This window comes from Benincasa hispida, chromosome 12 (genome assembly GCF_009727055.1).
Source record: "Benincasa hispida cultivar B227 chromosome 12, ASM972705v1, whole genome shotgun sequence".
Lineage (NCBI taxonomy): Eukaryota > Viridiplantae > Streptophyta > Magnoliopsida > Cucurbitales > Cucurbitaceae > Benincasa > Benincasa hispida.
This window is the reverse complement of record NC_052360.1, coordinates 4,179,172-4,244,846: the sequence shown is the minus strand read 5'-3', so window position 1 is coordinate 4,244,846 and position 65,675 is coordinate 4,179,172. Positions and strand designations below refer to the sequence as shown.

General features: G+C 33.2%; 2 protein-coding genes and 1 pseudogene across 2 annotated transcripts; 2 read left to right on the top strand and 1 right to left on the bottom strand.

The window, feature by feature from the left end:
• Positions 1-363: 363 nt before the first annotated feature.
• On the top strand, positions 364-2,276 carry LOC120092887 (trehalase-like). The gene has a single exon (XM_039051131.1). The coding sequence runs from the start codon at positions 531-533 to the stop codon at positions 1,077-1,079; it is 549 nt and encodes a 182-aa protein (XP_038907059.1). The 5' UTR covers positions 364-530; the 3' UTR covers positions 1,080-2,276.
• Positions 2,199-4,447, top strand: LOC120066993 (probable trehalase). Its single transcript, XM_039018336.1, has 11 exons — positions 2,199-2,203; positions 2,266-2,385; positions 2,475-2,590; positions 2,675-2,781; positions 2,870-2,979; positions 3,093-3,165; positions 3,249-3,413; positions 3,503-3,590; positions 3,701-3,800; positions 3,881-4,094; positions 4,352-4,447. Exons 1-11 carry the CDS (start codon positions 2,199-2,201, stop codon positions 4,445-4,447), a joined length of 1,194 nt encoding a protein of 397 aa, XP_038874264.1.
• Positions 4,448-44,324: 39,877 nt separating this feature from the next.
• Positions 44,325-45,649, bottom strand: LOC120066992 (annotated as a pseudogene).
• Positions 45,650-65,675: the final 20,026 nt, after the last annotated feature.

Below are 65,675 nucleotides of genomic sequence, written 5' to 3'. Positions count from 1 at the left end.
AAATAAAAAATTAGCGCAGTTATGAAATAAATCAGTTTCTTAGAAAATGAAAAATAGGAAAAGAAATCGACTTTAACATTATCAAAGATCGGAAGTTAAAACAGTAAACCTTTACTGCTCCAAGGTTTTTCTAAAACAGGGAGGAAAACAAACTTATTTTCATCCATTAACGAATGTTTTAAAATAAAATAAATAATTAAGATAAAAATAAAATAAAATAAAATGAATAAAAGTTTCCCAAAAAGGAAAGGAAAAATAAATAGACTTATTCACCACTAAAAACTAACCTTTTTAAATAAAGTAAATAATAAAAATAAAAATAAAACAAAATAAATCTTTGAAACTATCAACAGATAAAAAGAAATTCTCTCTCTCCTGCTCCTCACTCTGTGATCACCTCTTCCACCTCCCGCGTTTTCTTAGTCCATAAATATGGCTTTTTCTTTCAATTTCATCTTCCTCTCATTGCTTTTTCTTCATTAACCCGCTTCCATTTATTACTCATCATACCATTACTCCGTCCCGCCGCCATGCCATCGCCGGAAGTTTTCTCCCCACGGGTCGTCGATAGGGGTCCTGTGGTTCCGGTCACCAATCTCGTCAAGTTCCTTGAGTGTCTTCAGATTGTAGCCCTCAACTCGTTTGGGAAATTCGATTTCGATCTTAAATACTATGTCGATTTGTCTCTGAAATTCGATTTGAATTCTACCCAAACCTCTTTCGATGCCCTTGAGCGATCCTCTAATGGCTCTGTTCCCGTCGAGAATTTGAAAACCTTCATTAAAGATTATTTCCATAGTGCTGGAACCGACTTGGTTTACTCTGAGCCAGTTGATTTCGTCCCTCAGCCTGTTGGGTTTTTGCCCAAAGTTGAGAATGTGGAGGTTAGAGCTTGGGCTTTAGATATTCATAACTTTTGGAAGAATCTTAGCCGTAGAGTCTCCGATGATCTCATTCATCGGCCGGATAACCACACTCTGCTTCCGTTGCCGGAGCCTGTTGTCGTTCCGGGTTCCAGATTCCGGGAAATTTATTATTGGGATTGTTATTGGATAATCAGGTACGGCGGTGTAATTTAGGTCTCAAATTTTATTTATGAAATTTTTACTCTGCAAGAGTTACACTTGATGACTCGTTCTTCACAAAGTTCTTAACCCTTTTCTTGGCTCTTTTCACCCCTTCTGTCATTTGGTGAAGAAACAATGCTCAACTTAAAATTTTCATTAAGAAAAGGGGAATCTGAAAGTAGAACGAGCATCATACATGGTTAGATAATATAATATAATATTATATTTGTTTTTACCCATTAGTTTAAATTTTTAGGTCAATAGTTGATGTAAGATGATATTAATAGGGATATTCAAAAAACTTGATGACCCGAAAGACTAGATCAACTTAACTCAACCTGTACAGTTTGGATTAAACTTTATAGGTTGGCTTAATTTAATTTGAAATAATTTGAACCAACCCGAACGAACTCAAACTCATTATTAATATTGAAAAGTATCCAATACAATTATATATTCATATATTTATTTTAGTTTTACTTAATTTTATGGTTTTTTTAAGATTATTTATTATCTATCAATAATTTAAAATAGTTTTTTAACACTACCCAAATAAATTTTTCATAATATAATTAAAATTAATTTGCTAATCTTATTTCAATATGTGACGATAATTAACCAAATTCTTTTACATTTTAACATGCTACTTCTTTTTAAAACAAAATTTTAAATAATAACCCGAACGAATCCAACCCAAAATTTGTAGGATTGTAGGGTTGGATTGGGTTGGGTTCATTATTTAATAAAAGTTGTTTGGATTGAAGAAATTTACAACCCGAATGATTGGGTTGAGTCCAAAAAGTGCTTCAACCCAACCCAACTCAACTCAACTCAACCTAACCTAACCTAACCTACAAACACCCCTAGGTATTACAACAAAGACCCTATATTCAAATCCGGCAATGATATTTTCTCCATTTTCGGATCAATGAGTGATTTAAGATGGTATTAAAGTGGGAGGTCATGAGTTTTGTTCAAACTCCTAGAATTTTATTTTCTGCCTAATTAATATTGATTTCCATTCATTGTATCTACATATTTCATGTTCATCAGCGAGGGAAATGTTAGAATATATAAAATTAAATTTGATTTCACCACTCATATATATTATAATTTTCTTGAGTTATGACTATGGGGTTGTTCCCTAGTTTGTTTTTCTTGGCTCTATTCTGCCTTTTGTTTTTATATTTTTGTGCAGAGGTTTGTTAGCTAGTAAAATGTATGATACTGCAAAGGGAATTGTTATTAATCTCATTTCAATGATTGATGAGTTTGGCCATGTTTTGAATGGTGCCAGATCTTATTACACCAACAGAAGGTAAATAAATCATCTCTTGGACTGTTCTACAATAACTTCCTCATCAATACAGTTTGGACTCATTAACAAACTTTCAATTGCATTTGCAGTCAGCCTCCCCTTTTGAGTTCCATGGTTTATGATATATACCTTAGGACAGTAGATTTAGAGTTCGTGAGAAATGCACTCCCTGCTTTAATCAAAGAGCATAAGTTTTGGAATTCAGGTACGACAAGACACCCATGTTTCTTACTCGATCAAATATATGGCTTTATCAATTTGTAATGTAATCTTTTTCTTTTGGTTTTAGGATTCCATTCAATTACTATCCAGGATGCTCCTGGTGGAAATGGATATCACTCTTTATCTAGATACTATGCAATGTGGAACGAGCCGAGGCCGGAATCGTCACTGCTGGTGTGTTTTCTTCTTTAATCCCATTTGCCTGCATTTGAAACAATAATATGCAAATCTTTTATTTCACAGTAAGATTTACTATTGACAGGATGAGAAGCTTGCCTCAAAGTTTGTTAATAGCAATGAAAAACAACATCTATATCGGGAAATCGCATCAGCAGCCGAATCTGGTTGGGATTTCAGTTCAAGATGGATGAGGTACAACACATTGTGATCTAAGATCTTAAATATCTGCTGATCTGAGAGTTTGATTCATTTTTAAAGTATTACAACAATGAAGTTTTTAATGCTTTTGAGTTTGCTTCTTAAAGGGATTCGACAGACTTATCAACATTGGCTACAACTTCAGTCTTGCCGGTTGATCTCAATGTATTCATACTTAAGGTACAACTTGGATGAGTTCTTCGAAAATCTCGACGTTTCGTTTTATCGCCATTAGCACAACTGATGTGTTTGCTTTAATTCAGATGGAACTTGACATTTCCAATTTGGCAAGGGCTGCAGGAGATTACCGCACGGCACAACACTTTTTTGAGGCTTCTCTAGTCAGAAAGAAGACAGTCAACTCTATTTTCTGGAACCCAGAGAAGGGACAATGGCTTGATTATTGGCTTGATAATGACTCATACAAGGTAAATTCTATATACAATTCTGAAAATTTCTCAGCTTTTGAATGTTTTCTTTGAGTAGTTATGATGATTGAAATTTTTTGTGCTTTCAGGGTGCTCATACATGGGATTCTAGAAACCAGAACCATAACACATATGCTTCAAACTTCATTCCATTGTGGATTGAATCGTTCTACTCTGGTTTGTAGCTAATTCCCTCTTGATCATCAGCATTTTTTAGCCAAATTTCACTGGAATTTAAGATTAGAAATGCTAAGATTAATTTAAGTCGTTTGTTTTTCTATAAGCAGATAGTAAACAGATGAAGAAAGTCTTGAAAAGTATACGGAACTCAGGCTTGTTGTGCAATGCTGGAATTGCAACTTCAATGATTAATTCCGGAGAACAATGGTTAGTAATACCGAATGTTAGGAACTAGTCTTTTTTTTCTTTGTTTGATATTCTTACTGAAACCTTCCCTAAAACAATAGGGATTTCCCGAACGGTTGGGCACCAATCCAACACATGATTGTCGAGGGACTGGCGAGGTCTGGATTGAAAGAAGCAAGAGCATTGGCCGAGGACATTGTCGCGAGATGGCTCCAAACCAACTATGTAGCTTACAAGCACACAGGATATATGCATGAGAAATATGATGTCCAATCGTGTGGAGACTTTGGTGGAGGAGGTGAATATGTCCCTCAGGTATATGAATCAACTAGTTGTTCTTTTTCTGTCCCGTTTGGTAACAGTTTGGATTTTTAATTTTGGTTTTTTAGACTTAAGCTTATAAACACTATTTATATGAAAATCCTAATATAAAATCTAAGAGAAAACAAACCTAAACTTTAAAAACAGAAAACTAAAAACAAAATTGTTACCAAACAGTACCTAATTCAATTAATGCTTTTATTTTTATTGATTGCTTATATGTTTCTACTTGTGTTTGTGTTTTATTGTAGACTGGTTTTGGATGGTCGAATGGAGTTGTTTTGGCATTCCTTGAAGAGTTTGGATGGCCTGAAGATCAAAAGATAGATTGCTACTTAACTTCTTAAACACAGCAAAACTATTCTTCTCTTGGGATTAGAGGATAAGGTTGTTTAGGTTTCTTACTCTTATTACATCTTAAAAGGAATCGCTGTAAATTCTTCAAATCGTATTTCTATGTCTTCAAATTAGTTTTAAACGTCCTTATGGTTTGTACATATCATATCATTCTGTAAATTTTTGTCCATGGAATGTACACGAGGGTTATTTTACTTGTGTCGTGTATTGAATCCGTTAAAAGCCAACCGTCTTCATTAATAGATGATGCAAATCATAAGAGTATTTAAAGTTAATTTTCAAAGGCTATTGCTTTTATGATGCATAATTGTCGCTAGAAATTAGAGAGAAGAGTCCCTAATTGGAAGGAGTTACTTAATATTAGGTTTAGGAAGTAGAAAAATAATAGATCGGTAGAATCGGTATAACAATCCTAAAGAGGGTTAATAGGGTTTAATTAAACTAATGAAAACTTTTTATTAAGGTAAGCTCAATAAAGCAAATTAAAACACTTTTAGTTAATAGGTAATTTAAAGAAGAATTTCATACAAATATACACTACAAGAATTTTGGGCTTCAATGTCGGTTGAAAAAAGTGCTCTTGGATGTATAATGTCGGTTTAAAAAAATGGATCTTTAATGTCGATTTTAAACCGACATTGAAGATGGGCTACAATGTCGGTTTAAAACCAACATTATAGGCCTCTCATTTATTTATTTATTTATTGTTACTTTATTAAAAATCCATTTCAAATTAAATGATCTTCTCCCTCCTTTCACTTCTCTCTTACCAAACCCTCTCCTCTTTCAGCTAGGTCATGCACATCAGTTTGTGGGTTGTTGTCACCAGTGTTGGTTGGATCTCTGGTGGTAGGTCATCGTCGTGGGTGTTCTCTGGTTGATTTTCGGTTGGTTTTCGTCAGTGCGTGGGTGTTCTCAAGGTGTTCCCGTGGGTTATCGTCATTGGTTTTGCTTGGATCTCGTCGTCTTGGGCTTCTTTCGGTGGTGGGTCGTCGTCGTGGGTGTTCTCCGATTTTTTTTTTGGTTGGTTTTCGTCGGCGCGTGGGTGTTCTTGGGGTGTTCTTCGCCAGTGCGTGGGTTCTCCATTGTTCTTCGTGTGTTCCGATGGTTCTTCGTGTGTTCTTTCGGGGTTTCTTCGCCAGCGCGTCACCCTTAAGTGGCGTTGTTCTCGGGTTGGTTTTCTGGTGGTTGTTCGTTGTGGTTGTTCTTCTAGTGGGTCAACACACTATTCGTCCAACTGGTTCCGGTCGTACAGGTGGGTTGCCGGCGTCGTGGTCAGCTCGTTGTTTATCAAATCTATCGTCTCGACTCTGTTCGCAAAGGCCCGGTGCTCACCGGCGTTCCAATCTTCGAGCTCTGATTCAGATTTCTTCAAGAAACAAGTAAGTATCAAAATTCATTTGATAAGAAAACTATCAAGGAAAAGAAAAGTGGAGATAGCTCTTCAACTTATTAGAAGAAAAAATCTATTCCTTTTGAGTTAGAATACTAGAAGTATCTTGACGTGCGACACTGTTTAGACGTGATGCACATTAAAAAGAATGTATGTACAAATCTTATTGGCACATTGCTTGATATTTCTGGTAAAATAAAGGATGGAATAATAACTTAATTAGATTTGGTGAAACTGAACATTAGATCAGAATTAGCCTCTGGTTTTGGCAGTTTTTCCTTTTTTTTTATTTTTATTTTTTATTAATTAGATTAAGATAAATTAGTTATATTAGTTTAATTAATTTTTAGGGGTGCCAAAATTCGATCCAATTTGCTAATTTAATTTTTGCATTTGATGTTTGGTTAAATTAAATATATGTCATATTGTATGCCATATAGTATAAAATCCCACCTTACAATAAACATTATTCATACATCATATTTAATATACTTGTTATATTATAAAAGTTTCATGAATTAAGCATGCTCATTCATCATAATATATATTATTGCCTCCATAAATAACATTTCCATGTGTCTTATAATTGTTATAATGTATAGTTTAAATGAATGGATATATGTTATTTATTTTTCATTACTTTATTATATAAATGTTATGTATATAGTAAGAAATTTGGGTGCATGAAGCATGACACCACTTTAGTCAATTATAATTGTTATAATTTTAAAATATATCATTAGGTGCATGTATAGGTTTTAATTATTTCATTCAACTTTATAATAGTTATAAGTTAAATGAAATTAAAATTAAAATCTAATTCACATGCAAACATAGATTAAATTGATTTTAAAAGTTTAAAATTGATTACACCATTAGACTTATGTTCAAAATATTTCTAATATAATGAGAAATAGGCTTAATCTTTTGATTTCGTTTAATACGATTAAATTGGACTCTGATAAAAGAATAAGTTTATAACAAATTTATCTATATGGGACCTTTGTCTAAGGAAGGTTTTGTCTAGGCTAGGATTTTTAAGCTAACAAAAACGGAACATCCCTACATAGAAATCAACCTGGAAGGTGAATTAGATAAATTTGTTATAAGCATGCATCGAGTGATTAATGTTTATTAAAGTTTTTAATGAATATAAATCAACGTTGTTAAACTATCCAATGTAAATGTTATATTGGCTAAAGTTAACAAACACTTAGTAAAAATTATTAACCGAATTTTTCTAAGTTAATCAAACTTAGGTAGAACACTCAATGGGTGAAAAATGTTGAATATGATACTTCAGTTTCCTTTCACTTTTCTCCTATATAGTTCACACTGGACACCTTTGCTTATGTCCCCGTATGGGCGGTGTTGGCATAGATCAATAACATGGTGAATGGAGAGAGTGTTTATAGTAAGTGGGAAAGGTATGTGTGTCAACACATTCCAATGTCTCCTTCATTGGTCTGTAGTAAACTTTCATGTTCGACCTCGAGGCACCTTTACTTGTGTCTCTCTATGGATAGTGTTTGCATGATTTTTTACTCAAACATCAAAATTGGATAGGATTGCTTTAGTTTTTGCTTCAATTGGTTTTTTCTAAGGTTGGCTCATTGGGGCAGAATTCTAGAATATAAAATGATGGGTTACAATTAAAAAAAAAATGTGAAGTTAATAATTTATCTTATTCTAGTGTAATTATTAGTTGAAATTGTCTCAATTCAGTGAAGGAGTAACTATTCACCCTACGGTGACTTCTACTTTAACCCACTAAAGCATTATTGCAAAATAGATGTCACATAGGGTACATTAAAATTTTTGCTAAATTGTTGGTTGTTGAATTGGGTAATGCATGTATAAATAATATAAATAAACTGCATAGTTCCAACAATTTCATTATGACGAGCTCTACACCTTTTTTTTTTTTTTTTTTGCTGATAAACTTAATGGCGATAACTACGCAACCTAGAAAAATACTATTAATATTGTACTTATAATTGATGACTTGCAATTCGTCCTCGTTGAGGAATGTCCTTAAGTCCCAATTGCCAATACAGCTCGAAATGTTTGGGAGGCATATGAATGATGGGTCAAGGTGAAAACAAAAAGGCCCAAACATATATGTTGGCCAACTAATCTGAAGTTTTGGCAAATAAATATGATCCGATGATCACAACCCGTGAGATCATGGAGTCCCTGAGGGGAATGTTTGGACAACCGTCCACACAGTTTCACCATGATACTTTAAAATACATCTTCAATGTCCAGACGCAAAAAGTGGCATCTATTCATGAACATGTTCTAAACATGATGGTCCACTTTAAAGTGGTGGAGATGAACGGATCTGTCATCGACGAAGCCAATCAGGTTAGCTTCATTTTAAAAACTCTACCTGAGAATTTTCTTCCATTCTGTAGCGATGCTTTTATGAACAAAATGACTACAGCCTGAACACCCTACTCAATGAGCTGCAGACATAGCAATCTTTAATGAAAGTCAAAGAAATACTTTTATCATTTCTTCTTTCCTTATCATAAGTAACTAATTTCCACGAGATAAGGGAGAAGTTTAATACCATGAGTTAAGTTTAGTCTTTGAGGGTTAATCTTGTTTCCTTAGTGTATGATTAAGTAAATGCTTGCCTATGATCACTCTAGAGTCAAGTAGCTATAACCAACTACCCAAAAGGGTAAGTAGTTGTGGAACTCACTAAGAAAAATAAGACGTGTTTCTAAAGATAGAAATAACCTTATGTTCAACTTAACATCATTCATGTGTCATAGAGATATGATAAATGTGGCTTGTCGCCGAAAGGTGTACAATGAATGGATGTAACGAGCTTGGATTGCCTGTAATACTAAATTTAGGTACTTGGTAACGACTTTCCCTAACCATGCTTTCTCCATTCATTTTTACTCCAAGTTGAAATTGTTGTTCTCTCAAAATTTATTAGGACTAGTTTTAAATTATTCTTCGCTTGTCTAGTTAGTTTCATCGCATAGTGTATGATCGCATGCTTCTACATTATTCTTCTCCACTGTGATTCATTTAATTTTTGCCCCAAACACATTAACTTTACAAATATCTTAGTTACAAGTCCCTATGTTCGACCTTGGTTCTCACCGAGAAATCTATACCGTCTATAAAGTTGGACAAGATATAGGAAAACTTGTGATAATCGCATAACATACATATAGCTTGACGCATAGTTAGTCTCAGCACATAGTCATTCTAACACAAGTTCACGCACTAACATTATGATAAATCCACCATACAACAACATGTTTTTCTAAAAGGATAGAGAGGAAAGGGAAAGAATATACATATCCTTGAAAAACTCTTTCTTCATGATTTTCCTCTCCTGGTGAGATTATGAACTCACAACTTCTTCGATGAACATAGCAACAAATAACAACCTTTGGACACTACCACCAAATGTCTTCCTTTCTATTTTCTAGGTAAGAAATCAAGTAGAGATGTGGGCTTGCTTCCTTTAATTTTGGTGAAGGGAGAAAAGAAGTTCTTGAGAGAAACTTGTACAGAGAAAGAATATGCTACATAGAGTATCTTCCAACTTGAATTTCACGTAATGAAAAATCATTCACTTACTCCTCTATTAATGGCAATATGAGAGATGTAAGAGAGTTATAAAATAATTCCTTCACATCATGAAATAACTCCCAATGGAGTTATTTTCAAATATAACTTTAATTATATTAACTAAACTAATATAATTAAATTGAACTATATATTATATCTCACATAATATATAACATATAGTTTATATTAAATCACATATAATTAGTTATAGTTCAAATATAACCGAACCCCTCTTTGATCAGGAGAGGGTGAGACGTCTCATTATTCAAGCCCCGAAATCAGCCCTTCAAGAAGAAATTTCTCTACTAACCCTAACAATAAGAAATGAGTGAATTCCTTCTTGTGTAACTGTGTTCCCAACTCCTCAATCAGACGAATCCCCAAAATGGTAGGCACATTGAGTCGGCAAAATTGGCCACTCTCATCCATGCAAATCAAAGAACCACCTTTATAGACAGAAGTTCACAACTCAATCAGGATTCAGGTCAAGTCACCTATGTGAAGGAACTCTTATTCAAGAGTACCTATGAGCGGAAGCAGATCTTTCAAATTCATTGTGACAAAATTACCACATATATATTCAAAACATACTAATATTCATTCATGATGCTAAAGAGATCAAGAGATCATACCAGATGAAGATTTCTTCTTCACATAGAGTCTAAAACCTAACCATCTACTTCGAACAATCACTACTAAGAAAAAAGAAAACGGAGATGACACCACCACTCATAGCCCTTAGTATTCTTGGAGTGAAAATCCAAAGTGTGGGCTTTGTTCAGATTTGGTAGAAGGAAGGAGGAAGAGAGACCATACACAACGATCATGTAGAAAAAAGTGAGGCGTCTATCGCATAGACAATATGCTTGATCGTTTAAGAGAAATATACGATCATGTAGAAAAAAGTAAGCGATCGTCTAAACGATTGTGTAGAAAAGGATAAGTGATCATCTAAACGATCGTATAGGAAAAAGGTGAGCGATCATCTAAACAATCGTGTAGGAAAAACTAAGTGATCGTCTATACAATCGTTTAGTAAATATCGGGAGCTAAACGATCACTTAGGAAAAGGTAAATGATCGTTTAGTTAATAGCGTGCAAAGGTGTAATCGGTAAGCAATCGCTTAGCAATATCATATATGTAAGCGATCGTGCAGGCACTATCGTATAGGCACTGATTTTCTAAACGATGACACTCTCTTTAACACAATGTCCACGCCTCCATGCTCAACACACCGTCAGCTATTTATGCATCTCAAAGTGATCTTTCAATACACTCATCCGTTATTTAGAACAGAAGAGACACCATCCCATTTCTTTATTAACCGTCCAATGAATGTGATCTCATCATATTCATAACATATAAATTAATATCATATATTAATTATAATATTTTCCTCTACTAGATATAAATCATATTTATATCCAGTTCCTCCAAATTAATGTATCTCATACATAAAGTTAATTATATCATATTTAATTAACTCGTTTAATTATATCACATATAATCGAACTCCCTCTTGTCAATTTGAACATTTCAGACTGACCCAAAAATTAACTCTCAACTTGTATCCAAGCTATCAAAGGGACCTTATGAACCTATGGCTGAAGCTCCAACGATACGTGAATAGCTGACTAAACTTTTTAGTCACCATATCCACTATCCGTTAACTGTTAGGCATTCTACTAAAGATCGATAGTTGAACTCTTATTGCCATAGATATAATTCTATGTCTATTGGATATAACCAAATCATCAGTATGATGACCCTTCACAGATGCTCATAATTACAGTAGGTCAATTTACCGTTTTGCCCCTGTAATTACATCATCCTTCTTAAGTACCACTAATCCTTCTAATGAACAATACAACATAGTTTTACTATGTTGAACACCTTGCAAGCCATGAGAAGGTGTGTGGCGCCACATCGTTCAAGCCCCTGGATCAGCCCTTAAGAGAGCAATCTATCTACCCCTACTTTGGGGAATGAGTGAACTCCATCTTGTGAAGCTGAGTTCCCAGCTCCCAAAACAGACGAATCCCCAAAATGTAGGCTTGAGTCAACACTCTGGCCACCTCGCACTCATGCAAATCAAAGACCGCTCTCAATGGCATGAGTTCCCAACTCACTCAGGATTGAGATCATGTTACTATGGTCATCCTAGTGAAGTCAAGTCTCAGTCATGAACGGAGTATATGACAAAACATTAACACTTCGAGATCAGGTCTTTATAAAACTCTTTGTATAAGACGCCCCCGCTTGCATGTCCACTACCACAATGATCAGGATCAGACCATCTGTGACAAGTCACAACATTTATAACAATTCCACAAAGCGCAGCCGCATCGTAGTATTACCAGGATAAGGTTTCCCTCCTTTATCCATATACTACAGACTATTTTGGTTGTCACTTAAGACATGATCCACTTGTATGTCACTACATGCATGCTTAAGTTACATAAAGACAACCAGGGATATTAAGTTTATTGGTTTGTGGTAAAATAAAAAAACATCTAAATGTGGAAAGTCAAGTAGTGAAGTAAATTTCATATATATTATACATCACAAGTGTTCGTACAAAGTTGTTTACAAACTACAGAACACGAGACTTTAGGGCACAAACCCCAACAATCTCCCACTTACCCTAAAACGAAGTGGGGAGTACAAGTAAACAGGTACAAAAAAATAAACTAGGGCATAAAAACCCAATGCAACAAAATCTACCACTTGCCTTAGTCTAGCCGCTGGCGGTCCCGTAGACTCATGCTCTGAAGGTGACCCTCAAACCCTGTAGCTAAGAGAGTCTTCGTAAATGGATCAGCAACATTTTTCTTTGAGGAGATCTTCGTGACGATCACATCTCCTTAATACACTATCTCGCAGATTAGATGATACTTCCGCTCTATGTGTCTGTCGCGCCTATGACTCCTGGGCTCCTTGGAGTTTGCCACAGCACCAATATTGTCATAATAGACGGCGATGGGCCTAGAAATATCTGGAACAACTTCCAGCTCTATCAAGAACTTTCTGAGCCAAACGACCTCTTTAACAGCTTCACAAGCCACTACGTACTCGGCCTCCATCGTGGAGTCGGCGATGCATCACTGCTTAGTGCTCCGCCATACTATAGCTTCTTCATTAAGAGTAAATACTGACCCTGAAGTGGACTTTCGAGAGTGCTTATTAGTCTGAAAGTCAGAATCCGTTTATCCAGTAAGGATCAAATCTCGAGACCCATATACGAGCATGTAGTCTCTTGTTCTCTGAAGATACTTGAGGATGTTCTTAATTGCGGTCCAATGATCCTGGCCTGGGTTAGACTGATACCTACTGACTATTTCCACAGCATAGAAAATGTTAGACCTAGTGCAGAGCATCACATACATCAAACTACCAATGGCAGATGCATATGGGACCCGTCTCATGTCCTCAACCTCTTGAGGGGTCTTAGGACACATGTCCTTAGACAAAGTGACTCCATGACTAAATGGTAGTAGGCCTTTTTTGGAGTTCTGCATCGAGTACTTGAGCAAGATTTTGTTAATATACGATGTCTGAGATAGCGTTAGCACTTTGTTCTTACGATACCGAAAGATCTGTATACCCAGAACAAATTGAGCCTCTCCCAAATCTTTCCTTTGGAATTGGGTCGCTTGCCAGTTTTTAAATGCGGTCAGTAGACCTACATCATTCTCAAGGAGTAGTATATCGTCTACATAAAATACTAAGAAAGCTACTGAACTGTTGACTATTTCTTTGTAAATACAAGGTTCATCAACATTTTGGCCAAAGCTATACAATTTGATCGCAGCATCAAACCGAATATTCCAAGATCGAAACGTCTGCTTTAGCCCATAATGGACCGATTCGGTTTGCAAACTTTTTGCTCTTGACCTTAGGCAATGAATCCTTCGAGTTGGATTTCCATTCAGAAAAGCCGTCTTGACGTCCATTTTCCAAATCTCATAATTATAATAAGCTGCAATGGACAGGAGGATGCGGATTGACTTTAACATGGCAACAGGTGAGAAAGTCTCCTCATAGTCAACTCCCTCCACCTGGGTATAACCCTTTGCCACAAGTTGAGCCTTGAAGGTTTACACTTTCGCTTCAGCACCTCGTTTACACTTGTAGATCCATTTACAATCTATAGGTCTTACCCCATCAGGTTGATCTATAAGATCCCATACCGAGTTAAAGTACATCGACTCCATCTCGAGATTCATGGCTTTACCTTTTCATGGGACAACATATTCATCTGTCACCATAGCTAGGATTTCCATGAAACCCAGATAGCGATCAGGTGGGTTCGTATCCTCCCACTGCGTCGAGGTTCCCTCAACTCTTGGGTGGAACCGACATACCAGATGAACTATCCTCAACAATTCTGGTTGATGAAGCAAGTCCTTCAACAACTCTTGTTGAAGTTTCAGTAGTTTCTTTGGAAAGCTCACTTAACACGACTTTACAACGTGAACTGTGCTCCTTGACATGATCCTCCTCTAGGAAAGTAGCATTCGTGGAAACAAACACCTTGTTTTCGGATGGATCATAAAAGTAACCTTCTCGTGTACCTTTGGGGTAGCCTACAAAGAGGCACAACCTCGATCGTGATTCCAACTTCTTGAGATTTGTCTCAAGCACTTGTGCTGGGCAACCCATATGTGAAAGTGACATAAACTAGCTTTATGCCCATTCCACAACTCTAGAGGTGTTCTTACAACACTCTTAGAAGGAACACAGTTGAGAACGTATACTACAGTCTCCACTACGAAACCCCAAAACGGGTCCGATAAGGAAGTGTAACTCATCATCGAATGAACCATGTCCAACAAGGTTCTGTTTCTCCTCTTTGCTACACCATTTTGCTTAAGTGTACCTGGTGCCGAGAGTTGGGAAATGATTCCATGTTTTAATAAATAGTCCTGGAACTTAGAATCCAAAAACTCTCCACCTCGATCTAATCGAAGTGTTTTTATTCGTCTATCCAAAACATTCTTAACTTCGGCCTTAAATAATTTGAACTTTTCAACAGATTCAGAATTTCATTGCATCGGATAGACATAACCATATCTTGAGTAATCATCAGTAAAACTGATAAAGTACTCATAGCCTCCTCAAGCTCGCACATTCATAGGACCACAAAGGTCAGAATGTACTAATTCAATAGGCTCTTTGGATCAATAACCTTTTCCAAAAAAATGTCGTTTAGTCATCTTATCTTTAACGCAAGATTCACACACTAGTAAAGAATTTTCCTCTAACTCGCTTCGAAGGCCATTCTTCACCAATTTCTCAATCCTATTGAGATTGATGTGCCCGAATCAAAGGTGCCAAAGTCGGACATTTTCTTTTGGAGAAACTTATTGGCGTTTAGATTGAGTTACGGTAGATTTAAACATCTCTATGTTATGGAGGGAACTTAAGGCTAAAGGTCTTAGCACATACAAGTTATTTTCCAGTTTAGTTCTACAAATTTCAACGCCATCCTTACGAATAAACGCTTTATTCAATTTAAAAGAAATAGTGTAATTGTATTGTAACAGACACTTTACATAAATAAAGTTCCTTTTTAGTTTAGGAACTACAAAGATATCTGTTAATATAAAAAAACTATTCTGTAAAGTAAACTGGATGTCTCTCACTACCACAACTGAGATGACGTGCCCGGTGCCTACTCGCAACATCATCTCACCAACCTCCAACTTTCGTCAGTATCTAATCTCCTGAAAAAAAGAACATACATGATTAGTGGCGCCTAAATCTACTATCCAAGCAGAATCGTCATTCTCCACTAAACAAGTTTCTAATACAAGCTAATCATATTTACCTTTGTCTGCCTTGGCCTTAGCCTTGGCAGGCTTCTTTTTCTTCAGATAATGAGGACAATTCCTCTTCCAGTATTCTCCTGGTTAAAGAGACTAATCATCTCGTGGTCCAGTCTTATACAAATTCTTTGTATAGGACATCCTCGCTCACATGTCTCCACATGCATGGTCAGGATCAGACCATTTGTAGCACTTTACAACACTTGTAACATCTACAAAGCGAGTCATATCCATAGTGTCACCAGGATAAGGTATCCCTCATTTATCCATCTACTACAGACCATTTAGATTATTACTTAAGGCATGATCCACTTGTATGTCTCACATACATGCTTAAGTTACATGAAATAACCACGGATCTTAATTTATTGGATTTGAGTAAATGCATATAAAATAAAATTTATTTTATTAATAACAATGTGTACAAAATGTTTACAAACTACAAGACCACCGAGAGATTAGGACACCAATCCCAACAGCATTATCATTGCATTACTAGGAATCATAGGTGTTGTAAAGAAAAACATTTTATATCATTGCATACTGGGGCAAACGCAAACACAAAATGAGTAATTTGTTTTCTATGCATCAATGAATCATTTATTTTTACAGGTGTCATGCTCATAAGTAATCCTTAAATTTATCATCAATAAAGTTCAAAAATGAAAATTGTATGTTTAATCTTTGCATCAAGTCATAATGTACAATAGTACTGTTTCAAGCTTCTAAAAATAATTTCATCACTTTTCATGGAATTCTTGAATAATATGCTATTGTGTGCCTCTTGGAAAGAAAAGAATATTTTTTTATGGATCATTGAATCATATCATTTTCACAAATGTCATGTTCATGCTCATGAGAGATTAATCTTTTAATTGGCATAGATGTGAATTAAATTATAAATTCATATCGTCAAAAGAGAAGTTGCATTTTTATCATTGCATCAAGTCATAACTTTCATGTCTCTCATGCTTTTCGCACTCAAAATAATATTTTCCTAAGCTCTTCAAATATCATTTATGTTAGGGATGATGCCCTAAACTCTCGTTGGGTCCTGTAGTTTATAAACACGGTTTTTTAACAAACGCTTGTGATGTATAGTATATCATATTTCCTTCACTTCTGTCTATGGACATTGGATGTTTTATTGTCTTTACCACAAACCAATAAACTAAGATCCCTAGTTGTTGTTTGTAACTTAAGCATGTATATGGAGACATACAGGTGGATCATGTCTTAAGTGATAAACAAAATGGTCTGTAGTATATAGATATAGGAGGGAAACCTTATCCTGGTAACGCTACGGATGCAGCCTTCTTTGTATAATAGTTACAAGTGTTGTGACTTGCTTCAGATAGTTTAATCCTGATCATTCATATGGAGACATGCGAGCAGGGGCGTCCTATACAAAGGAGTTTGTATAAGACTGGACCACGAAGTATTATAGTCTCGTTATATAACATCGTTCAAGACAAAGACTTCACTTCACTAGGATGACCATAGGTAACATCACCTCAATCTTGAGTGAGTTGGGAACTTCTGCCTTTGAGGATGGTCCTTTGATTTGCATGGGTGCGAGCGGTTAGTTTGCCGACTAAAGCCTACCACTTCGGGGATTCGTCTGATTTGGGAGCTGGAAACTCAGCTACACAAGATGGAATTCACTCCTTCCCCGAAACAGAAGTAAGTAGATAGATTACTCCCCTAAGGGCTGATCCTGGGGCTTAAACGATGTGGCATTATACACCTTTTCATGGCCCGAGAGGTGTCCATAAATAGTAAGACTATGTTATATTGTTCATTAGAGGGATCAATGGTACTTAAGAAGTTAGATGTAACTACAGGGGCAAAATAGTAATTAGCCCAACTATACTTTCGAGCATCTGTGAAGGATTATCGTACTGTTGATTGGTGATGCGTTCGTTTTATGCGATGAAATAATGAAAGGATTGCATTAGTGGAAAAATGCATTGTGCAACAAGTTTTCTCAGCAGGACCCAAGTATAAATCCTACTGAGTTTCCTGGTAAGTCCAAGGTCGAACTCAGGGACTAAGAAAAACAATATGCGGTGATAATTTTAAGATTGCTTTGCGGTAACACTTTGTAGTGACCAATAAATCAAAGAGATGTTGGGTTGTTGTTTGTAGTATAAAATGTATGTGGTGGAGTTAAGAAAAGAGTTAATAGTACGGAAGATGCGATGAGTATGCAAGGGAACGGGTTGAGAAGGGGTTCAGCTAACACTTCCTAGGATTGTGTTCATGTTATGCGATCATGCTATATACATACAATAGCAAATCATCTCTCAATACATATGCTACGGCTTCTAGTTCTAGAATGCATGCGATATATGCGATAAAGTCTATAGGACCTACACATAAGCCTCTATTCTTGTTTATGCAATAACGAATGACATTCACACATACAAGGCGACCGTATAATACCATAACCTATCTCTAGGGTGCATACGATGCAAGTTGGCAAACAGAGCTTATTTCTAAGTCTCTATCTCTTGCTTATGCAGATCTAATCTTTCTCTCTCGAGTCTAGATTCTAACCTTGCTCTCTCAAGTCTTAGGTTCTTTCTTTAGACTCTCTCACGAGTAGCTCTAAAGGTGTGATGAGCGCAACATAAGACAAGATGATCGTATGCGAGGAACATCCTAGGTCATGTTAGCTAAGTTCTTCTCAACCTATTCGATAGATTTACCTACTCATGCGTGCTTTTAAGAGAGTGAACAGATGTAGATAAGCAAGTTCCATTTTATAGATATAGAATTGAAATACAGAATAACAATGTGAAACAAGAATAAAGAGCCTGGTAGCAATCTCTTGCTTCTCAAGACTTTTACATTGTTCTTCTCTACTCTGCTTAAAAGATAATCTCCCTCTCGCGAGAGTCTACCTTCTCTCTGTTTTTCCACGCCTCCTGGGTTCTCTCTCGAGCTGACCAGGGCAATCTTCCGACATCTCTTCCTTTCTCTCGCTCCGCCTTCTAAGTATAAGAAACTATGAACAAGGTTACTTCTATCTAAGGGAAAATTATCTCACTGAACGACTAACTAATTTTTCGAACTCTTTTTCTGATGGTGGTCTTCGGTATTTATAGAGCTTCGGGGTGAAAGGCTTCTTCTCTCTTATGATTGCACTGATGGGATGGCATTAATTCTCTGTCTGATGAGCCGAATATTTGTCACCGAAAAGTTGAGTGTACTTCCTACAGTAGTTCGTTAACGGCTTGTCAACTTAATTCGGATTCGACCATCATCAGCTTTCTGTCACCCAGATGCGCCCACCATGATGCGTCGGCTCTATGCGACAACCTTCTTGAGCAGATAATTACGAGCTCAAATGATCGCATAGCCTTGCGTTAATGCAATCTCTTAATGCGCTCGGCCGTTGATTTCTTATGATCGCATTTTCCACCCTGCGTCAATGCATATTCTGCACAAAAACACTTAAGTTAACTGTTTTCATGCGATGGACGCATGCGACCTCAATATTGTGAACTTAATACTTTTGGACACAATAATGTATATTTATATCATCATAACCCTGCATTGTTTTATAACTTAGCACTATAATAATGTGCATTTCTACCTATTATCAATTAGTTACATCCGATGGACACAGAAATATATCTGTGGTGAGAAGAGTGTAGTTGTCGGTCTTTAGTGGAATGTCTGACAGTTAACGGAGGTAGATCTCGTGGCTAAAGAGTTTAGTCAAATATTCACATACCGTTGGAGCTTCGAACCATATGTCTATAAGGTCCCCTTGGTAGCTCAATGGATTCAAGTTGAGAATCAGTTTTTGGGTCAGTGTGAAGTGTTCAAATTGACAAGAGGAGTTCGATTATATATGATATGATTGAACTGGTTAATTATATATGATATGATTAACATGATGTATGAGATACATTAATTGGAGGAAAATGATATAATTATGATTTATATTTAGTGGAGGGGAAAAGACTATGGTTCATACGTTGCATTTGATGTGATATTAAACCATATGTTAATAAATATAATATGATTATACTTATTATTTAATTTTGACAATTATAGGATAATTGTTGTGCTGATTTTTTCTCCATAATCGTATGATAGTGGGAGGTTGCATTTAGTTTTCGTAACTGAAGGATAAAATGAAAATCGTTTTCATTTTGCTAAAGATTAGACATTCGCTCACGTTTAGTGTATACTACCTATCGCATAGCAAATCAAGAGACTACACGATAGATCAACATTTCTCAACGATCGTATACACGTGCGTCGATCGCATAGGATTTGCTAAACAATCGTCTAATTTTTTCCTCAACGATCATGTGGCCGAGCGTTTACTAAATGATCATATATACAATCGCGGCCCTTTTACTAAACGATCGTATACCTCTTCCTAAATGATCAAGCATCGTCTATAAGATAGACACCCAACTTCTCCACTTGCTTGGTCGTGGTATACGATCTTTTCTCCCTTCTTCCCTCTACCAAATCCAACAGAGCCCACACCTCTTGGATTCTCACACCGAGAACACCGAGGTTCTAAGTGGTAGTGTCTGCCTTGCTGTCGTGTTCATGTAGAGGTCGTTTGTGGGTAGACGATTTAGGGGACGATTTGCTTGGACTTTCCAAACGGATAGTAAGAGAAGCAGTCCGTTGGACGGAGTGAGATTTTGACGAAGAAAGGTTCTTCAACTGGTATGTATCTTCTCTCTATGTTGTTTAAGTTTCCATGCATGCCTGTAATTTGTTGTTAAATGCATATCTTTTCTATTTGATTGTGCATGCGTTAATTCTGTCATAATGAGTTTGGTGCGTACACCTTTTATTAAACGATGAAGCATGCTAACTACACGATCGTTTAGTGCGCGCACCTTTTATTAAACGATGAGCATCAAATGCTCTATACGATCTGTCTCTTATACACATCTAGATGTGTATAAGAGACAGCGATGAAGCATGCTAACTACACGATCGTTTAGTGCGCGCACCTTTTATTAAACGATGAGCATCAAATGCTCTATACGATCATCTACCTCCAGCGTCAACGCGATCGAGCAACCAATGCTACGCAATAGAGTGAGCACTTAGCTAAACGATCATTTAGTAACTACTACACGATCGCAAAGACATTTCTACATAATTGATTAGCAAAATCTCAATGATTGTTTACCTTAGGCTACACAATTCGACCAACCTTTGGTCTTCTTCCTTGCTGAGAACCACATTTTCATGCTTCAAAACTTCATGACGAATGACTCAACAAACTCAAACACTTTAAATTACCGACTCAATTTCTTGTTAATTATGCCCTAAAACGCAGGGGCCCACACAAATTAACACTTTGCAAATTCAAAGAAAACTTTTAACAAAGGCAATTAACCCGTAAACATTCATCAACATCCATCCACAAATGCATTTAACACTTAAACGCAATGCATAAAACCCACCACGACTGTAAAAAAAAGTTCAAAACATAAGTGAAATTTGGAATATTAGAACAACCTGTCTCTGATACCAATTGAAGGTAATTAGACATGAGGATTTCCATGAGCAACGGAAGGATCGTTTTAAACTCCATTCGAAATTGAACATAAACAATTACAGTACAAAAAACGGAAACTAACTGGTCATGCACAACTAGAAATTACAGCATGCTTTAAGAAAGTGTCAAGGGATAGAATATGCATACCTTTGAAGAAACATTCTTCACGACTCCCTCAATCAATCTCCAAACGTCCAAGATAGCAATACACAACCCTCGAACAACACGACCGATGCACAACACGAACACAACGATCATGAACCCAATGAACGACCTCCAGAACCTTGAAATCAATCGAGTTGAATGAGGACACCACCACAATGGTTACCTTGGTATTCTCGGTGTGAGAATCCAGGAGTTGTGGGCTCTGTATAATCTTGGTTAGAGGAAGAGACTGAAGGACAACAATCGTGTAGACGATTGAGCAAGTGGGAGATTAGAGTTGCATATCGTATAGATGATGTGCTCAATCGTGTAGAAGATGGCAGCCTATCGTATAGACAATGCCACGCAGTCGTTTAGCTACGATCAGCTAAGTGAACTATCGTATAGTTAAACTTCACAATCGTTTAGTCTCTCTACTAGTTATCGCTTAGTGAAACACTTTCACTTGATAGCTTTTACCGTGAGTTTCTTTCCGAATCAAGTAACTCTCATAAATTAGGAAAACATTTTTCCTTTTATCTCACTGTTACTATAAAACTACCAATAACCTCCCACTCAATTGGTTATTAGAGAAAAAGAGATAATTATCAAATAATTAATATTATTATAAATAAATATGATAACCAACTTACCATATTATATCTATAACCTATAGTTTTAATATTTCATCTCATGAAACATACAAACCATAATTCTTTTTCTATTTTATGGTACTTAATGTAAATCATATTTACATTAATCCTCCACTTGATGTATCTCATACACCACACCGATTATATCATATATAATCGAATTTCCTCTTGTCAATTTGAACATTTTAAATCAACCCCAAAATCTGATTTTCAACTTGAATCCGTTGAGCTACCAAGGGAACCTTATGGACCTGTAGCTTGAAGCTCCAACGGTACGTGAATAATTGACTAAACTCTTTAGTCACGGGATCCATCATCCGTTAACTATCAGACACTCCACTAAAGACCGACAACTGCACTCTCCTTACTACAGATATACTTATATGTCCATATGAACTAATCAACGGTGCGATAACCCTTCACAAATCACTCGTAAGTATAGCTAGACCAATTTATCGTTTTGCCCCTATAGTTACATCTAACTCCTTAAGTACCACTGGTTCCTCTAATGAACATAGTCATAGTCCTACTATGACTGTGTTCTCTCTTCCAAAGAGAGGTTGTGGCCACTATGTTCAAGACCCGGAATCAGCTTTTAAGGGAGCAATCTATCTACTTACCTCTACTTTGGGGAAGGAGTGAATTCCGTGTTGTGTAACTGAGTTCCCAGCTCCTAAATCAGACAAAACCCCAAAAAGGTAGGCTTGTTGAGTTGGCAATCTGGCCACTCTCACACATAATAATCAAAAGACCGCCCTCAAAGGCAGAAGTTCCCAAAACACTAAAGATTAAGGTCATATCACCTATGGTTGTTTAGGTGAGATGTAAGTCTCAAGTATCAACAGCTTTATATAAAGAGACTAGTCATCTCGTGGTCCAGTCTTATACAAACTCTTTGTATAGGACACCCCCTCGCATGTCTCCACATGAATGGTCAGAATCATCCATCTGTAGTAGTTCACAACACTTGTAAACCTCTACGAAGCGGGCTGTATCCATAGTATCACCAGGATAAGGTATCTCTCTTTTATCCTTATACACAGACCTTTTAGGTTATTACTCAAGGCATGATCCACTTGTATATCTCATATACATGCTTAAGTTTACATACAATAACCATAGATCTCTGTTTATTGGATATGAGTAAATGCAAATAAAATAACTCTTATTTTATTCATAACAATATGTACAATTTTTACAAACTACGAGATTCCGGGAGAATTAGGACACCAATCCCAAAACCTTTCATGTGGGAAGGGATACGACTATGAATCTTCTCGTCATTATTTTCTTCTTGAAATAGTTTTGCCTTCAAGGTTTTCAACTTTTTTTATGTTGATCGTTTTTCCTTTTTAGACAATTAAAAGTAGATATTGAAGGTCATTCTTTCTCTGATATGGAGATACTTAGCCTTTTAAAGGCTGAAGTACGAGTAGAGGCTACGTAGTTGCTAAATATTGATCTTCTACTTTTGTATTGGCCATACCCAATCTTTGAAAAATTGAAGATCAGTACACTAATCGAAAGAATTTTCTTTCAAGGTTCGAACAAACTGTTTGACTAGAAGGCCTCTTCTGGTTCCTGCATTTTCACAAGTTTCAATGAAGTGAACAACATGTTGTATTGGATTGCACTTTTCATCGAACTGCTAGAACTTTGAAGGTTGGTACCCAACTGGCATTCTCAGGTTACGATTCTCTTGGTGTACAGCTTAGAGTACATAAAAGAAGTTTGCGACGGTCCTCCATACTAAGTCCTTATGGAGTTTATAATCATATCATGTAGTTGCTAAACTGACAGGGAGGCAACAGAGGTGAATTGTTGCAGCTGATTTTCCTGCAAGGTAGTTTTTTCTTTGTCATTGGCTTTGGTAGCTACTCATTTTATTAGCTTCTTGAGTCTGCATTTATTTCTTAAGGCGACAGTTTCATGATCTCACTCCTTAACAGCTTTCATTAGGAGATCGATTTTCTTCTCCATCTCTGGCATGGCAAGTCATTACATTAACCATCATGACAGACACTATGTCAAGGTGTGATTCTTTCTTTGATTGGTCAAAAGCATAAGCATAGTTGTCAAATAAGGTATTTTCTCTTATGACGATCCCTTCTTTAGAAGATTCCATCACCTGTTCCCAGATTTTCTCTGCGGTGACATAACCTTGTTCTTGCTTCTGCATGATCTCCTTTGAATGATGATTGTGGGTGATAAGTCCTATGTAGGCATCACTTGCAACAGTTACTTTTGATGTAACTTTCTTTGGTGTCATTAGTTTGGTTGAATGTTGAGAGAGAGATAAGAGGTGGAGATGACTCACAAGGCATGCCAATTTCCTCGCACGAAGTTTTCAAAAAAACTTGTTTTGTGGCGTTGAACTTGTATTGATGTAGATTTGAATAGAATGTTGTTCGATCTCTAGTACTTGATCCCCTGATTCTCTCTCAGTTGAATGCGTACGCTTGACTTGATGTGAAGCGGAGCGTGTGATGTTCTTCGAGATGAAGTTTTAGAAGAATCTTTGTATCTTCAAGACTTAGCCTTCAAGGAGTGGTTCAATCTTCAAAAGTTAGGGAATCTTCTGATTGTAGAAAATTCTCTCTAGGCTCTTTAGAGTCTAGAATTTCTTACCCTTCAAATGAAAAAGAAATGTTTTATTTATAGAGTTCTCTTATGGGCTTTATAGACATGGGCTTGGTTGGTCCATGGATTTGACCCTTAGGCCCAACTAATTGGATTCGGGCCATAGTTGACATTTGGACCAGATTAAGCCTATTTTTGGACTCAATTGAACTTTAAACTAAATATAATATAAAATTAGATCAAATTAAGTTGATTTGATCCAATGGTCATGATGAAAGCATGTGGCATAATTGAGATTTGTCAATTGATGTCTTTAACTTCAATTTGGAACTCATGTCAACTTTTAATTAGTCTCAAAATCGATTATTTTTTATTTCATTATTATTTAGTAAATGACATGGCAGTTCGTGATTGGTCTAAAATTTTTTCTTAAACAGTCTTATTTCTGAAATGTGAGCTAGTAAGCATGAGACATTTAAAAATAAAACAAAATAACATTTTGTGGACCTTATTATTTTTTAATTAAATAATAAAATATGAAATTTGGTAACTGTTATACGAGTGTTGTAGGATGCTAAGACCTTCCCTACATATAAATAACTTACTAGACCAATACTATTTCGAACTCAAATTTGAATTTACTAGACCAATACTATTTTTAATTATGTGACCAATCATGCATTTGATATGATTGATGACGACTCCAAAACTCTTAATTTTAAGAGACTCTAAAAGAGGACGTTGACTGCGATCACATTGCGACGAGCCTTTATAATTTTTTTTATATTAAATTTAAAGGAATTTTTAATGATTGACCTTTCAAATCTATTCTTCAAAACTTAAGGACCAAAATGGCCAATTTGAAACTTTAGTTACTAAATACACCTATTACCCAAAATTCAGGGACCAAAAAAGTTTTTTTTTCCTTTATAATTTTAAATATTTAGGAATCAAATATACACAAATTTTCATGATTAAATTTGTAATTGATGTATGGCTTACTAATGAAATTATGAGGAGAGATTTTGATGAGAAAATTTCTCTCATTTATATAAGGTTACATATTCTCTGATATTCTATGTGATATTATTCATATAACAATCAGTGGACAATTTTACATCTTGTGGTTTTACTAATTAGCATGTGCAATTTTGTTTCTATTGAGTACACATATTCTGATTAATAATTTTATGGTTTGTTCAAATTTCGTGCATCATAAAATCTAAATTTTGGTTATTATACTTGTCTTTGTTAATTTTTCTGATTTTAATTGATGCATGAGTGAAGGTTTTGCAGCGTGCAATTTGTTCTTTGGTGATTTTTGTTTCTATTTGTGTTTTCATGATTTGTGAAAAATTTTCTGTTCCTGATATTTTATAAAATATTTAGTATAAAAGAAAAGTTTTATTCTGATCTGTTTTTATTTTTAGTTTTTGGGTTTTTTTTTTCTCTTGCTTTTTACATTGGATCAAGGGTGCAGTGTTATGAATTTTGTTTTACGTTGAGTTCACAACGATGATTTCATATATATATATATAGTTATGTATTATGTTTTAAAATTCATATTTACATATTATATTTTAAAATTCCATTAATATATGCAGATTTTATATCACCTTTTTTTATTCTGTTTTCTGCATACTGTTTCAATAGCAGGTTTTTTGTTTGTTCATATTTATATTATCTTGTACGTGATTAATGGTTCTATGATGTTGTTACCTTGTTGGCTAATAATAATAACAATCCACCGATTTTCTAGTATTTTATTTGGATTTTTTTCCCCCATCGTAAATAAATGAATTTTGGTGGAATAAAAGTAAAACTTCGTTCATCAAAATTGTTAATATTCTCGTTTTATTAAATTTCTGGCTTTCAAGTGATATTTGCATGAAGTGTTTTCATGTGCTTCTGATTTTTAATGGGTTTTTGTTATGTATTTTACTTTGTCCATAAAAATGTTGGGAGATTGACATCTTGGAATTTTGGCAAGATTTTTTTTAATACTATTTTTTTGGCATTTATATAATTTTGGCATGAGTTCATCATTTGCCATACATTGATGTGTATGAGAATGATTATCAAAGCCATGAGTATTGCACTATTTCTATTATTATTGACTTATTTTCGTATATTATACATGATGGGTATCAAGCATAATGTTCTCATGTTATTTTATGTTTCAAGTATAATGAATAATATCTCTTCTTCTTTTTTTTTTTTTTTTTGTTGCTTTATTTGATTATATTTTGTGAGAATTTGTTTGGTAAAATTGATTATTTTGTTTCACAAATATTTAGGTGATTGATCTCAAGTAAATGTCATCAACGATACGAATTTGTTGTACGAATTTGTTGTACCACAATCTGAGGGAAATCGTGGAGGAAAATTGTGAGAAATTTAACTGTAATGATTTCAAATGATGACAAGAGAAATTTCATTCTCCTTAACAACTTGAAATATCGCAAGCTTTTCTTCAAAAAAATATATATCATTTTAATGTTGAAGGAGAAGCCAACAAAACAAAGTTACTTGCATTTGAGGCATAGAAACTTGCACAATATTTATGCAAGAAGTATATTTTGAATGGACTAGATAACACACTATATAATGACTATAGTGGTGGATTTAGCAAAAGCTTATGAGAATTATTAGAGAAAAATAATATATATAAGACAGAAGATGTCATAACAATAAAGTTTATGCTAGAAATGATTGATTCCAAAATCGTGATAAACATTCTGTGAGTATGTCTCACTGTTTAAAGGTTAATTATACATTTATACGACATTTTATATATAAAACATAGAAAACTCCTTGTAAGTAATGGAAAGGTTGAAGCCTTCTTAAAAAATTATGTTATTGTAGGGTATTTGAGAAAAATGACTATTCCCAATTGATAATCCAAGTTTGAGATTATTAGATAACAATTTAAAAAGAGGTTGGAATATGTTTGAGTTGGCTACAAAATTTTTGTATGGTGTTCTTAAAGTGTGAATACAACTTATACCTATTCAGTGAATAATAATAAGTCTCAACATATATGATGAAGACTTAATATAATCAGATAACTACTTTCTAATGGAATTATCACAATTGGCTTTGTAAGATCAAAAGATAATATTACGGAATATTGCGGATCCACTTGCAAGAAGGGCTATCTAGAGAGTTGGTTGAAAGTCCATCAAAGAAAATGAGAGTATAGCCTATAATTTTAAAAAGTTAACCAGAGAGACAACCTAATCTAGTTGGCTGGAGATCCCAAGATCTAGGTTCAATGGACAAACTGACCTCAGATAACTTCATGATCACTGTATTGAAATTTCGATCTCTTTCCCCCATTTTTAGGATGATGAGACAATGTAAGCGTAGTTTTAGGATAAGTATTATACTTTTAAAGATTTCTATAAGTGGTTGAATAATTATTTATGAAAGAGCATATCGATATTCTTTATAGGAATCATCTATGTGAGTGTGAAGGGGTCGTTTCTATGAGCATTTTAAGGCCAATTCTCTAAAACACTCATGAGGCCAAGCGGTGTTCAAGGTTAAAATGGACACAATTATGATAACAAACTTTGTTATAATGACAAAATATATGACATCAATTGTCTTAGTTTTACTCTAGAGTGATTGACGGTTCAAGGCATCAAGTCCACTGATTAACCAAGTAAACTCGATTGATGTTCACTGTGAAAAGTTCAAAATTTTACCACTTATCTTGATGCAGATTCTTCATTAGGAAATACTGAACGTTTTGATTTTTCTTTGATCTTAAATTATCAACTTACCATTTATATGGGGATTGTTGCAATAAATGGTAAATGGCCATCATATAGAGTTGCATTGTTAAATGAATGAATTTGTCTTTCCAAAAATAACCAATTTAAAGAAGGGACACGATTATTTGCATGGCCACAAATATTCTATAAATATGCATCTTCTTCAAATTGCATTTGAGAACCAAATTTTTATAAGCATTTTTCTTTCATTGGATCTTGTAGACGAGGTGCTACTTCCATAAGAAATGAATCTATTCTATCGTGGGAGACAATTACTCAAGAAACTTAAGCACTAAAGTGAGTAAAATTGTCTTAAAGATATGACGTGAAGTCGTTGGGTTCAAATTCTCTCATGTATACAAGGTTATATATTTTTCGATATTTTACGTGATATTATTCATATAACATCAAAAGGGGTTGAAATAGCATCTATTGGGTAATTTTTTATTTCTTTGCTCTTTAATGGTTATCAAATAGGGTTTAAGCCATCCACAATTAGGTAGTCAAATTTACTTTCCCTCATATTTAAGTTATAATTTTATTAAAGAAAAAAATTTGTATGTGCTGATCCCATCCGACTTGATCCGTGGCTTAATGTAAGGCTATTAATTAAATTACATATTCAACTTTTAAAGAATAAAATAACTAAAAATTTATTTATATAAATCACTTAATTAAAAGTTTGAGTTTGTATTAAATATCACCTCTACAAACTCGGCTGTCTAAATACTATTTGAAATTAGAAGTTTGACATATTGGATCCTCGACAAAAATATATATAAAAGAAATATTCAATTATTTCTTTTTTTTTTTTAATTGGATTAGAAATATTCATTATTTATTAATTTATACCATTAAATCTCACAGAAGTGAAAAAAAAATAATAGTATAAATGAAAGGCAACCTCTATAATGATATGAGTTATTTTGAATAAAACTAAACAGAAAAACTACGTGATTTCATATTTAAGATGACAATTTGCTTTGATAAGAAAAAGGGCCAAACAAATACATTTAGAGATCGTTTGGTTTAAAATTTTATAGATGTCTAAAAATTAAATATGCCAAAAAATTATAAGCCTGTGAATAAGATTGTTGGGAATCAATGATGGTTTCATTATAAACTTGTGAATAAGATTGCTAGAAATTAAGGATGACTATATTTGATTGGACATGGAAATGTTATCTAATTTTGTGGAAATAAATTATTTTTATTTTTGTATTTAATTTATAAAATTAATTGTCAACAGTATAAAATTTTCTAGATTAATTGATAAACAATAAATTTAATTCAAATTTTTTTAAAAAAATTATTATTTAACAATCAAAAAATTAATATTAATTATAATTATTTGTAAAATGAGTAATTTATTATTAAAATTACTAGAATAATGAGTAATGAGATAGTAATAAATTAAACCAAATTTACTTTTTAATAATTAATTTACACCCGAATAATTTTAAACATAATAATTTAATTTAATCTTAAGGGAAAAGTAGGAGAATAAATAAAAATAATAAATAATAATAATAATAATAAAATAGAAAAGATGAATAATAGATAGAATGAAAAAGGAAAAAAATAGAGAAAAAAATATATTAAAAAAATAGAAAGGAAAAATATCACACAAAGCAAAAAAAAAATTAAAAAAGAGTTGAAATAATAAATATAAAAAGAAGGGAAAAAATAATGAAGAAAAAAAGAGAAAAAAATGGAGGAAGGAAAACGGAGGGAAAAAAAGAAACAAAAGTGAGTGGTTTATTAAAAACCCACCAATTACAGTGGGAATAAAAAAACATGCAAAGATAGGCATCCTCGATGTGTGAGAAAAATATTTTTCCAAGTAAATACCTCCTCCAATCAAACAAGAATTTTATATATCCATATACATTTCCTTCCTTTAAAAATTCCAACCAAACTGGCTATTAGAGACAGTCTAATCTATTCTTAAAGTTTAAGGTATAAACTTCTACACATATTTTTTAGTTGTATAATTAATCAAATAAAATTCTATCAAATTTTAGATTTATAGTTTTTTTTTTTTTTAAGTCAAACCACATATAACTCTACTGACATATGGGCATTTTAGTGAACAAAAGGTTTGTAATTCGAATTTTCACCTCTATAATAAAAGAAAGAAAAGAAAGGACCTATTCAATAAATAAATTGATCTAAAGGTCAAACCCAGAAGTCTCCGTTTATAAGTTGGGCTTACTCTTAGGCTCAAACAATACTACAAGGTCTTAGATTCTCTACCAAACGACTCTTTTATCGGTTAAATAACCAAACTATATATTTAAAAATTAATTAAGATTTATTAAAGGACTAAAATGCCATTTTACAAAATTAGCCTAAATCCTAAAATTATTAACTAAAAAGACAAAAAAATTGTTTTCAAATAAAGAAAAGTAAGCTAACTTATTTATAAATTTAGCAAAATGTAATTGTCTATTAAACTTCTATCACAGTCGGTTTATCATGGTCATTATTAGATAGTGACATTTTATTATACTTGAAAGTATTTTCAACAAAATTATTATTTAAAATAGTTACAAAAAAGATTCAAACTTATTTTTTTAAAAAAAAAAAAAACCTAAGTCACTTAAATAAGCGATAGTTTGATAACAATAAAATAATAAGAAGAAGAATCAGAGAATAAGTAAAATTCTATCTAATTGATTAGTGAAAATGATTGCGAATGATTATTAGATCAATCTATTTTGAAATTGATAAAAACAGATTAAAAATAAGTTTTAAACGTTGTGTTATGTTTATATTGGTAAAAGAAATATTTAAGTTAGTAAGACAGATATTAAAGTAAACGACAACTTAAAAAAAAATGTAGAAAACAAGTTGCATTATTGTATTATATATATGTCTTATTATAAACAATTAGATCTGTTTGCCATCAAAATTCTATTTTATGTTTTTAAATTTTTTGAATTTAATGAATATGTGTTTGGCAGATAATCTAAATTTTGTATCTAAAAATTGTTCTTAGATTTTATGATTCAAACAGTGTAAATTTTGAAAACAAAAATTTTATATTTTTATTGTATCCAAAATTTGAATTTAAAATTTAAAATACATAATTATATTAAATAAAATTTAAAACATTTAAAAATATAGTATATGTCATGTTATAAACTCAATTCAACTTGTACAAAATTATATTTATTATGTAATATATTATAAATTAGGTTAGATTCCAAATTGGATCACTATGGTTTGGATAAAGTTGAAAATTAATCAATATGGTTTTAAAATTGAGACTTTAGTTCACATGGTTTGATGTAACTTCATACACAGTCTCTATGGTTTGTAAATCCTCTTAAATAATCTTGGGATTATTTATGAAGCTTTTATCAACCCATTGGCAGAAAATTCTAATTAACTATAAGACCTAAGTTCTTCCAAACTATAGGGACAAAATTTTCAATTTATCCTATAAATTATATATTATTACAAAATAATAATTTATACTTTTTTAAAAATAAAACATGTTCATAATTAAATTAATAATAGTTTATTAGTTGTAATTATAATTAGTTTGCAATTGTTTAAATTAAAATCTAATTTTCTAAATTTTGTTACCAAATAAATGTCTGCGACATGAAATACAACTATATTTTTATTTAATCTCTTCTTATTTTCAAATTGTATTAGAGGTTAATGGACCCCATCTAATTTTCAATGAAGCCAAATGAAGTCCAACCATTGAAATTGGAAGATTCCAAGCACATAACATTATTTATTCATGTAATGATTCTTTTTTTATTATTATTATTATTGTTAAATATTCATATAATAATTTTATTCAGGGGTTTTCATATTGAAAATTGATCTCAATTTAAGAGTGTTGTTGAAATTGTTAATATCGTTTTTATCATATTTATGATTGTTTTGAAACATATCTATAATCGTTAAAAATTAATTTTATATTTTTAAATATAATCTCGTATCAACAAAATTAATTTTAAAGAATTAAAAACATGTTTTAAAATATTATGTAAATAAAAAAAATGATTTTAACTATTTTATAATCACATCCTTCAAAATTTATACTTATATTTCTCTGAGTTATAGGTTTCAGTCTCCTCTCTATTTGTAATGTAATATTTGTAACTTCTAATATATATATTAAAAAAATGATTATCATGATTTTAGGAACAATTTTGACAGTAGACATCAATAATTTCCATTTTATCCCTTGTTTTATTTTTTTTCAAATTAGTAATATTTTAAAAACTCCTAATTAACTTTTTAGTTTCCATAAAAAATTATTAATTTAATATAAAGCTAACTATCTTATTAAACTGTTCTTTTATTAATACATTTAGATATTAAAGAGATGTAATCACTTAGAAGAAAATGATATTCAGGTGACACATGTATATATGTTCAAATATGTTAATAAAATAATAATATGACATAATTTTTTAAAAACAAATTTTAACAATCCTTTTTTAAATGACTTAATTTCAAATTTATGATTTGTTGTTTTATGAAATAACGGTATGTTAACCATCTTATATTTATTTTTTAAAAAAAAAAAATTGAGTATATTTCATCTATATTTCTTTTAGTAATTTACATCGTTATTAAATAGAATAGTTGAATTTTTAGTCAAACTCTACAAAAACAAAAACAACTTTTTTAAAGTTACTTAAAATTACTTTTTTTAGTTCTCAAAATGTGGCTTATTTTTCTAAACCATTGGTGAAAAGTAAATAACAAAAGAAAAATTTTGGAAGTAGAAATAGTGTCTATAGGTTTAATTTATAAAAACAAAAATTAAAAATAAAATGATTAGCAAACGAGACCTTAATTAATTGAGTTGTATATTTAGTTGGTGAAATCAATTCTCTAACACCTCGTTTCCGATTAATTTTCTCATTCATTTTAGTTAGTTCTAGTTTAATCTTTCATCTTGCGTTCATCTAATCTAAATAAAGTTATTTGATTGTATCCCGATAATTAAATAAACTAGAGAAAATCGTTTTCAAAAAACAACAATCTCACACTCATTCATTATATTAAAACTTCAGTGAACAATTTAATAATATGCCAACCATATCCTTGTGGAATAACAAAAATTATATGCATGTGGTTTACAAAACTTATACATAGAATACCCTATTAATAGAAAGGGTATGGCTTGCAAATCAAGATTTAAGAACAATATGGAGGAGTTTAAAACTATATTTATTCAAGTCACATTGGTCTTTTATGACTAATTAACCCTTTTTTTTTTTATTAATTTCAAAGTTTTCACAAAAAACCTATCAATTTTAACTAAATAGTAATGTTTGTCTTTCACAATATGATGTGTAATATATTTTCAGAGCAATTGTTTATTCTATAAAGACATGGTTTTTAAAGTTTATAATAAAAATTATATGGTTTTTGTCTATCACAATATCATGTCTAGTATATTGTCAAAGCAATTTGTCATTGCTACATTAATTATATATAGAGATATTGCTATCTCTCCACACACATGCACAATTACATCAAAAAAGATATACGTCCATATATGATGAACTTCATTTATATTGTATGAAAGGAATGGTTTAACACACTCTTCTATATCAAATAGATACTTTATTGTATTTTTCATAAATGGATTATTTCCATTATTTTCAATTTGGATTGGCATAGAAAGCTAGAAGTTTTTCAAGTATAATTCCTAATATAAAGAGATAAATATTTTATTAAAAAAAAAAAAAGTTGAAATCACACTCCAACAATAAATAAGGGAAGAAAATTTAAATTTAGAATTAGTTGTTGTAGAAGAATGAGATGAAAGAATATTTGAAATAAAAAATGGTAGAATAATCAAATTTATGATATAGGTGTTTATTAAATTCACTTTGTAGAATTAGAATTTTAAAAAAAAAAATCGAGATGTATAATTGCATTAGATAACAATTTCGTTTTTTATTTTATTTTTTGAAAAGAGAATTCTAAACTCTACTTTCACCGATAAATTTCTATGTTATATTATCTCACTTCTTATCAATATTTTCATAAGCCAACCAATTGCTGAAAAGTGAAAATAATAATAATTATTATTATTTTTGTTTTAAGAATTTGACTAAAAATTCAAATATGTCTTTGAAAAAAGTGAAAACCATATAAGAAAATTGCAAAATATATATATATATATATATATTTTATACACTAAAACTAAAAACAAAAATATTTAGACCTCATTTGGTAACCATTTTAGTTTTTTTGTTTTTGTTTTTGAAAATTAAGTCCATCAATACTACTTCTACCTCCAAATTTCTTCATTTGTTATCTACTTTTTACCAATAGTTTAAAAACCAAGCCAAATTTTGAAAACTAAAAAAAAATTGCTTTTAAAAACTTGTTTTTGTTTTTGGTAATATGGCTCAAAATTCAACCATTGTACTTAAAAAATGTGCAATTCATTGAAAGAAATGGAAAGGAAATAGGCTTAATTTTTAAAAACCAAAAATCAAAAACAAAATGGTCACCAATAGGACCTTAGGTCTTGTTTAGTAATCATTTTGGTTTTTTAGTTTTTGTTTTTGAAAATTAAGCCCATAAACACTACTTTTACCTCTAAATTTCTTTATTTGTTATCTAGTTTTAGTTTTTACCCGTGGTTAAAAAAACCAAGCAAATTTTGAAAACTAAAAAAAGTAGTTTTTAAAAATTTGTTTTTGTTTTTTTATATTTGGCTAAAAATTTAACAATTTTTCTTTAAAAAGTGCAATTCATTATAATAAATAGAGATGAAATAGACTTTATTTAAAAAAAAAAAAAAAAAAAAAAAAAAAAAAATAAAAAAAGAACAACGAAATGATTAACAAATATAACCTTAACAAACGAGGTTCATTTTGTTTCCTAAAAATTCGAAGAGAACGAATCTAAACTAAACACAGGATTTTTGAGAGTATTGAACAATCTATTTTTTAGATAGTAATTAGTCAGTTCGAGAATAATTGAGTAATGAAGGTACTAATTGATTTATTAATGAATTTTCATCTTAAATTTGTGTAACTTATATTTGTTTTGTGGTTTCATGGTTTATAAAAGTTAATATGTATTATAAAATATTAGTTTTATCATAAAATAGAGAGGAGAGAAGAACAAACATAAGAGAGAAATTGAGAAAAGAAAGTAGAGAACATATAGTGTGTTTGATCTCTACAACATCTATTTATAGGGTTGTGAGAATGGTGGTTACAAGAATGAAAAATAATGAGAGGACAAGATAATTATGGAGATTAATGGATGAGTTTTAACCTATTGAGATTATGCATAGACATCTACATAATTATCATATTTATAATACTCCCCTTAGATGTCCATAGTATATAGAATATATATCTCATTAAAACCTTATTAGAAAAATATGATGGGATAAAAATCTAGTAAAGGAAAAAAGTACATCATTCATATACTTTAATAAATGCCTCGTTAAAAACCTTGCTAGGAAAACTTAGTAGGACAAAACCATAGTAAAGGGAAAAAAGCGTGCAGTGTATTTACTCCTCTCATGAAAACATCACTAGATACTCTTGGTTGTCACATACAAGTGTTGTGTGTTTAACTTTTCAAATTTGTTGCAGCTAACACCTTCGTCAATAAGTCTCCCAAGTCTTCTTTTGAAGAAATTCGTTGAATAGTGATGTCGATACTTTATGCTTTATCATCTATATCATCAAGATTTTACCATGATTTAAAGTAGTTCTTTTGATCTGCTTCATAAGCTGCCATGATATAAAAACCATTTTCTATGTATTAAGTAACTTGTTTAAGAGCTAGTTCTAGCGGATTAGTTAAGTAACTTGTATCTTCACAATCAATTAGATCACAATTAGATTTATGAGAATAAAATAAATCCATATGAACTAATTTTCTATAAAAACAAAACATATGTTTAATTCTACTCCAATATATATATATATATATATTAGAAATATTATATTTGTACTACTATGAAAATATTTCAACGCTCGAATTTTTCATGATTCTTTTCTGATCCGATCTTTTTATTAATGTTCAAGTGCTTTCTGGGTCGTCTCAGACCTTGCGATGGGGTTTTAGCCCCCAAAAATATTGATACTTTTTACATCCAAAGGATTTACTTGTTACTAGCGTATAAACTAGTAAAGATATAAGTATACTTATTTTTTGAAAATTATGGTTCTTTGGGACCTAAAGTTCTTTATTATATCAAATGATATAAAATTTCAAACCAAGTGAATGAACCATCATAGGAATATTCAATGGTGGAGTGAATGAACCATCATAGGAATGTTCAATGGTGGAATTAGTTCATAAGATCTTATATGCACAAATTGATACAATTCTATCCGCTTTATGCTTTATTTGCAAGTTAAAGTAAAACTTATCATCTCAATTTATTCCTTAAGAAACTCTATTTGCCTTTGAAATCTCTTCAGGAGTTTATATATGCTCAAATTATCAACATATATATACATAATATATCGTAAATCTCAGGTTATCATTTTTTATAAAAGCATATGGACAAATAGGGGTTACTTTTATACCCTCATATCAACAAATAATTAATAAAATGATTATATCATATTCGTTATGAATGTTTTATAAGAATGTTTATGATATGTATGTATGTATGTATGTATAGTTCTTTAATATTTGAATTATATGAATTTGGTACCCATAATTCTTCAAGGATATAATTACCAAGAGATTCATATAAATGTATAATGATTACATTCATGAGATGTACGTTAAGTTTTTCATACACAACCAGATAAATTAGATATCTCATGGTATTGTATCCACCTATCAGAATATGTCTCATTATAATCAATATCATTTCTTTGCGATAATTATTGTGGAATTTGTCTAACGTTATATAATGTGATCCCATTCTATTTGCTTTTCTTACAAATATTCACTTGTATCCCACATGTTTGACACTCTCTAATGTTTGAACTATTAGTTCTCGTGATTTGAAAAATAAGTTTATATCTATTAGATCATTTCTTTCCATATAAGTCAATCATTTCTATGTCACAACATTTCTTTTCAATATATATGAGTATATAATACTCATTTTCATAAATAATATCATGAGCAACATTGTATACAAAAATATTGTCAACTTATTTTAGTACGGTTCCATCTTTTTCTTGTCATGACATATAATTTATCGAGATCTCTTTATTATCCTCTTTTACTTCAAGATTCTCATGAGTGCTCATATTTAGGATTTCTTCTGGAATATCCATATTCTTAATTAAGTCATTTTGATTAACTACTTCTTGATTTGCAATATTTTACAAATTAATTATCTTTAAACTTCTGGTTCAAAGTGGTTTGTATGATGATCAAAATGAGACAATACTTATGTATTTTATTCAATTTATTTTTTCAACTTTTCCTTAATTTCTCCTCCTAATATTAGAAATTTTATCTCATTAATAACAATTAAATTGTGAAGTAAATAATCTACCTATCAGGGGTTCAAAGTAATTAATTATTGAAAAACTTGGAGACAAACAACAACCTAATTCACTTAAATACAAAGTAATTAATAGTTGTAAAAGATTTCTATTTAATTTTATAATAAGCCAACAAAAAATGTGAAGTCCCAAGTTAGCCAACAAAGGATATAAACCCAAATTACAAATAAGGCTAAAAGAACTCACAGATGCTTTAAGCCTGAATATTTTAGTTTTAGTGCTCACATAAAACTTTGTTTGAGTTTTACAATTTAATTAGATCAAATGTAAAATCTAAGATTAAGTAAATCAATTTTCAAACACATAAATCCCATATATTATTAAAATAGAGTACTCACCTTCTTTGAAATTTAGTTTTAAATACTTTAAAAATATATAGATAATTCACGTGGATATTTAACGTTCTTGGTGTTCTAGTGAACCAACTACAACTTCTACAAAAATTTCAATGGTAAAAACTCGTACTGATAATGTGTTATATAATAGAGAGGAGAGAAGAACAAACATAAGAACATAAAAGAGAAATTGAGAGAAGAAAGTCAAGAACATATATATTATGTTCAATTGAGGTGTTTTTCAAATGATCTCTAGAACCTCTATTTATAGGGTTATGGAATGGTGATTACAAGAATGAAACATAAAGAGGGGACAAGATAATTATGGGGATTAATTGGAAAGATTAATTGATGAGTTTTAACGGAAGTTATACATGAGCGTCTACATAATTATCATATTTATAATAGTTTTAATTTTAAAGCATCAATTCTTCAAATATATATATTAAAGCTTCAAGTTATAATAATACAAGTTTATGTAACTAGTTTAGTGATAATGTACTCATTACCTTTTTAAAATACTCAACATGAGCATACACAACCGACATAAATTTGTACTATCAACTTCAATGTTCGATAACTCACTCTACATATTGTTTAAAAAAAAACCTATTGTTTTAAATAAAAGTTGATGATTTGATCTTCCATCATCACGAGAAGTGAGCATGATAGACCGAAGAATCAAGTCGACTGAAGCAAAGTTGGTCGGTCAGAGAAGAGGACGGGCTTAATCAACATCAGTTTAGAAAAAATCTAAGCCGACATTCTTTTATAAAATTGAAGAATTAGATTGATCGACAATCCACTTCTTAACCGTCGGAATTGGTTTGAACATTTATTAAACCAACCATAATTGATTAGGTGGTGATTTGGTTAAAAAATCAACTCCGAACGATCGTTGCACATCCCTAATCATCACAATGGTTGAATCCTATAGAATCAATAGTTTTATAACATGAAATAACCGCAAACCTACCAATCAAATATAAGCTCCACCTCTTTGATTTTGTATTTAACAAATCTAATCCACATAAAATTAATATAAAATAATATATATTAGAGAGAGATTGAGGAATCAATTAGTAGATTCCAATAGTGATACAAATGCAACTCAAGTGGGACAATTTCCATAAAGAAAGGGAGAATCATTATTTAATTAATACAAAAAAAAAACTCTAATAATTAATTATAATTTATTTTGTTTGTATTCATATCTAATTCTTCCATTCCAATCAAATTATTAAACCCATCAACCGTTTTTGCAGAATAATTGACATTTCATAACATTATTATTTAGAAATCAAATAATTAAAAGAAAAACAAATACTTTTTTTTGTTATACCTTATATAAGGATATTAATTAATTAAATCAAACAAGATGCATGGTATTTTGCAATTCAATAATTTAGAGCAAAAGGGGATTCAAAAAATTAGGTTCCAAAAGCCCTAATTTCAAGGGTGAGGGACCCTTCAAAGATTCGTAGCCCCCTCCACACAAAATGTGTACTTAGTGGCAATTATTGAAGGTTTATATATGTATTCAAATCATCTTATGTATTTATATTATATATAACCTATGCTTTTGAGATGTTATTATATACATGAAAATAAGTGGGGTTGTTTTATATTTTAATTGTGTTTAGGTTGGAAACTTAGGTAAAAAGAATAAAATGAAAATAAATGACCAAATGGGATAATTTAGGTCTCATTCCATCACACAGTCATAACTTATAATTTATAAGTGAATTTAAAAAAAAAAAAAAATAGATAAATGGGGTGTGGGTGGCAAATAATGTCAAAATTAGCTACTAGTTGTAAAGTTGTATATCTAAATTTATTAAATTATTGAAAACATTGATTATTGTCAATTTGACTATACTCGAAAACTTTATAAATCCAATTGTAGATTCAATTTTTATTTTTAGTAACAAATATTCCGTTTAATAACTATTTGATTTTAGATAAATTTAAGTTTATAAATATTACGACCACATATAAGTTATCATGTTTTGTTATTCAATTTTATTAATATTTTCAAATTTTAAGTCAAAAGTTTTAAACTAAAATAGAAATTAAGGTGTTTTTTTTTTTAATAAAATGTGAAAATTATAAGTAAAAAGGGAAAAGAAGAAACAAACATACATTTTGAAAATAAAAAACTAAAACGAAATCATTATCAAATAAAACTTAAATGGTCATGTGTAATAGTATTGGTTCTTAAACTTTTAGTATTTTGCTTTAGTCCCTCACATTTCAAAAATTATGTTTTAGTTCTTAAAGTTTGCTTAAGAACTTAGTTTAGTCAATGTTATTTATTTTTATTAATGATTTAATATAAATTTAAATTGGGTGTTGACCAAAGGAGTTGGAGTTGTGAACTCCGCTCCTCGTTTGGTCGAAGGAATTTTTTAGTCCCAAGACTAAAAAAATATCAATTTTGTGTTTTTAACTCCTTATATTGTAGGCCCTACAACCTCACAACTCTCTAGACTTTACAATTATATATATTTCTTGTCCTAAACACCTTCAAGTTTACTTTGAAATTCAACGTCATCTAAACTAGTACGTGTAACTTTTCATATTTGTTCATGTAGATATCTACTATCTCGTTATTTTTTTCTTAAAATAACATATAAGAAGTTATTGGTAGAGACAAAAATGGTTTTCCATGTAATAAAAGTCTAAGCATATGATTTTAAAGCTTATAAACTAAAAGTCATATATTTCGTTTAGAGTAAGATATGCAAGTTTATGTAACGTCCGAGTAAAGGATGAGGATATAAATGAATCAGTACCACATCCAAATGAGAGGATTCATAAGGATATGAAAGTATAATTAAAAATTATCTTAAAAGAATTGACAACTACTACATATATCGACTAAGCACACATTTTTTTCGATGGCTAAATCATAGAATATTAACAGCTAAAATAATTCGTGTTGGTTTATAGGGATAATCTTCACTCTTAGGGACTATTTAGATCGCAAATATTGTTTCATGGATATGAATATTAAATGTCCGAGTTTTAAATATCTAAGATAATTAATTTCTGTGTTTGGATTTACAGAATAATTAATGCCTAGAAGTTAATTGAATGTATTTGTTACCAAATCTGTATATAGAAACTAAAACTAAATAATTATTTAGTCAAATGTAAGAGAACAAGTAATGTAGTCATAATTCAATTAATTTTTTAATATATTATTATATTGATTAATTATTCAATCACTTAAAATATCAATAAATGAATAATTTTTAATTAGACATTATTTAAATTATTTTATTTATTTAAAAAAAATAATTAAGTAAATATAAATTTTATTATAATTATTAATAATTAATAAATTAATTTCAATATTAAATAGTTTAAGATAACATAAATACCAATGATAAATGTATTAGTTGAAAATTATTAAGTCTAAATAATATATTCATATTAAAAGTTAAGATGAAAATTTAATATATATTATATCTAATATATTCATATTGAATGGGACTAGAACATTACCATTTATGAATCAAAATAAGTTTTAAAACCTAATCTTTATTATCATATAATAATCATTACACTACTTTTTTTTTAATAAATCATTGATGTAACATGTGTAAAATTTTGAAAAAAAAAAATTCTTATTTATACATATTTTTTTGAAAATTAATGATTATTTTTAAAAACACAAACATAAACCAACCATCCACTACAAATTTCTTTATAGGTATCTTACTAATCACTCTTTCCCTAGATTAGATTAGCTTAGTCAAAGATAGTTGGCTAATTAAACACCCAAAATAATGAGGGATTAATGTGATGGTTTTAGGGAAAAGACACAAACCAAGTTGGGATTCCATGGGCTGTATCCATATCTTGGGGACAAATCACAATCCATTACTAAATTCATTTTTTTTTCTTTTTTTTTTCTTGTGTGAGTGGAGTCGGAGTTTCATTTTTTAATTTTGATATTTGCCTTTTTCATTACTTTTTTTTTTCTTGCCTTTAAACATTAAAAAAATGTTTTATTTCTTTCTTTAGGATTCAATTTTATTTGGCTTTATTATGGTGTGTATATATCAAGGTGCTTATCCTCAATTACTATGCAAATTAACGTGATTAATTAATTAATCATAGTGTTTTAGAAAAGATGGGTTCATTTATTAATTGCTCATTACTAAACCCCTTTTTGTCCTCTTTCTTGGTGGTATTATGTTGCTTAATTCTTTAGGTTGCCCCACCATTATTGTAATAGTTACATATATTGGGTTTAACATTTTTAAAAGTTAAAATGAACCAATATTTATCTACTTAATGGTTGGTTCGTAAGATATTATTTATTTTTAAAAAAACATAATTCAATGAACTTTGATGTTAATAATGGTTAATTTTTAGTTTATATATTTTAATAATATTTTTCATAATTCCTTTACCGTGGTTTCATCTATCCTTAGGAAACACTTGAATTCATTATCAAATTTAAAAAAAAAAAAAATATATATTTTTATCAACTACTCTTTTCTGTTAGTTTTCAAGTGATGGTTTGGATTTTGTAAGCACCCTAAAAAGTAGACAATAAAGTTACAAAGACAATAAATTCATAGGCAAAAGTATTATTTAGAACATTAATTTTTTAACCAAAAAATTGATTAATTATCAAACTGGGGTTTTATTTTTTGTTCTCGGTTTTTTGAAAAAAATATATATATGTTTGTTCTCTCACAATTTTCTTTACATTTTAGAAGTTGCTTGTAGACTTAAGATTCAAAAAATTAATGCTTCGTTTGATAATCATTTTATATTTTGATTTTTACTTTTGAAAGGGACATATACCATTTTAGTCCCTAGTTAGGTTTTGAGTCCTAGTTTCTATTTGGTCATTAAATTTTAAAATATTGTACTTTTATCCATGAGTTTTGAGTTTAATTTTCACTTGGTCCAAGATCTCAAAATGTGACATTTTTTTCCTTGAGTTTGAAGTTTTGTTTCCATAATTTGGTCTCTATGTTTCAAGATTTATATAATTTACCCTTGATTTTTCACTACACACTCATTTCGATCCTTGGTATTGATGTCTATGAATTAATTTAAAAGAATTAAGTTACTTATTATTAAATTAGTTTTCACTAATTTTTCATCACTATTAAAAGTAATGAAAGAATTTTCAACATATATATTTAAATTAATTAAATAAAAAAAATTAATGTCAAATATAAAAGCTTATTTATTTTGACAAAATGTAGGTTGGGGGATCAAATCTCTAACCCTCGAGATTGATAGTACATATCTAGTGTCAATCGAGCTATGCTCCAACCAAAAGTAAGTATTAGTGAAAAACTAGAGGTAAAAGAGTAAAAAATTTGAGAATCAAATAAAAACTAAATTCGTAACCCAGGGTAAAAATGAAACCTTTGGAAAAGTTAAAGGTCAAATGGTAACCTAACCCAAAACTCATAAATAAAAGTTTAACATTTTAAAACTTAAGTTCTTTTTGTAAAATTAAGTTTTAATAACACTACTTCCATCCGTTGATTCTTTTTATTTTGTTATCTACTTTCTATAAGTGTTTAAAAAAACTAAGCCAAGTCTTGAAACTAAAAAAAAATGGTTTTTAAAATGTAACATTTTACTACAACAAATTGGGCTTTAATATTGGTTTAAAATTGACATTATAGGATACAATGTCGGTTGAAAACTAACATCGAATATCGTGTTATAAAAGGTCTTTAATGTCGGTTTTAAATCGACATTATAGATGATCAAGATTTCAATGTCAATTACCTTCATATCAGGTTTCAAACCGACATTGAATATTACTTTCAATGTCGGTTTTTCGATATTGAACATTATCTTTAATGTCAGTTTTTCATCTACTTTTTGTCAGTAATTATCCGATGTTAAATGGTTGTCATCGTTTTGTCATATATATATATATTATATATAATAGAAGAAGTAAATTAGATTAGTTACTTCTTAATATATTATATATATATATATATATAACCAAACCAGCTACAAAGGATATGTAAGGCACGTATCATATATGCTTAATCAAATTCTCAAACTTAATAAGCAATATATCATGAAAAAAATTATGTACCTAATATGAAGAAAATTTTGATCCCAAATGCCACAAGGATGTTCTTCACAGAAACAGGCAATATAACCAAGGATGAAACATGTTGAGAAACAAGACCTAAATGAATGATTTCTATATGTATTTTATTGATCAATAACACAATTGTACAAGTATAAATAGCTTGATACAAGGACAAAAAATAGCTAACAAAACCCCTAACAAAGCTCAACCTACCATCTGAAAATCCTAACAGAAGAAGACTGGCTTTACAATTTAACATCTCCCTTCAAACTCAAGGTGGTAGGGTAGAAACCAACTTGAGTTTGCATAGTAGCTGAAGAAAGCGCCCAGAGGGAAGGGCTTTGGTGGAGATTTCGGTCAGTTGCACAGTTGTAGTTATGGATTGAAAGCACATAGTAGAATTTTGAAGATGATGGCGAACAAACTAGTAGTCAGTCTCAATGTACTTTGTTTGTTCATGAAATACATCATTATGTGCTACTTAAATGGCACTATGATTGTCACAATGAAGAATAGTGGCAGAATTTTAAGGAGTTTCCATGTCAGTCAAGAGCCAATGTAATCATAAGACCTCGAAAGTTGCATCAGCAAGTGCACGATACTCCGATTCAGTGTTGGATCGAGAGACAACTATTTGTTTCTTACTCTGCCAAGAAATGAGAGAGTCACCCAAATAAAAACAATAACCTGTGGTAGATCGTCTATCTGTAGGATCTTTCACCCAATTAGCATCAGAATATCCAGACAGAGCCAAAGAGGATTTAGAGGAGAATTGAAGTTTGTGTCCCATTATACCTTTAACACAATGCAGCATACGAAGAACAACTGTGAAGTGGATAGTGCAAGGAGTGGACATGAATTGACTAACAATATGAACTGCATAAGTTATGTCTGGAAGAGTTACTATTAAATAAATAAGGCTACCAACCAGTTCTCTATATAGTGTTGGATCCCGGAGGGGAACACCATTAAAAGAGGTCAGATGAACATTGGAATCCAATGGTGTTAGTGTTGTGGCAGAACCAGTGATACATGAACCAGCTAATAGATCTGATACATACTTTGCTTAAGATAGGTAGTATCCATCAGAGCATGATGAAACCTGAAGACCAAGGAAGTAACTGAGCGGTCCCAGATCTTTCATCTCAAAATGTTCTCCTAAATAATGTCGGAGATCTGAAATAGCCTAAGGATTATCACCAGTAATGATCATATCATCCACATATAACAGAAGAAGAACAATTCCACAGGAATTTTTCGAGTAAACAGGGCAGAGTCATGAGTGCTGGAGGAAAATCCAAGCTGGGGAACAGTATAACTGGAGGTTGCAAACCAGGCACGAGGAGCTTGTTTCAGCCCATATAATGCACAATGAAGAAGACAGATCTTCTTCGATGGAGAAGATACACCGGGTAGTGGCTGCGTATACACTTCCTCAAATAGTATGCCATTGAGGAAAGCATTTTTAATATCCATTTGAAAAAAGGGCCATTGCCTAGCAACTTCTACGGCCAATAGGCTCTGGACAGATGTCATTCATGCCACTAGAATGAAGGTTTCCTCATAGTCAATATCATATTCCTATGAATATCCATTAGCCACCAGATGAGCCTTATAGCATTCGACAGATCCATCAGAACGAGTCTTGATTTTATAGATCCACTTACATTATATAGGTTTCTATCCAAGTGGGAGATCAACATACTCCCAATTGTAGGTCCTGTCTAATACCTGAAGTTCCTCATCCATAGCTTACTGCCAAAGAGGGTTAGTATGAGCCTCATGATAGAACTGTGGGTCAACTAAGGACATAGTAGTGGAAAAATAATGATAATCCTGTAGATACTGTGGAGTTTCTCTTACTCGGCTAGACCGACGAACAGGTGCAGGATCATGAGCAACATCAAGGACAGACGGTAGGTCTGGGAGTGCAGCAAAAGGAAAAGACTGAGACTCAAGCTTTGGTACGGGTGGAGTGGAAAACTCACGCTCTGGTATAGGTAGAGTGGGAGACTCAGATGAAGATTCACATGCTGGAAATAGATCTGTGGTAGGACTAGTGAAGAATGATTGGGTACCAAGGAGGGAAGCATGGTAAGAAGAAATACTAGAAAACATACGATGTTCCCAAAAGGTGACATGGCGAGAGATACGTAACCGGTTGGATATGGGATCCTAACATCGAAATCCTTAATGCTCAATTCCATAACCAAGAAAGCAACACAATCGAGCCCAAGGTTCAAGTTTAGAATATAAAGGAACTCGTATGAAAAGAATCTTGAGCGTGTTGGGTTTTCTATTCTAATTCTCCCAAAATCTCGTAGTTTGTAAACAATTTGTACATATTGTTATTAATAAAATAAATGTTATTTTATTTGCATTTACTCATATACGATAAACTAAGATCCGTGGTTATTTCATGTAACTTAAGCATGTATGTCAGACATACAAGTGGATCATGCTTTAAGTAATAATCTAAATGGTCTGTAGTATAAGAATAAAGAAGGGATACCTTATCCTGGTGACACTACGGGTACGACCCGTTTAGTAGATGTTTACAAGTATTGTAAACTGCTACAGATGGTCTAATCCTGACCATTCATATGGAGACATGCGAGTGAGGGTGTCCTATACAAAGAGTTTGTATAAGAGCGGACCACAAGATAATTAGTTTATTTATATAACATCGTACTTGAGACGTACATTTCACTAAAACAACCATATGTGAATGACCATAATCCTGAGTGTTTTGGGAACTCCTGTCTATGAGGGTGGTTCTTTGATTAGTATGGGTGAGAGTGACCAGATTGCCAACTATACAAGACTACCTTTTTGGGGATTTGTGTGATTGAAGAGCTAGGAACTCTGTTACACAAGACGGAATTCACTCTTTCCCCGAAGCAGGGGTAAGTAGATAGATTGCAACCTTAAGGGCTGATTCGGGATCTTGAACATAGTGGCCACACCCTCTCTTTTGAAGAGAGGACCCAGTCATAGTAGGACTATGACTTATTGTTCATTAGAAGAATCAGTGGTACATAAGGAGTTAGATGTAACTACAGTGGCAAAATGGTAAATTGGCCCAACCGTACTTACGAGCGATTTGTGAAGGGTTATCACACTGTTGATTGGTTATATGGACACAGAAATATATCTAAAATGGTTTTAAATGGTTATATATATGTGATATAATTGATTTGATGTATGAGATATAATTGATTTGAGGAATTGATATAAATATGATTTATATCAAGGAGAAAAGAACTATGGTTTAAATATTACATATGATGTGATATTAAAACTATAGGTTATAAATATAATATGATAAGTTAGTTCTTATATTTATTTATGATTAAACAATTATGAGATAATTGTTGAATTGGTTATTCTTTTCTCTATTAACCGTACAAGTGGGAGGTTAATCTAAGTTATTTGATAACTGAAGGATAAAAATGAAAAGTGTTTCATTTTGTAAAGGATCGCTTCGTTAAGTAATTCACTAATCATTTACTCACGACAGCCTACATGATAGCCCTCACGAGAGATTAAACGATAGCGAAATATTTGTTAAATGATCGTGTAAGCGAGATATGCTAAATGATCATGTAAGCGAGATTTGCTAAACGTTCATGTAAGCGAGATACTAAGCGATCAGGCGAGAGTCTAAGCGATCGTGTAAACGATTAAGGGAGAGACTAAACAATCGGCTAGATGATTCTCACATAAGAGAGATTTACTAAACAATCAAGCATTCTCAGTCTATGCGATAGACAGATTCCTTCTCCCACTTGCTTGGTCGTGTAGTTCGGCCATTGGATTCCTCCTTCCCTCTACAAAATTCACACAAAGTCCACACCTCCTGGAGTCTCACTCTGGGAATACCAAGGTTGTCGAGTGGTAATGTCAAAGGATGTGTGTTCATGGAGAAGTCTGTTCGTGATTGCAAGCGACTGTGAGAGATTGCTGGCCAGACGATTGGAGCGACAGCAAGGATCACTATCCCATTGCTCATGAGAGCCAGAGGTTATGCTAGACAGCGACAGTGAGAGATTTCCAGAAGAAGAGTTCTTTAAGGGTATGTCTCTCTCCTTTTGTATTTGTTCAAGATAGCATGTTGTAATTTTTTATAAGATGCATAACTATTCTGTATGTTTGTGAATGCTATGTATTCTTCCACAATGGGCTTGGTAAGATTTTTCTTCCGCTCATGCAGATCTCAATTTAGATTTCCTTTAAAGCAGAAGCAGATCGCCCAAAATTCCATTAATTATCGAATATTAAGTTTACAGTAAACATACAAGTGATATGCATTTAAAGTTAAATTACAGCATGTTTTAACAAGAAAATGGTTCAAGATACATTACCTTTGAAGACCTTTTTCTTCATGAATCCTCCCTCGAAAAGAATCAGCAACTTCGTCAGACCTTCTTCAAGATTTTCTCGAACCAAAACCCGGACACAACCACAAAGGGGTCCTTATTATTCTCGAGGTGAGAACTCAGGATTGGTGGACTCTGATTATTTTGGTTTGAGGGAAAGTTTGGGTGGAGGTGGATTGAGAATTCTCTCAAGAACACAAGAATATAGAACACTCTTCTGCAAAAGCTCTCAATCGTTCAACAACATCAACGTTGTAGAAAAAGAAAAACTTTTTTTTCTCGCCATAAAAAACATAACCACCCACTAAAGTGGGTGGAGAGAAAAGATGGAGAATATTATTCAAATAATAATAATAAAATAATATAAATAAATATGATAACTAACCTATCATATTATATTTATATTAAATTATACGTTATATCAAATATAACATATAACCTATAGTTTTAATATTGTATCACATACAATATAAACTATAGTTTCTTTTCTCTTTTAAATGACATTTAATATAAATCTCATTTATATTAAATTTAATAGCTATGAATCACATTCATAGAAAAAATATTTGAATCACATTCAAATATTATTTCCTCCCATTAAACTATAATCTATCAAATACATTTTGACAGTTGTATCACATATAATTGAAATAATTTAATTATATCATATATAATTAAATCCCCCTATTAATTTGAACAATTCAAAGTAATCTAAAAACTTATTCTCAACTAAATCGTTCTGAGCTACCAAGGAGACCTTATGGACTTATAGTTTGAAGCTTCAAAGTTACATGAGTAATTAATTAAACTCTTTAATTACATTATTCACCATCTTTAATTGTCATGCACTCCCCTAAAGATCGAGTTGCACTCTTTGCACTACAGATATATTTCTGTATCCATTAGATATAACTAATTAACAGTACAATGACTCTTCACAAATTGCTCGTAAGTACAACTAGATCAAATTACCATTTTTCCCTTCTAGTTACATCTAACTCCTTAAGTACAACTGATTCCTCTAATGAACAATAGATCATAGTCCCACTATGACTAAATCCCTCTCGGGCCAGGAGAGAGTGTGGCGCCACATTGTTCAAGACCTGAAACCAGCCCTCAAGGGAGCAATTTATCTACTTACCCCTGCTTTTAGGAAGGAGTGAATTCCATCTTGTGTAGTTGTGTTCCCAACTCCTCAATTAGACGAATCTCTAAAATGGTAGGCTTGTTGAGTCGACGATCTAGCTCTTCTCACCCATAAAAATCAAAGAACTGCCCTCATAGGCAGGAGTTCACAACTCACTCAAGATTCAGGTCATGTTACCTATGGTTATCCTAATAAAATGTAAGTCTCTATTATGAATGGTGTTATATAATGAGATGAAACATTTTATGGTCCGATCTTATACAAACTCTTTTGTATAGAATATCTCCACTCCTATGTCTAATACATGAATGATCGGGATTAGATCATTGTGGCATTTTACAACAATTGTAACACCTACAAAGCTGGCCATACTCGTAGTGTCACCAGGATAAGGTACCCAGTCTTATCCATCTACTACAGACCATTTAGGTTATCACTTAAACATGTTCCACCTGTATGTCTCCACATACATGTTTAAGTTACAAACATAACCTTGGATGTTAGTTTATTAGTATGTGGTTAATGAAACTAAAATATCATATATTTTATAGACAAAGTGAATAAAATATCATATTTTATTAATCACATAAAGAGTTTGTTCATACAATATTTACAAATTAGAGGATTCTACGAGATTTAGGGCATCAATCCTAACAGAATGTTAATGGAGATGAAGTAAAATATAGCAGGCACAACCAAAAACTTTGAAAAGAGAATAAGAGGGTAGAGTGCCATACAATCGCTTAAAAGGAGACACATTGTGGAGAACAATAGAGGGAAGGCAGTTGATAACATAGATAAATGTGAGTGCAGCTTCTCCCCAAAACCTTTCAGGAAAAGATGCGGAGAAAGGTTGTGCACAGACATAGTCGAGAATATGGTGATGCTTTCTTTCAGTCCAACCATTTTGTTGAGAAGTATAAGGATGTGAGTGTTGGACAAGAGAGCCCTATTGGGTTAGGAAAAAAAGCATGTAAGTGTCCATATACTCCATGGCATTGTCAGTCCGAAGATTTTTTATGGTTTCAAAAAACTGAATTTGAATCATTTTAGTAAATTCAATGTAAACTTCGGGTAATGATAAATGATTCTTAAGAAAATATATCCAAGTAAAATGAAAGTTGTCATTAATGAACAAAACAAAATACCGATAACCATTTATTATAGATCTAAATTGAACGCATTTTTCAGTCGTGGTGGGTTTCTGCATTTGTGGATGAATATGATGAACGTTTCGGGTTTAAATTTCCTTTTTCTTAAAGCTTTCGGTATTATAAAGTGTTAATTCTAAATGCCCCAGTGTTTTTGGGCGAAATTAACTATGCAATCGAGTCTGTAATTCGAACAGTTCAAGTTCGTCGAGTCGTTCGTGATGGAGCTTCAGCGCATGGCGATACAGTTCTCAACGAAGAAGAAAACCAAGCATTGGTCGGATCGTGTAGCCTCAGGTAAACGATCGTTGGGATTTCACTAAGCAATCATTTAGATATTTTTTTCTAGACGATCGTGTAGTATTTTCTAATCGATCGTTTAGCTAATGCTAAATGATGTGGTAAATCGTTTACCATATCGTGTGCGTTGGTTGTGCGATTGCGTAGACGCTGGAGGTAGGCAATCGTAATGGGAGCATGCGATGCTAATCGTTTAGTAGAAGGCGCGCGCTAGACAATCGCGTAGTTAGTAAGCTTCATCGCTTAGTTACTACCTATGCGATCGCGCGTATTCGATACGGAGGCATTGGCTAGCTTAGGTGATGGTGCTTCGCGGCATCGAAGTTTCTTAGATTATCGCGGAAGGCGGACGTTTTGCGGAGTGTGCTAAGCGATCGTGTACTTCGAGCTTCATCGCTTAGTAAACGTACACGATCATGTAGTAATAGCTAAACGATCGTTTAGATTTTTCTAGACGATCGTATAGTAAATGCTAAACGATCGTTTTAACTCTGGGAGCGCTGGTAACGATAGAGCAAAGAGTTTGTTTTATCGTGTAAACGCACGCAGGGTGCTTAGTACACGATGGATGGTTTGAGAAGCGATGCTTTTACCGAGCAGTTCAAAACCCAGTTCGCCTGTTTGAATCGGAGACTCCTTGTCTTTGTAATAGTTAGCTTTTCTTTTTTAATTTTAACGTAATTTTACCCGGTTCATCAATTTTTATTGCTTATACATGTGATGTATGGTGCTTATATACCAAAGTGATTGTCATATAGTTAAAAACCCACATTAAGTTGTTCAATTACTCATGCATCATGTATTATAAATGTTATAATCTTGAATGAAGAAATTACTTGATAGCATGTGCATGCATCATGAAATATAAGAGTTATATTTTGCATGCATTGAACATTATCATGCATCATCCTTTTATTATAATTGTTATAGTCTAAAGGTGAATGGAAACATGTTTTTGTTTGTTTCATTGTTGTTTTGTATAAGTGTTATATAAAAGAAGTAGCAATGAATGGACAATGCATTGAGCATGACACTTAGGTTATTTATAATCGTTATGAATGTCTTGCATGTTGTCTATAATATATGATATAATCGGTATGATGTATAAGATACATCTAGTGGAGGATTGATGTAAATGAGATTTACAATGAGTACCATGGAATAGAAAAAGAACTATGGTTTATATGTTTCATGAAATGAAATACTAAAAAAATAAGTTATAAATATAATATGATAAGTTGGTTATCATTTATATTAATAATAATATAAATTATTAGATAATTAATACTTTTTGTTTTAAATAACCAAAGAAGTGGTGGTTATTGGATCATGGTAACCGTGAGTTTAAAAGAAAAGTGGTTTTTTCAAAAAAAGAAGTTTTTTACAAAAAGATTGAAAAGGATTTTTTGAGTTTTCTCTCGGCGTATAGAAACTCACGGTGGTCATCAAGTAAATACAGATTTACTAAAAAAACGACTGGGCGAGCTAAACGATCGTGCAGTATTTACTAAACGATCGTATAGCTTTGCTAGACGATCGCTGTCCCAAGGTAAACGGTCATATAGAGTCTGTAGGCGACAGATCGAGCTAAACGATAGGCTAAACGATCGCATAGCTCTTGCTAGACGATCGCATAGCTTTATCTAAACAATTGGGTATCGACCTATACGATAGGTCTCTGCCATCTCCTACTTGCCCAGTCGTGTACGCGATCGTTGTTTCCTCCTTCATCTGCCTTACACCAAGTCTGAAGAGAGCCCACCCTCTGGATTCTCATACCGAGAATACCAAGGTCACCTTGTTGGTGGTGTCATACTCAACTCGACACCGTCGAGGTTTTCTGGAGGCCGTTCGTGGTGCTGTGGAGGTCGTTCATGTTGCAAAAGAGTTCGTGATCGAGGAATTCGTTGAGAACGAGCACGAAGTGTTCGTGCTGTGTTGCAGTCGTGTAGATTGACCGCTCGTGGTTGCTTTTGTTGGATCAAAGTCACACAACGGAGCGTGGAGACGCTTCTACCTATGTGCATAGAGTTTTACTCTCTATTCCTTTGTATTTTACATGTTGTAATTTCTGTATGAATCACATAACCGTTTGTATTGAAGTTGATTGTAAATATATGTTCATTCATGATTGAAATTTGGAATAGTCTTGTTCCGCTGCTAATAGAAATACCAATTGTGATTTCCTTCAATTGGTCGATCATGTACACGACTAGGCAACAAGGCCATGTTTAAGGTCATGTGATTGCAACAGGTTGAATCAAGGAGCGAAGATGTACCTGGTATGACGAAAAGGGCAGGAGAATTGAGAGAGAGCACCTGTTTCAGCAAGTCCTGAGGATCGTTCATTTGGATTCTTGGAGGATTGAGGGGTACCATCAGAGACAGTGGAAGCCGTCGCGATAGACGAAGAACCATGCTTAGGGGAATTCTTGGATTTATTAATGTATCCTGGAGGCCGAGGTGGTTTTGTAGGACAGTTGTCCAAGATATGACCCCGTCTGTGGCAGTACCTGCACTAATGGTGGGGCAACTGGAAAACTTATGACCATGTTATTTACAGTTCTATTAGAAAATCGACTCAGTTGAAAATCATGAATGGTTGGTTGCGAGAGCAACGTCTTGGTAAGTAAAGGAGACTAACCCAAGTCACCTCTCCTCAAAGATAATTTCCTAAATTACAGCATCAAGAGATGGTAGAGGATTACGATGTAACAAGGCAGCATGAAAAGACTCGTACTCAGAACGAAGCCCGATAAGGACTTTGATAAGTCGTAGATGATCTAGACTGATCTTAGTCTAGTCCAATTGGGTCCAAATAGGCTAAAGAATAGCGAGATACTCATTCACGAATTGCCCAATATCTTGACTTGTGCCAACTAGAGTAGTGTGAAGTTGATTAGTGAGCCAAACCCACGGTTTGGAATCGTCCGGAAAGAAAATCCCATAGTTCTTTTACATGTCGAATGCATCAAACTGAGTGTGAATGGCTGGGATGGAGGTTTTACCCAAGTAGGTGATTATTTGATGGTTCTTGTTATCCCAATCTTCTATTCTATCCACAAACTTACTGTTTTCTTCAGTGGCTCCTTTGACAGGTTTAACGACATCACCTGTTATAACTCGCCACAGTTTACGACTAATCAGGAAGCTCTTCATTTGATAGATCCAAGTAATATAGTTGATGCCATCAAGGATTGTGCTGATAGGGCGAAAGATGTCATTTTTCTCCATTTATAATGAGAAGAAAGACAAAGAAAAACAAACAGAATTAGGCAAAGGAGAGGAAAAAAAAAGAAAAAAAACTAATGGATAGATCGGCCCAGCTAAAAAAAAAAAAAAAATTGGCCCAGCTCACTTCTCGGCCAATAATAGACAGATCAGCTCGGCTAAAAAAAAAAGGATCGACTCAACGCACTTGGCTCGACGACTCGACCTAATTGCACTTACCCGGTTCGGTATGCGATTCTTCATGGGCGAGCGGGTGCGAAGTAGTTCACAGGTCGGGTGTGGGCACATGTTTGAGGTTTGTGTTCATGGGTTAGGGGGATTGTCTTTATCAGGTTGAGGGGGCTGGTCTTCTCGGGTCGGTTGCGAAAAAGGCGAAATCTGGTAGATCTAGATTGCCTTTACTGGTGCGATGAATCGACGAACTAGATCTGGGTCTTCTCGGTGATGGACGGGAGGATAGACGGCGTGTTCAATAGACGGAGTTGCCTTTTATTGGTCAATTTCGTTTGATGAAGCTGCCTTCACAGACAGCATGTTCGACGGTCGATTATGTTCAACAACGGACAAACGATCTGGGATGATGGCAGTAAATACAAGGGACAAGGAAAAGAAGAAAACCAACTAGCAAGGCTCTGATACCATGTTGAGAAACAAGACCTAAATGAATGATTTCTGTATGTATTCTATCGATCAATAACACAATTTTACAGGTATAAATAGGTTGATAGAGGAACTAAAAATAGCTGAGAAAACCTCTAACAAAGCTCAACCTACCATCTAAAAATCCTAATAGAAGAAAATTGACTTTACAATTTAACAAAACATAAAACAAAAGAACCCACCTGTAAATAAACAAGAGAATCGGTTAAAAGAAGTTCATACCACCAGTAGTAGCAACAGGAATACTAGAATCAAGAAACAATAAGATTGAAAAAATACAAAACATCCCAAAGAATGCACTAGGAAACTTAACTGTCGCAACCACAAAAGCCCCTTTCAAAAGCTTATCAGTCGCAAGAATAATTTCAAGAGAGACAACCAAATGAATTACCCCAACCACCTGTTGGGATTGGTGTTCTAATTCTCTCAGAGTCTCGTTGTTTGTAATTATACACATTGTTATGAATAAAATAAGAGTTATTTCATTCTGGCATTTACTCATATCCAATAAACAAAGCTCCATGGTTATTGTATGTAAAGTTAAGCATGTATATGAGATATACAAGTGGATCATGCCTTGAGTGATAACCTAATAGGTCTGTAGTATAAAGATTAAGGAGGGATTCCTGATTTTGGTGACACTACGGATACGATCCGCTTTGTAGACATTTGCAAGTGTTGTAAACTACTACAGATGGTAGAACCTGACCATTCATGTGGAGACATGCGAATGGGAGTGTCCTATACAAAGAGTTGTATAAGATCGGACCACGAGATGATTCGTCTCTGTATATAAGTCATTCATACTGGAGACTTACGTCTCACCTAAACGACCATAGGTGACATGACCTCAATCGTGAGTGTTTTGGAAACTCTTGTCTTTGAAGGTAGTTCTTTGATTAGTATGAGTGAGAGTGCCCAGATTGCAAACTCAACATGCCTACCTTTTTGGGAACTTATCTGATTTGGGAGCAGGGAACTCAGTTACACAAGATGCAATTCACTCCTTCCACGAAGTAAAGGTAAGTATATAGATTGCTCCCTTAAGGGTTGATTTCGGGGCTTGAACATAGTGGTCACAGCTTCCCTTTGGAAGAGAGAACTCAGTAATAGTAGGACCATGACTTATGTTCGTTAGAGGGATTAGTGGTACTTAAGGAGTTAGATGTAACTACAGGGGCATAACGATTAATGGTCGAGTTGTACTTACAAGCGATCTGTGATGATTGTTGCATTCTTGATTGGTTAAGATGGACACATAATATATCTGTAGTAAGGAAAGTTCAGTTGTCGATCTTTAGTGGAGTGCCTGCAATTAACGAAATGTGGATCCAGTGACTAAAGAGTTTAGTCAGTTATTCACGTACCATTGGAGCTTCGAGCTACAGGTCCATAAGGTCCCTTTTGTAGCTCAATGGATTTAAGTTGAGGATCAGTTCTTGGTGTTTATTTAAAGTGTTCAAATTTACAAGAGGTAATTCGATTATATATGATATGATCAGTTTGATGTATGAGATACATCTAGTGGAGGATTAATGTAATTGAGATTTACATTAAATGCCATGTAATAGAAAAAGTGCTATGGTTTATATGTTTCATTAGATGAAATATTAAAACTATAGGTTATAAATATAGTAGGGTAAGTTAGTTATCATATATATTTATAATAATATTAATTATTGGATAATTATCTCTTTTTCTCTAATAACTAATTGAGTGGGAGGTTATTGGTGATTTCATGTTAACCGTGAGAAAAAGGAAAAATGTTTTCCTAAATTTAGTAAGATTTGCAAAAGTTGTTGAATTGAGAATTCCATTCTCTGAAATTACTCACGAAAAGGTTGACAAGTAAATTAGATTTACTAAACGACAGCTTGGAGAGACTAAATGATCGTGGTGTGTTTCTATACAATAGATACTCAATTGGCCGATTAGCTAAACGATCACATGGCTTTAGCTAGACGATTGCATAGCTTTTGTTAAACGAATCTCCCACTTGCTCAATCCTTTACACGATTGTTCTCCTCCGGTCTCATCCTCTAACCAAGTCCACACAGAGCCCACACTCTGGATTCTCATACCAAGAATATCAAGGTAACGTTTGTGGTGGTGTCATACTCAACTCGACACTAGTCGAGGTTCTGTGGTGGTCGTTCATGGAGTTCGGGGTGTTCGTGATCTTGGAGATCGTTGTGTTCGAGTTCGTGTTGATCATACAGTGTAGCGGTCGTGGTGTACGAGCATTCTTGTGTTGTTTTGTTGATATGAACGAGCGTTCATGATCAAGGGTGTTGAAGATCAGTCTTCATAGGTATGTGAATTCTTCCCTTGATCTTTAAAAAAACATGTTGTAATTTTGGTTTACCGCATAGCCTGTTGTTTCCATATTGTAATTGTAATTGTGTTGTTCATATACGATGGAAGAAAAAATTCCAGATCTTCTCCAATAATTTTAGTTTTAGCCAACAAATAATTGCAAAATTTTGTCCACCATAATCAGAGTCATAGATAACACATTTCATTGATGTTTTAAGCTTATTTATGTAGTTCTTATAGTAATCAAAGAATGTCAACTGATCCACCGTGTTTTTTAGAAAGAAGAGAATAAACAGAAGAATGAATTCCATGAACTAGATAACAAATTTGTCCTTACCACCTCACCAGTAGCAAGTTTAGAACTATCAACACTGAAAGTGAGGAAACGTCGATGACCAACATCTCTCAGTGGAGGCGATTCTTTTATCAACAGCTTTGCGTTTAATTTTTTACCACACAACTCAATTAATCTACAATATAAACCAAAAAAGCACTACAAATCTTCAAATCTTATCATAGGTGTCGAGGTTGATGCCTTAAATCTCATAGGGTCCTATAGGTTCTAAACATTGTATGAACAAACTCTTATGTGATTAATAATATATGATATTTTTGTTCACTTTGTCTATAAAATATATGATATTTTAGTTGCATTAACCACAAACCAATAAACTAACATCCAAGGTTATCGTTATAACTTAAACATGTATGTGGAGACATACAGGTGGATCATGTTTAAGTGAGAATCTAAATGGTCTATAGTAGATGGATAAGGCTGGGTACCTTATCCTGGTGACACTACGAGTATGGCCCACTTTGTAGGTGTTATAAATGTTGTAAAGTGTCAAATGATCTGATCTTGATCATTCATGTATTAGACAATGCGAGCGGAAATATGCTATACAAAGGAATTTGTATAAGATCAGACCACGAAATGTTTACTCTCATTATATAACACCATTCATAATAGAAACTTTCATTTCACAAGGATGACCATAGGTAACATGACCTAAATCCTGAGTGAGTTATGAAATCCTGCCTATAAGGGTGGTTCGTTGATTTGTATGGGTGAGAGTGACCAGATCGGTGACTCAACAAGCCTATGATTTTGGAGATTCGTCTGATTGGGGCACTGGGAACATGGCTACATAAGATGGAATTCACTCCTTCCCCAAAGCAAGGGTAAGTAGATAAATTGCTCCCTTAAAGGCTAATTCTGGGTCTTGATCAATGTGACGCCACACCCTCTCCTGGTCTGCGAGGAGTTTAGTCATAGTGGGACTGTTTATTAGAGGGATCAATGGTACTTAAAGGGTTAGATGTAACTGCAGAGGAAAAACGATAATTTAACCTAGCTGTACTTACGAGCAATTTGAGAAGGGTCACCAAACTGTTGATTAGTTATATCCAATGGACACATAAATATATCTTTAGTGCGAAAAGTGCAGCTGTCGGTCTTTAGTGGAGTGTCCGACAGTTAACGGATGGTGGATAATGTAATTAAAGAGTTTATTCAATTATTGACATACCGTTGGAACTTAAAACTACATGTTCATAAGGTCCCCTTGATAGCTCAAATGGATTTAGTTGAGAATCAATTTTTGGATTAATTTAACTTGTTCAAATTAATAAGAGGGAATTTAATTATATTGATATAATTAAATGATTCGGTTATATATGATATAATTGTTATAATGTATTTGATTCATTATTGTTTCTACTGGAGGAAATAAATATTTGAATGAGATTCAAATACATTTTTTATGAAAATGATTCATAGTTGTTAAATTTAATATAAACATGATTTATGTTAAATGCCATAAAATAGAGAAAACAAACTATAGTTTATATTGTATATCATATAATATTAAAACTATAGTTTATGAGTTATATTTGATAAAACATATAGTTTAATATAAAATATAATATGATAAGTTAGTTATATACTTATTTATATTATTTCATTATTTTGAATAATAATTTCATTTTTCTCTCCAACCACCATAGTGGGTGGTTATTCAATTTTGTGACAAAAAGGAATAAAAGAAAAAATAGTTTTCTTCTTCTTCCTACACGAATCAACTTCTACACGATTGATTGGCATTGTTATACGATTGGATTTTTGTAGAACTGTTTTGTGCTTTCTCTCAATCTTCTTCCTCCAAAACTCAAACAATTCCTCCTAACCAAAATAGTCAAAGCCCACACTCCTAGGTTTTCACCTGAGAATACCAAAGGTTCACTATGGTAGTGTCCTCACTGTTTGATTCGTGAAGTTCTTGAAAAAGGTCTTCAAGAAGTTCCTAAGTTCGAGGCTCGTGATCATTCGAGGGATGTACACGAAGAAAGGTTCTTCAAAAGTGATATCTTTTGAACTCTTTTTTTCTCTCTAGTATGTTGTGATTTATTGTGAATGCACATCTTGTATGTTTACTATAAATTTAGTTTTCAATAAAAATGGAATTTGGATGATCCGCTTCCGCTTAAGGATCTCTTAAAAAATGAGTTCCTTTAATTGGTATTAGAGACAAGTTGTAATTCTGATTCCAAACTCCATTTCTATATGGAATTGTTTTGTAGTATTGGTGGGTTTTAATTTCTGCATTGCATTTATATGATGAATGTTTATGGATGGTTGTTGATGGATGTTTCGGGGTTGAAATCTTTGTTTATGGCTTTCTGTTTACTTTACAAAGTTAGTTTGTAAGGGCCTCTGCGTTTTTGGGCAATAAATTGCAATCGAGTTTGTATTCGTTTAAGTTTTGAGTCGCTCATGAGGCTTTAAAAGAAGGGTTACAATACGTTTCGAGAAGTTTCTCGCTGGTGCGATCGGAAGGGGAACAGAAAAATCCAAATCACCAAATATGTGTTTACATTACAGACATATTCTCGCTAAAAATAAACCTTCCAATGTTGCCGCTTCTAAGAAGCAATGCCTTTATTATTCGCCTAAAGTTGATGTCGAAGTCCTCGGCGGCCAAGAGAACGAACATGGCGAACGTGTTTTCAATATATATTTCTCTCAAGATAACTGTGATTATCTCATCAAATTAGTTTTTAGTCCAATGAATGAAATATCTAATGAAGATTCTCTCAGGATTGGTGTCCTAATTCTCCTAGAGTCTCATATTTTATAATCAATACATATTGTTATGAATAAAATATGAGTTATTTTATCTGGCGTTTACTCATATCCAATAAACAACGCTCTATGGTTATCGTATGTAAACTTAAGTATGTATATGAGATATACAAGTGAATCATGCCTTAAATGATAACCTAAATAGGTCTGCAGTATAAGGATTAAGAAGGGATACCTGATCCTGGTGACACTACGGATACGGCCCGCTTTGTAGAGGTTTGCAAGTGTTGTGAACTACTACAGATGGTAGACCTGACCATTCATGTGGAAACATGCGAGCAGGGTTGTCCTATACAAAGAGTTTGTATAAGACTGAACCACGAGATGATTTTTCTGTGTATATAATGTCGTTTATACTGGATATTTACATCTCACCTAAACTACCATAGGTGACATGACCTCAATCCTGAGTGTTTTAGGAACTTCTGCCTTTTAGGGCGGTTCTTTGATTAGTATAGGTGAGAATGGCCAGATTGCCAACTCAACATGCCTACCTTTTTGGGGACGTGTCTGATTTGGGAGCTGGAAACTCAGTTACACAAAATAGAATTCACTCCTTCCCCGAAGCAGAGGTAAATAGATAGATTGCTCCCTTAAGGGCTGATTCCTAGGCTTGATCATAGTGGCTACAGCTTCTCTTTGGAAAAGAGAACTCAGTCATAGAAGGACAATGACTTATGTTCATTAGAGGGATCAATGGTACTTAAGGAGTTAGATGTAACTACAGGGGCATAACGTTTATTGGCCCAGCTGTACTTACGGGCGATCTGTGAGGGGTTATCACACTATTGATTGGTTGATATGGATACTTAATATATCCTGTCTCTTATACACATCTAGATGTGTATAAGAGACAGTAATATATCTGTAGCAAGAAGAGTTCAGCTGTCGATCTTTAATGAAGTGCCTTGCAGTTAACGGATGGTGGATCCCGTGACTAAAGAGTTTACTCAGTTATTCACGTACCGTTAGAGCTTCGAGCTATAGGTCCATAAGGTCCCATTGGTAGCTCAATGGATTCAAGTTGAGTATCAATTCTTGGTGTTGATTTGAAATGTTCAAATTGATAAGAGGTAATTCAATTATATGTGATATGATTGGTATGGTGTATGAGATACATCAAGTGGAAGATTAATGTAAATAAAATTTACATTAAGGACCATAAAATAGAAGGAAAAAAAAAAAAAGCTATGGTTTATATGTTTCATGAGATGAAATATTAAAACTATAGGTTAAAAATATAGTATGGTAAGTTAATTATCATATATATTTATAATAATATTATTTATTGGATAATTATCTCTTTTTCTCTAATAACCAATTGAATGGGGGGGTTATTGGTAGTTTCATGGTAACCGTGAGATAGAAGGAAAAATGTTTTCCTAATTTTAGTGGTTGTGAGATTTACCATTCTTGAAAATTACTCACGGTGGCTGTCAAGTAAATGAGATTTCCTAAACGACAGCTGAAGAAAGACTAGATGATCGTGAAATGTTTCATAGTCACTCAGCTGGTCGATTAGCTAAACGATCATGCAACTTTTGCTAAACGATCGTGGAGGTTCTTCTAAACGATTGTCCATCATCTATACTATAGACCTTGTCATCTCCCACTTGCTCAATCGTTTACACGATTGTTCTTCCTTCGGTCTTGTCCTCTAACCAAGTCCACACGGAGCCCACACTTCTAGATTCTATCACCGAGAATTCGAAGGTAGCCATTGTAGGGGTGTCGTACTCAACTAGACATTGTCGAGGTTTTTGTAGGTCGTTCGTTGAGATTGTTGTGTTCATGATCTTGGTGTTCATTATGTTTGTGGCTGCTGTGATCGTGTAGAGTTGCAGTCACAGTGTTCGATCGTTCAGGTTTCTAGTCTTGCTGATTGATCGAGTGTTCACGATCAAGGGTGTCGAAGATGAGTCTTCAAAGGTATGTGTAATTCTTCCCTTGATTATCGTAAAGCATGTTGAAATTTCGTCTTGTGCATAGCTTGTATGTTTTCATTTGTGTACTATAATTTTTAATGTTCATATACGAACGAAATTTGGAACAATCATTCCGCTGCTTATGGAAATCCTCATGTCCGATTTCCTTCAATTGGTCAGAGCTAGGTTGTTCTGATATTCCAAATTTTACTTCCATTTTGAACTTCTTTTACAGTCGTAGTGGGTTTTCTGCATTGTGTTTAATTATTAAATGCGTTTGTGGATAGCATTGATGAATGTTTACGGGTTAATTGCCTCTGTTTCAACCTTTCTAGAAATTACAAAGTGTTAATTTGTAAGGGCGCCTGTGCTTTTGGGCGTTATTAACATGCTATCGAGTCTGTAATTCAAAATGTTTGAGTTAATCGACTCGTTCATGATTAAGTTTTGAAGCATGGAGATGTGGTTCTCAGCGAAGAACCAGACCAAGGGTTGGTCGTTGTCATGTAGCCTCAGGTAAACGATCGTTGGGATTTCACTAAACAATCGTGTTGATTTTTCTATACGATCGTGTAGTATTTACTAAACACTACGATGGGGTAAATTGTTTACTCTATCGCGTAGAATTGTTGCCTGATCGTGAAGACGCTAGAAGTAGACGATCGAGTGGGAGCATTTGATGCTCATCGTTCTGAAGAAGGTGTGCGGTAAACGATTGTGTAGTTAGCATGCCTCATGGCATAGTTACTGACTACACGATCACACGATATACGATACGAAGGCGCTCGTTCAACGATCGTTTAGACGATTGTCGTTCATCGCATCATAGTCGTTTAGACGATCGTNCATTGATACAAAGGCATGTGGTATACGATACGAAGGCGCTCGTTCAACGATCGTTTAGACGATTGTCGTTCATCGCATCATAGTCGTTTAGACGATCGTTTCAGGCTTGCGTTGGGGAACGCACTACACGGTCGTATACCTCATGCTTCATTGTAGAGTAAAAGGTAAACGATCGTTTAACTCTAGAACCATAGGTAAATGATTGAGCAAAATGTTTGTTCTTTCGTGTAAATGATCGTGGGGTGTTTTGGTACACGATCAGTGGAGACGCAGACTTCGACCGAATGGTACAAGACCCGGTTAGCCTGTTTGAATCGGGACTCCTTATTTTTGTAATAGTTAGCTTTGTTTTGAGGATTTTTTAGGCAATTTTTCCCGTTCATCACCATTTGTTTCTATACATGAGATGTATATGGTTTATATGGCAAACTGTTTGACATATAGATTTAAAACCCACTTTAGGTTGTGCAATTATTCATGCATCATGTATTATAAGTGTTATAATATGGCATGATAAAATTACAAGAGAGCATGCACATGCATCATGAAAATATAAGAGTTATATTTGTGCATGCAGTAAGCATATTCATGTATCATCCTTATATTATAAGCACTATAGTATAAGGATGAATGGAAGTATGTTTGCTATTTTCGTTGCTGTTTTGTATAAGAGTTATATAAAAAGGTAACAATGAATGAACGATGCATGGAGCATGACACTTAGGTAGTTTATAACCGTTATGAATGCCTTGTATGTGTTAGCTTAGCGTCGTGATTGGTTTTGGTTTTTTCTGTCATAAGTTTTATAATAGAAATTAGAACTAAAATCGATAAGAAAGAGTTGCATGCGGACTTAGGGTGAACTCATGTTTTTAAAAGGGTTTTAAAATTGGATTGTGATAGACCTAAGTTCAAGGTTCTAATGGGATTAGTAACCTAGTTTTAATCTTTTTAAATCGATTTAATAGGATTAAATTGATTGGCATAAAAATTCAAATTTTATTAAATCTATCTATAAGGAACCTTTTGTCTAAGGCGGGTTCTGTCTCAGCTGCGGTACTTAAGCTGACGGAAACGAAACACCCCTACCTGGGAACCTACCTGGAAAGGTGAATTAGATAGATTTTCTGCAAGCATGCGACAGTTGGTCAAAGAGTCCGTTAAAGAGTTTAATGGATGTTGATCAAAAGTTATTCAACTATCCAAGGTAAATGTTACTCTTTGGCAAACCTAAACAACCATTTAGTTAAAATCCTTAGCCGTGTTTTTTTCTAAGTAAACTAAACCCTAGGATATAAAATACTCAATGGGAGAAAAAGATGTATCTGATATGTCCCACTCACGTTTCTCCCTGAATGTTCATGTCGTGAGATTCATGCATAGCCACGTTGTCACACCCCGCCCCAGACTACCCTCTGAGCCTAGGAAAGGATGTGACTGCAGCAGTTATCAACCCTTTTGTTGACACTTACTGTCTAATAACTCTGATACCAATGAACAAATTCAACAATCAACTGATTAAGTCATGAAGGCAAACAACAACTGATTAAGTAGGCCCATTTTATATTACAACAATGTAACGTTTATACAACTCCAAGACTTAACTACAAAGTTTACAATAACAACTGTAAAACCCTCTAGAAGTGTAATTGTGGGTTGTGGCAGACCTTGACCTTAGCAGCACCTTGGAACTCGTCACCTTTCCCTACCTGGGGGAAAGGAAAACATTTGAAAAATGGGATGAGCTTGCTAGCCTAGTGAGTGACCAGAAAACTGATTCTTATCAAAAGAGCTACCTCATACTTGGGTACTTTTGCTCAGATACCTTCTCAACTGTGTCCTTCAAAATCGAGCTACTCGGATACCTTCTAAACCGTCCTTCGGTATCAAGTTTCAAATAAAATTAGTCATACAATGACTTTCTTTAATAAAAATTAGAAAACATGTATTTATCTAAAAGATCTTTCTTTAGCACATAGTTTCTTAAAACATTGAAAATATTTTAGTCACTCACCTTGATTGTTTAGGAACTTTCCTCTCTAAAAGTTCCTTGGTCACCTCGGGCTCCCTTTTGAACCCTATGATCCAGATTCAAATTAAAGCTCAGATTACTCATAGTTCTAAGCTTTATCTTGAGATACGTTCTTCTATAAATATGCTCTAAAATGTCTCATAAGTTCAAAATCTTAGCTTAGAACTTCTCGTGGTTTGGCCGGAAACATAAAAAAATCAAGACTGGCCTAGCTTACCCGACAGCACAACCTCTCTGTCTTTTCCTCATTCTCCAACCCGATTCCTTGAAGCTTCTCCTCCGGCAGCCCTACCCTGAAAACTAGACTCTTTTAGCTTTCAGATGGCTTTGAAATCACTCCAAACACACGAGTATTCTGGGGGAACTTCTCGTCCTAAGTTGATGCTACTTTCTATCCTTTTTGTCCGACAGCATCTCCCCTCTTAGAACCTCTTAACCAACGCATGGTCTTGCCACCAACGCATAGTCTCCTCCCAACTAGACCTCATACCCTCTTCTTTATGTCCTTTGAAGAGAATTTGAGTTCTCATCTGAAGTTCTTGGCCCTATTTATAGGCGTCCAAGATTTCTCTAAGGTCGAAACCTCCTACTTGGTCGCATGTCCAACTGTCTTTTCCTTACACTATCAACACAATCTTGCATCAGC

What these genes read in the sequence shown, in the direction of transcription:
- LOC120092887 (XM_039051131.1), top strand. Translation starts at nt 531, where the DNA reads ATGCCATCGCCGGAAGTTTTCTCCCCACGGGTCGTCGATAGGGGTCCT.
- LOC120066993 (XM_039018336.1), top strand. An exon ending in TCAATGTATTCATACTTAAG is followed by an intron (nt 3,166 to 3,248) that starts GTACAACTTGGA and finishes GCTTTAATTCAG; the next exon opens with ATGGAACTTGACATTTCCAA. An exon ending in ATTAATTCCGGAGAACAATG is followed by an intron (nt 3,801 to 3,880) that starts GTTAGTAATACC and finishes CTAAAACAATAG; the next exon opens with GGATTTCCCGAACGGTTGGG.